This window comes from Vidua macroura, chromosome 2 (assembly GCF_024509145.1).
Source record: "Vidua macroura isolate BioBank_ID:100142 chromosome 2, ASM2450914v1, whole genome shotgun sequence".
Taxonomy (NCBI): Eukaryota; Metazoa; Chordata; class Aves; order Passeriformes; family Viduidae; genus Vidua; species Vidua macroura.
The window spans coordinates 60593411-60665499 of NC_071572.1; the positions used below are offsets into that span (position 1 = coordinate 60593411).

At 42.6% G+C, this 72089-nt stretch overlaps 1 protein-coding gene across 2 annotated transcripts; it reads right to left on the minus strand.

Annotated features, from left to right (window-relative positions):
- Window positions 1-26836: 26836 nt before the first annotated feature.
- Window positions 26837-54737, minus strand: WNT11 (Wnt family member 11). 2 transcript variants are annotated; one of them, XM_053970287.1, is made up of 7 exons: window positions 54639-54737; window positions 50695-50915; window positions 41345-41580; window positions 40658-40771; window positions 40494-40573; window positions 38736-39028; window positions 26837-28237 (listed from the first exon to the last, which is right to left on the minus strand). In XM_053970287.1, the coding sequence occupies exons 2-7, from the start codon at window positions 50775-50777 to the stop codon at window positions 28063-28065; spliced, it is 981 nt and encodes a 326-aa protein (XP_053826262.1). In that variant the 5' UTR covers window positions 50778-50915; window positions 54639-54737; the 3' UTR covers window positions 26837-28062. The 2 variants fall into 2 exon arrangements, with proteins under 2 accessions (XP_053826262.1, XP_053826261.1); XM_053970286.1 differs by having other exon boundaries at window positions 40494-40771.
- Window positions 54738-72089: the final 17352 nt, after the last annotated feature.

The window sequence follows — 72089 nt, forward strand, 5'->3', positions numbered from 1 at the left end:
TACTTGAACTCTGACATCCGGTATAACAGATTTGCTGGAGGGTAAGTGAAGAGGGTTATGGTACAAAAGAAGAGGAAAAATGTATGGTCTGGGAGTAATTTATTGCTTGTGTTTTAAGATTAAGGAGATTTGACAGATTCCCTCCCTGAAGTCCCTTGTTCCAAGTGCAGGTTTTTGGAGACTGGTGTAGAAAAACAATCCATCTCTCTGTCTGGTTTTTGTATATGCATCTATCTGCCTGACTGTCAGTCATGGTCTTTAGATCTAAACATAATTTCCTTATTCAGTTGGAGGATGGGGTGCACAGGAAAGTGATCATCTGCAAGGCACGGAAAGCTGCATGGCATTGAAAAAAATCCCTTTCCCTTCCAATCTGTTAGATTGATGGACCAGAAAGGATATTGAATCCATCATCCTGGCTGTGTGTGTTTAGTACTAATGGAATATGAAACACATTTGGGTCCCATCTGTTGGGAAATTCAGATGAAAGTTTCCCTTCTGGATGAATCATTTTTACAAACACCAAAAGCCTGCATGGTGAGGGGACCTGAAGGAACTGTGCTGTTTCTTGGTGTGAGGATCACACAGCTAAGATTTGGCTCCATTAATAAACATTGTGTTCAGAAAATCCTCCTCTCTAGGACTGTGTATACGCTACCATGAAGGTGAAGAAGCAAAGGTCTGAAAACCCGTGAATGATGACTTTTCACACTCATTTAAGATGCTTTGATTTTCACAGGGTACAAAGTGGAAGTTTCAACCTCTGAAACTTGATGCACCTTCAATCAGCAGTGGTTTTGTCTCTCCAGTTTGGATCTACTAATTTCATTCAATTAAGTCCACATAATGCAGGCATCTTGAACCTAAAACCAGTCTTCTGAAACTGACCTTCTTATTTCAGACAGGCAATATATGCCAAAGGGCAGCAGCACTGATGAAGCCCTGGTCATACCACAGATTGTTGCAAAACCTGTTTTGACTTCAGAGAAGAAGGAATGAAACTGTTTCCTACCTACTCCTAATTTACTAATTTCAGACAAACCTGTGTTCCTCAGTCATCCTCCTTGCTTTGTTGTTTTTGTCCAGCTGGACTTTACAAAGCAGGGCTTTCTGTGATGCTTTTTAGGCATTGCTCATGCTTGCCAGGAAGAAGGGACTGTCCCTGGCGGTCCTGGGCGTCCAGTAGTCCCCAAATCATCTTGAACAACAACAATGTAACATTTCAACACTTACTTCATGCAACTCCTTTGAATGAAATATTCTGAAACATTATCTGCCACAAAGGATCCATTCAGTTCTGTTTTTTATAAAATTGGTGAGCTTTAGCCCATAAATTTAATGTTTTCCAAAGAGGTCCTTCAAGAGGACCTGAGACATAATGCCCAACTTTGACTTACACACGTTGCTGACATGGGCGAAAATTAAGTTACCCCTTTGTTGTCCATTTCTGTCCCTATTAATGTTTAACACAATACCTCTAGGAGCTCCTAGCTGGGAGAAGTTGGTGGTGGTCATGTGCAGAAGTTTGTAGATGGTCCATATTCCCAGCTGATATGAAGCAAGAATGTTGCATTGCTGCCTATGGAGCTTCACCCTGATCTAGTTCTGTTTGAACAGTTTCTGCTATCACCTTTGGATGTTTTCTTCCGGTCTCAGGCATAAAAACCACATTTCATAACAAGGATTTTGTATAAGCCTATTTAAAGCTTCTATTTTTAAATACCATGGCTAGGAGCTGCCTGAAAGGCAGTCACTGGATAGCAAGCTCAGCACACACTGTACTGTCCATAGTCTGGACAGATCATCACCACTAAAACATAGTTGTTTCTATCTCCCCAGTGCTCTCCTTCTGCATCTAGGATGCTGTGAAGACCAGCTTGGTATTTCAAAGATTCAGGCTCAATGTCTCACCTTGTCAGTCACTTCAAGAGTGACCTTGGCCAAAGTTCTTCATCTTCATTCACTTTCTGGGACAATAATAGTAAAATCAAGAGCTGATGTCACAAAGTATTCAAAATCTTGAGTGAATATCTATCTCAGACATGGATTTGCTGAGTGAGTTCAAAGGAGGCCAAAAAAATGGTCTGAGTGCTGAAGCCTTTTTGATCTGGAGACAGGCTGGGAGAGTGGGGAGTGTTCAGCCTCTACCAGCCTGTCTCCAGAGAAAAGAAGGCTCTGGAAAGACCTTAGAGCCTCTTAGCCAGTGGCTAAAGGGGTTTCAAGAGAGCTGGAGAGGGACTTTGGACAAGGGCCTGGAGGGACAGGACAATGGGTAATAGCTGATGACATTTTGACTGTTTCTGGATCTGGGACTGGGATTAAACTAATGTCTGTACTTAAGGCTGAGACCTAAATTCTACCCTGCCAATTGCTCTTGGCCTCTTTTTGGTCATTTCCTTGATCTGCAAGGTTTCCCTGCCCTTACTTGAGGGAAAAGAAATAACTGCAATGTGGAAAAAATATAAAGGGTCTGAGGAGCACCCTTCCCAGAACCAGTGTAATGCCACCATTGCTGGATCTGCTGACATGACTCTCTTTGCTTGAATGTTCCCATTGGGCTCTGTGGCTACTCTCCCTTCATTTCCAAAAAAGTCCTGGCTTGTCCACAGCTGTTGGTGAAAGCATTAACTGTACCCATGTTAGGACAGGGATCTAACTGAAGCCAGCAATGACACAGCTGAGTGATGACACCATGCCTTCTGTGGCAAAGGCTCCTTCCCTCATTTCAGGTAACAATGGTGGATTTTTATTTATGAATAAGCAAGTTTCCAGAGGACAAGAAGCAGTGAAATCAGCACAGGCTCAGCTCTTTGGGAACACAAAAATTCATGCTAAATGGGATCCATTCCACAACTCTTAGTGTAAATTTAAGTTTCTGATTTAAGTGCCTGGAGATGTACATGCTTGTCAAATACTAATAATTTTAAGTAAGAGATCACCCTTGCATGACTTGGGTAAGCCTTGTCCAAACCCTTACGTGTTTCAGAATCATTCAAGCCTTAATCTGACATCCACTAATTGGAATACTCTTTCTGGCAGACTAATTATCAGCAGATTCCCTTTCCCTGATGGTACAGGCAAGCACTGGAGTCTTAGCACTGACATTCTCCTGGCACTGTGTCCTGGGTATCGCCCCCAGGGAAGGTGATACTGGATTTGGGTATTATCTGGATTAGATTACCGTCAGATCTTCTGGCATCTGTCCCATTCTTCCTTTCTGCTATTCCATTTTCCCATTATCCTTACGGTTTTTCAAACAAAAGGAATATTTTTTAGCAGCATCAGATTTTGAGGGAGACTGAGCATGTCTGGGGTAACTTAAATTTTTCAAGGCAATGCTGAGCTTGTTAACTTTTTCAGGGCTACTTTTTTTACCAGAGGGAGGTTATTATGACTTAATTGTGGCAAAGACTCATGGGTAACATAGCAGCCAGCCGCAGCTTTGGGCTGAGGTAGACAACTCCATGAGAAGGTGCTACTGGAATCACAGAGATGTGGTTAGACTCAAAATATTTTTGCCATTTTGCTATAGCTTGCCTTTATATCTTCTGCTGTCTCAGCTCCCTGGATGAAAACCAGAATGAATCCATCCTTTTTTCACCCTTTCATCTGCACTTCTTACTGTGTATCTATGAGCTTTACCCTAAATAATAATGTAGGAAAGGCTGCACTGGGTTATCCTTTCTTTCCTATCTCTGAGATGTAGGAACTCGTGACAAGCATGAATACAGCAAAAACTATTTCGGTGTTGCTTTCTTTTGGTTCCAGGACCTTAAAAGACGTTAATTTTCCATCCTCCTTCCATTGTTGGCATCTTTAATTGAGGCAGTAGACTCAACATCTGAGGAAATGGAGGTGATACATGGTGTGACTTTTGGGTTATCCTTGCAGAGCCAAGAGTTGGACTTCAGTGATCCTTGTGGGTCTCTTTCAACTCAGGGAGATTCTATGACTGTATGCTGGGTGCTCAAACAAACCTGTAAGAAGTAATGGAGAATCCCAAAGGTACCTTCACGTCAGCAGCCAGATGGGTCAGTTGCTTTCACCTCTTGTCAAGCCAGACATACAGCACAGCTGGTTCCGGATCTCTTTTCCACCACTGCAGTATTTTCCAAAACTGTGCCTGAACTGTTTCATGGATTGCTGGGGGCAAAATACAAATGCACAATATCACTGACAGTCCCAGAAACAATGTGAGATGACTTGATTTCCATTTTCTCTAACATCTTAAGAAGTGCATGATTGCTCCTGACATTTCTTTATTCAGTGATGTTAAGAGTGGCAGAAACTATGGAACTCCTAATTTGGACTTGAGCATACTGCAGAACAGATGCTTTCACCTCAAAACTGGACTAAACCCAATGACATGGATTTGCTTAAAGTATCTTTTCCTGAAGGCATCCTAATGATTGGCCAACACTTTAAGCATTCCTTGATATATCAGCCTAGGCTGTCAACATCCCCCTTCAATTTACAAGGCTCACTTGCTTGTAACCAATGGTTTTTTTGGCTTCAGCTCCTAGCTGTTGGCTCTTGCTATTTTTTTTTTCTTTAATGAGTAAAGCCCTGTGTTATCCCCTTGTGTTGGGCTAATATGAATGTAGCTGTTGCTGAAAGTGTGGAAGCAGTTTTCTCCTCTGAACTTAGCTCTTACCCCATATCATACTCAATTAAGAGTTCCATAATCAGCAAAATGGGGTAGGTTTGAACCAGCACGGCCCAGAATTTGGCAGAAGTCATGTCTTTTTTTTTCCCCAAAGCTCTTACCCAGCAATGAACTCACAGTCAGTTTTCCTTCTCAGGAGTCAATAGTACAAATTCAGGATTTCTACTCATGAACATATTTCAACATGTACCTAAGGAAGACCATTAAGTGTTTTACCAGAACAATGGGTACTTAAGCAAGCCTTCAACTACTCTCTTCTGAAAGCAGTAAGACTGAGGCAAGGTTAAACCCCTGCTGTATCAGACTAATGCTACCCAGAAAACACTGCAGTGAGAGAAGACAAGCCTATTACTTCTCTGCTGTGAGGTAATAGAATTACTGAATGATTTGGGTTGGAAGAGACCTTAAAGATCACCTTCCAACACCCCTACCATGGGCAGGGACACCTTCCACTAGACCAGGTTACTCCAAGCCCTGTCCAACCTGGCCTTCAAAAATTTCCAGGGGTGGGGCATCCACAGCTTCTCTGGGCAATTTGTGCCAGGGCCTCACCACCCTCATAGGGAAGAATTTCTTCCCAATATCCTATCTAACCCTGCCCTCTGTCAATTTGAAGCCATTGCCCCCTTGTTGTGTCACTACATGTCCTTGTAAAAAGACCCTCTCCAAATCTCTTGTAGCCCCTCTTTGGGTCTCAATTCATCTTCTCACTCTGTGCTTCAATGACATTACAGTTAACCTGGCAGCTTTGTCAATGGTCAGACAGGGGTGGGAGATGTTTACAATTGTGCTTCTGAGCACCAGGAGCCACACAGTTCTACCTCACATATTGCCTGGCATCCTTGTAGTGGGTATACTTCTGCTATTCTTTTAACCATCCTCCCTCTCAGATGAACCTCCAGGGTTTTCCAAAGCCTACTGAAGTGAAACATGTTTTTTAATCAACTTTAACAGGCTTCAGTTCAGGCTTCCAGTATATGTGTCTCTCACTTCCAAACACAGCTATCCCAGTTCAGAGACAGTGTGTCTGAAAGCTCCTGGCACCCATGTCCTGCAGCGAAAGCCATTCATCTCTGAGCCATGTAGCCAAGGACTTGATATCCTGTGTACAGGTCATCAACCGGCTGAATGACTGTCTCCATCCAAACTGCCAGCATGAGAACTTTGTCCATATGCAACTTTAGCCCTGGTCAGTGCAGCAATGTGGCTGTGCTCGTCAGGACTGAAGCTCCAATGTGGACAAGTTTTCTGGGGGTCCATCCTACAGCTCTGCACCTGCTTTCTCTCCTGTCGTATACACATGTATAAACATATATGTGTATGCAGAGCTGTGTGCATTTCCTGACTTTGTTTCAACAAGCAGAAAATAAAAAGTGGGAAGCTCTGGTCTAAACTGCAGGGACAGGATCCCTGAATTAATAAGTCTTCAATACGTAATTCACCTCCCTGTCCTCAGCAGCAAGCATAATGATTTCCTCATTGCCTCTAACAAAAGCAATAAAAAGAAAAAAAAATAGAAAATTCCTGAACAATTTTTTAACTGTAATTTTTTTGTTTCTCTTCTAACATCAGTAAGTGGGGGTACTTCTACATTCTTAAAACTAAAACAATCCAGACAAACAATATGTTGAGCTTTGTCCTGCTTCCTGCTGCAATTATTCCTAATGTTTGGCCTCAGATCAGAGGCAGCAACAATCTCTATAAATATGACAGCAGAGCACAGAGCTCTTTCCAACAGAAACGCCTCCTTAATCATGTCAGGAATTTATGAGACTGAGAATGGGCCAAGACTTAAATATGTTCTGGAACAAACGGCATTGCATAGGTGGCTTTGATCAGCTTTAGAGTTGTGGGATGAAGATGGAATCCTCCAGATGTAGGAGTGGGAGGATATTTATTGATTTTAAAAAACAATAAATTAAAGCTGAGAGTGACAAGAATATGCATTGGTATTTTAAAACTCAGGCTCTACCAGACAGAGCCAGCAAGGAAAAAGCTTTAACAAGTCTAGATTCCACTGCATCTTGTGTATGTGTCTGTGTATACTATTCTTACTGCTAAATCTCCCTAGACCTCTTTGTGCCTGGTACATAGGAAGAAGCGATACCCAATACTACAATCTTTTCCCCTCCAAATTGCATTGTCCTGGGGATATGCTTGCCGATTTGGTGCCTGTTGTCATTACATCATCATTACATCATTTGGACAAGGTTTCATCCAGTGGGTTTTGTTCAGTGTCTGCCTTCCATCAAGTATAAAGTAAAATATTTTGCCCATCTGAGACCACATTAGGGTTAGACAGAATTCTCAGAGCCACATCAGCTCTTTATACCTCAATAAACAAAACGAGAGAGGAAAAGCTGTGAGGAGGTGGGCTGGCATGTGGTCTCCACTCACCAGCTCGGAAGGTGCAGCACTGAGAAATATTGGAAGTCGTAAAAGAAGCACCAATATGTATTTTCTTTTACTGCACTTGTTTGACTTTTCATCACATTTTACTGAATCATGAGATATTCAGTGCTGCAAGTCACAGATCTCACTTGTGCACCAGTCTAGACAGATCAAAGCTTTCTTTGGACAATTCAATAAGAAAATTGAATACAGAGTGACTGCATAGTTGTAGATAAGGATTTTCCAGGGGTGTACTCTTGATTCAGATTTTTTGAGCAGGGACACCTGATAATGTGCTGAGTTTGGCTTGGGTTGAACTAATTTTCATCATAGTAGCACAAACTATGGTTTGAATTAGTCCTGCAAACAGTCCTGATAACACAGGGATGTTTTCATTATTGCCAAGAAGAACTTAGACAGAATCAAGGCCTTTTCTTCTCCCCACTCCACTGGTGAGAAGGCTGGGGGTGCACAGGGAGCCAGGAGGGGACATTGCCTGCACAGCTGACCCCAACTGACCCAAGGGATATCCCAGACCATATGGCATCATCCTCATCATATAAAGCTGGGGAAAGGAAAAGGAAATGGCAGGAGTATAAGGGCCACACAATTACCAGAGGGGTGAAACACCTCTCCTATGGAGACAGGCTGAGGGAGGGTAGAGGGAGGAGGAGAGGAAAGGAGAAGGAAGGTGAGGTGAGGCAAGGCGAGGCAGCTCCAGGGAGACCTTAAAGCCCTTTCCAGTCCCTAAAGGAGCTCCAAGAGACCTGGAGAGTGACTTCAGACAAGGGCCTGGACAGGACAAGGGGGAATGGCTTCCCACTGACAGAGAGCAGGGTTAGAAGAATCCATTAGTTTCCTTACTTTTACCTTTCCAGTTCATTCTCCTATCCCACTGGCTGTATGGTGCTTGCTTGCTGAGTGACATTAAACCATAACATAAGTTTTGGAGCCAGACTCCATGAACTTTGAAGGGTCTGTGACATTCCCAAAGGCCCTATTTAACATTTTGTAAAGACACCACTCCCAGATGTCAAACCCAAAAGAGATATATTGTATATTGACCAAGGTAGTACCCTTTTATGCACAGAGAGTACAGGAGTAATGGAAAACTCTGTGAATTCTTGGACCAATTTGCTGATCGTCATGACAAACTAGCATATGGTGCAGCACCAACTACACTGCTTCTACAGTCAATGGAAGGAGAAGGCAATTGCAAGAGGACAGTTTATTCACCACAGATAAATAGTGAAGATAAGATGTTAGGTGAATGTGGAGAACATTTTTGTCTATATGCCAATGTTTAGAAGCAATGCCTGTCCTTGGCTTCTCACTTATATGCCAGCTCAGAGATGTGATATAAACTATTTTTTACACTGTCCATGCTGTTTATAATATATATGATGAGGGGAACTTGAAGGAAAAAGGAAGAGATCTCTTTATGAATAAATGAGGATATAATACAGAACCATAAGAAAATGCATATTTAACAGAGGCAGATAAGCAGCAAAAAAAAAAAGGGAATATTTGTTAAAATAGCTCTTATCTTAAGGCTAAAAGCTCATTCAGCTTCAGCAGGAGTTCCAGAGAATGAAATGTAGGTCTGGTACTTTTGCATTTGAATACAATAGAACTGTACCCGAGTGAACTAGGGATTCATAAATTCCGGGAAGGCTGGACAGGACAAACGCAGATCTGAACCAATGTGGTTAATCATACGTTCTCCTTTATTGTTTATAAGATGGCAGTTTATATACACTTCAATATAGTTTACAATTATGACTACACTCTCATTGGCAAGCAAACATTGTTTGTCCTTGTCTTAATGTGGCCAAAGTTCCACACTGCAGATCTGTACTAATTCACACCCAAGAAAACCTATTACACTGTGGTTACCTTAACATAATTTCTAACTGCGCCACAGACTAATTTCTCTACTGCGTCATAAGCTTCAAGGACTCACCAAGGCCTATATCTGAGGCCTAGGCTGGGGTAGCTCAACCTTCTAAATATGAATCATGCCCTCTTTCTCTCAGAAATTCTGCTACACCCTAGACTTGCCTGTGTCAAAAGCCAGGATGGTATTGCAAAGGAAAGATCATTACTTGCCTTTATAAATACTTTTTCAAACAACTGTTTCTAACAATAGCTGGGTAGGACACTAACTGTGTATATAGGGCCTAATTTAGTAATTTTTGGATCATTACTTTTGTAGGACAAGGTTCTGTGTAGAGATGATTTTTTTAAAGTGACTCTCCCCAGCTTGTGAAGATTTAATTTCATTCTCCTGTGGAGGCAAGATGAAGTCAGTGTCAGCCCAAAAAGTGTCAGCCCCAGCTCACACCTACACAGCCTGCAGGACTGTGCTGTATGCGCATGTCTTCTCCAGCCCCTCTGCACATAAACTGCCATATTTAGACTTCTTGGCTGTCCTTCACTGATGTATAGCTTAAACCCACATCTGTGTGACTCCTGACTTTTGCCTCAAACCTTACAACTTGGATATCATTACTGAGTTCCTGTCCCATCATTCCTGGGCCTCCTTTGGATTTTTCCATCAGCTTCACTGGAAGTGGAGCTCCCATCTTTTTCCAGTATTCTTCCACCCAGCTTTTTAATTCCTGGGACTAGTCCATAATGCATAATATTCCTCTTCATGCTCCTGCCAGGCAGGCCTTTATTAGTTTTGGTCTGTGTGTCAGATCATTGTCAGGATTGTTGTGTGACTAAGCCCTGGATAATAACAAGATTCTGTGCATTCAAAATTTGGTTTCAAATGTTGCAGTTTGAATGCAACAACTTTTGTCACCTTTGACAGCTTTTGTTGCTGTTTCCTTCAATGCTGATCAATATTAGCATAATAAAGTCTTTTTGATGCTAGAATGCAGTCATGTCTTTGGAAACAAGTCCTGGGTCTATTGAGAATGCCACTCAATATGAAAGAAATATCTGAATTTCCTTAATTTTTGCAGGGACTTCCCTTTCAGTAGCCTGGCTGGCCTTAGTGGAATAATAACTAAAATAAATGCTGTGCCCTGTTATTTGCTCCTTTCTCTTTGTGCTTCAGAGGTCAAGATTGTATAAGCTGCAGCTCTGCTAAAATGGAGAAAAATCTGATAATCACTGTAAAGGCACAACAGAAGATGCTGCTGGAAGCTTTTAGGGGAAGCAGCTGTGGGATCTGTTGTGAATGGGTAGGATTTGGGGAAATTCCTAAAGAATGCAAATACGTGTGGCATTTCTGAAGTGCAACATAACTGGCAGATAGAGTATGAGCAATGTTTATTATAGTAATAACACATGGCCTCCAAGAGAAGAGCACTGTACAGAAAGCAGACATTCAGCGGCTTGTAAGTCTGCTGGCATATGTTTTGCATGCTAGTTCAAATCCAACCTGGTTTGTCAGCAGTGAAAACCTGCCATCCCCTCACTACATAGTGTCAGTAAGGAGACAAATGTCCATTTTATAAAAGCCAGAGTTGCCCTGTATGATCTCCTTGTCAACAGAGAGATGGGTGCTGAAGGAGGTGCTTTCTTCAGGCTCCTTCAGGCAAGAGAGGCTTTTCCTCTTTCACATTATTTCTGAAGACATATAAAGCCTCTCATTGTTTGACTGAGACACACCATTCTGACCCTTGCAGGTGAACTCAACTGGGAAGCAGCTTTGTTTGCCCTATCTGACCAGGGATCTCCAGAGACACTTCCCACAAGGATGCCCGAAGATAAAATATGGGCACAGCTCTCTTCTTTGAGGTGGGCCATGCAAGTTTTAGGAGTCTCATATCAACACTTGCAGAAGTGGGACAGCAGTGTCCTTGTAATCTCAGGGGTGAAAAGAAGAGGATCATGAAGCAGACTGACTGGGAGATGAGTTGTTAGCTTTCACACCTATACAGGCTGGCTCTTCCAGGCAAGAACATTGTGTCAAAAGATGCAAATTGATCAAGTCACAGCCTGGATTGCTTTTCCAGTAGTGAGTTTTCAGTCGTTCATTCATTAAGCAAACAGAACCCAAAGTGTGTCCATGTTCTTATAGCAGTCCATTGCGTAAGGCTCCTACCTAACCACCTGCCTCTTCATAGTCAAGTCACTCATCTTCCTGTAGACCACATCCAGGCTGTTGAACTGATTTAGATAACAAGCACTATGGCAGAAAGTCCATTCACATATACAATAGGATATCTGTGCTCATGCTGCACGGGGCCTAGAAGTTTGCTCTAAGACCTGCAGCAATGTCAAGATACACCTAGAATGTTAAACCCGTGCATTATGGTTGAAAGACAAGCTGGGTTTTCTTTCTTGAAGAGCAGTCCATATCTACTGCCCCTTTGTGGAGGTGAAACTCACTATTTGTGAATAGTTTGATGCTGGGGCTCAAAGTCACCACCCAATTATGGGAACCTATATGACATTGCCACGTGTTGGCTGAAGTCTAGGAACTATACCAATGCATACTCTTCATGCAAGGCAAGCACTTCTGCATAGTAAGCTAGGTTGCTGTGAATGACCTCACATTTGGCTGCCATGGTTCACCCTGCATTTGATAACCCCATTATATAACTTTGTTGTGCTGGGGACTTAATCAGGAGTATTTGTGGAAACTAGTTGGGTTTAGAGTTTTGCCATGTGTCTTACCAAAGGAAGATTTCTTGGAGCCACAATTTTCATCACATAAAAGGGAAGTGGGAAGCTGGATGAATATACATCTCACAAACTATTTCCAGTGTCTTTACTGGCAAAAGTCTTTATTGTCTTCTAAGGACATAGTTCCCCTAAATCCACAATAATTTCTAGTGCTAAACCAAAAAGTGTTGTGCTTCTATTTGCCTTGAAGTCCAGTTGCACAGCTTGGTTTTTATTGTCTCACAGAGGTCAGGGTTTCTAGCAGACTGCCTAGTCCGCAGCACATGGCATTTGACCTCCTCCAAGTCCCGTGTGATGCCTCATGGCTCTAGTTCATAGTAATTATTGAAGGATGAGTGGAGGGGAGGTTCAGTTCAAAGTGTCTGAAATATTAAGTGGTCTGTGCTGCAGCCTGCCAGAGCTATGTTTTTATAACAAGAATTTGAGGGTAGGTGCTATGAGCTCTGAGATGTGGCATAAAGACTTGTGTGGGTATTTGAAGGTGCAAAGCTTGCTGGGACAGTATTGAAGGATTGTGCAGGCCAAGAGGGAGTCGAAATTGGTATGGTGTCATTAGCAACACCTACTCTACTAAATAAAGCTGATCAGGGCTGATTCGCTGGCCCTGAGGCATAGTGTCCCAGCTTAACTTGTGTCCAAACACCTCAATTCTTCTCAACTGAGAGTAGGGTTTGGGAGTGAGCTAACAGCAAAGCCGCTTGGACAGCTAGTGTTCCAAGACCTGAGCCGACACCCTGGAACCTCTTTTATTTAGCAGTAAAGATACTTTCTAAATGCCAGGAATGAGTTCAGGGAAATTTAAATCAACTCCTCTATGGCTTAGAAGCAGCAAAGACCTTCTTATGGGGACTGCTAAGGACTTCAGATTGTGTTATAAAATTTGATCTGAAACTTAATGATTGCCCAGCTCCCTCTCATCAAACACAAGAGCAGCAGCACTGTTCACATTCAAGTATAAGGACACTCTAGAAGAGAAGATCATCACTTCTTCTGATAGCCCTTTACACAGGCCATACCATTACTAAACAAGGCTATAATTAAAAAGTGTAATTTCACATGGGAGCTTCAGACTCAGAACTTCTCAGACAATGATGAAGCATTCACTGCTCTCCTGCCACTAAAACAAAGTGGACCCACATTCTTGGAGGTGTCTGTTTCTCATTCCTGTTATATCTGAATTATCCTCAAGCAAAAATGCTACCTTGAAGGTAGGGGATAAAACAGAAATGCACATGAAATATCATAAGAAAATGGCACATCAATAATCTGTGCCTTTCAAGTAAATCCTGTCCACATCACTGACAAAGATCACCTTGTTGAAGAAACTCAAATTTTCTACCATGTAACTTAACAGTTTTAAACAACATCATAACATACCTGTTATATCTTCTCAGCATCTTCCTTCCTATGCTATGCAAAAGTTGGCTAATACATCCCAAATGTTGCAGATGTTTTATGATCAAACACACATTAGCGTGGCTAGCTATCACTCAGAAAAAGGCTTGCTAGGTGGCTTTTGGTCATTAATTTTTTTTTCTCAGATATATTAAACAGCCTCATCCACCTAGATCATAAAATGTCTTCCCAGTCCTGCAGACTGTTAAAATGTGTGCCTGCAGACATTTACTGTCACATCTGGAAAAGTCTGTGCTATCATAATGACTTCAATACAGATTTCATCAGAAGACGCATGGAAATTAAGTTGGATTCACCCAATCTCTTGCAAGCCATTCCACACTAAGCATATAAGAGCTGATTCAGCTGATTCCCTCTGTTTCAGGGTCTGCATAAGTAGTGGTGCTCCACTTCGTTTGCATGTGAGTCTCCAGGAGTTGGATCAAACGGCCAGGTTAGAGTTATGAAATTTTCCCTATTCCAGCAATTCTGTCCCTGTCTCTGGCTCTGCATATTTTGAATTCCTGAATGCCCCTGAGACCCCAGTGCACAATTCCTTCTCTGGTATTTGCTAGAATGATAAAGTCATATTTTCTTCTCTAGAAAGGAAGAGAAACTAGGCCTGACTGTGACTTATTTAACAAGTGATTTAGGTCAAGACACGGTTTCAGTGTTTGTTTTAGTGCTAATAAGAACTTGCTCTCTAGTTATCACAAAATCACAGAATGGTTTGGGTTAGAAGGAACCTTAAAGATCACCTTCCAACACCTCTGCCATGAGCAGGAACACCTTCTACAAGACCAAGCTGCTCCAAACCCTGACCAACTTGTCCCTGAACACTGCTAGGCATGGAGTAGCCACAGCTTCTCTGGCAACTTGTGCCAGGGCCTCACCACCCTCGCAGGGAAGAATTTCTTCTCAATGTCTAGCCTAAACTTGCCCTCTTATTCATGAGCTGAGATGCCCACTAATTCCTCTTCTTGTTTTCTAGTTGCCTTCACTCTGTGGTGTGGTAAAAATGCTGCAATGAATTGCCCATGATCCAATACACTGCTATGGATTAATGGTGGCTCCAGAATCTCACCAACACACACATTTGTGGGCTGCTCTGGCAGTAGCTGTGGCTGGAAGAGAGAAGACCCTGAACAACCCCTGACCTGTGGTTGCACTGCTCCAGCTGATTGAGCACAGATCAACTGGAAGATGGTCATGCATTTTGCGATGTTATCTTTCAAATGGTCAAGGTTGCAGGGTCATATTTTCCTTGTAAATGTCTCAGTCTGTTCCTGAGGCTCAAAACATGTGACTTTGGGGACTTTGCCTGTGAAAAGGCTGTTTCCACACGTAAGATAAGATACATAGATCAGTGAAGACAACATGAAATTTTGCAAAACATAGAACCATAGAACATCTTGGGTTGGAAGGAATCCATAACGATCATTGAAGTCCATCTCCTGGCCCTGCACAAGACCACCCCAAGAAACATATGTCACACCATTAAAAACATAGAAATGTTTCTTCATTTTAAAAAGTCTCCAATGTCACAAATCTAGCATTGGAAATCTTTCTGAATAAAGGTCTTTTCTTTTGGTGAAGATAGACAGGTTTTCACTCCCAAGTTTGATTTTAAGCCAGGAAGGACAAAAGTCCTTTTCATGAAAATTTAAAAACTGGGAAAGAAGTACAAAGTTTACAAATTCCTTTCAATGCTCCTCCTTATTTTACCATCATTACTGGAAACCCACTGGACCTGAAACCTTTCTGGCTTGAAAACCAATCAGTCAACATTTTAAAATACAGCTTGAGAAGCAATCAGTGACTTTATTCCCTTCTTTTCCTTGGTTGTTCCACTTAGTTTTCTCCATGATTTCCAATCCTTTGCCTTCCAGACCACCCTTAAATTTACTACCTACCATTTTGTGCACACAAAGGACCCAGACTTCCCACTCATTTCTACAACCAGGTCACAGTCAACTACACATGCTTAGCAAAACCCCACACAGGCTGTGTGAGGAAGTCTGCCTTGAGCCAACTGACACTCTTGATCCCCTTTGCAGGTCCTTTCCCAGGGATGCAAAGCAGTGATAAAGTGGTGCCAGTTCCCGCCCCCCGGCGCCATCCCACACTCCCCCCCCCCCCCATCTTCTTTGCAAGTCAGGCAGTCTGCAGGCTGCAAACTGGGCTAAGAAGAGGTCTGTAACTTTTCGTATTCCTTCTCCTAGCAGGGCCAGATCTTAGAGAAGAGGGCCCATTTCTCCAACCCACTTTAGAAAAGGTTACAACATCTGCTTGCCAGTGAGGATGAAAACCACAGTACAAAGATTCTATCAGTTTTCTGTTTTGATGTGAAGCCAGAAAAGCCAGTTGGTTTTTCATTTCCCCAGATGCTTGAGGAGCTCAACTCCTCACTCTCCTATCCATGCAGCAGGAATGGAGGGTGCTAGAAACTGACAAGGTTTCATGGTGCCACAAAGGTCTTGCAGACTGATTCACCAGACTCCTGCTTAGTTTCTCAAGACAGATAGGCCTCTATTTCCCCTGCAGACTTCTTCTTGTGAGACCTGAACTTCTCCATGCACTCAGGGGTGGGGCTAAGACCTCCACCTAAGCCCAGACCTCTGTGGCCCAGGTAATTCTCATGCAATTAAACTCTCAGAAGTTTCTTCTTAAAACCACAGCTCCCAAAGTTAGCTGAGCTCCTGAGACAAGGAAACTAACCACTTCTGAAGCATTTTGTGATCAGTCCCTGGTCCACATTGTGTTCTCCTCTCTCTGAACAGCATATAAAGGGATTTCATGAAGGAGGAACAAGCACAATAGAGGTGCAGATGTTCCCTGAGGAATGATAAAAGGAGAGACCTGCAACCTGTGTGTGCTTGACTTCAGGCCACAGCTACAATAGGATGTCCCTTTTCTGCCTCTGTTATGCATCCTTGAGGATTATAAGGGTGATAGTGAAAATGAGAGGGTGTCTGGGAAGTACATCCAGGAGAGATGAAGAGGGATCTGTTTCAGTACAAGAACCTTATCTTGTAGAAGGAGGACTGAGGGACAACATATAAAGCTGTTGGGAAACAGGTTCAGGACAAAGTAAAGTCTTTAGCCAACATCTTTTGGGATATAAGAAGGTGACAGGAGCCCAAGGGGAGAATGCACAATTTCAGGAAAGGGAAATCAAAGGGTTACAAAATGCTTTAAGCTTCCAAGGCTACGTCTCTATTAAAGAGTCAGCTAGAGCCAGAACAATGTCTCCAGCTCTGTTCCATGACTACAGAAGAGTGCTTAAACCTGTTGTGGCTGAGCACTAGTGAGTCCCAGACAACATCCAGGCACATTGGATAGTAGCAAAGGGCAAGGACCATTGACAAAACTCAGTGGGGGTGAAGTAATCTGTTTAGGTGATAAAACCTATCTGGTTACAAGTTCTGCTGTGTCACTTGCTATGGGCAGCCAGTGAATAGGATTCAGCCTGGTTTATTTACTAGTCAAAGGCAGCCAAAAATGCAGGTATCTCGGGGCTGTGCACAGGCACTGGAGTTTTAAAAAGTGTGATTTTCAGCACGTGTCACTCTCTTTGGCAGTGCCTGTTGGATGGACTGAGACATTCCCCTGTGAAACACTTCAGGCTGCTGTGATGCTGAGATGTCTCATTCAGGCATCAGTGTGGTCCTCATTTAAGCATGTCCATCTGGCCTTGCTCCATCTGCTTGCAGGGCTGTGTCTCCAGTAGACCTTTCCCTCTTTCTCTGATCCAGGGAAGTTTAAAAACAAGTACAGTAGAAGCTGGGATGGGTACCCAAAGGAACATGGCACCTGTGACAGGAATACAGAGTCCCATTAGTACCTCACACCTTCCATGACCAACAGACCTGTTTTGGTAGAAACAGTTTGTCTGATGGGGTTTCTGCAAGTGAGAATAATGTGGTCCATCTGGTAGCTCCAGAGCTGGGATTTAAGCCCAGCAGCTTGGTCAAAGTCCAAACAGAAAGTTCAGCCATAGCTGGGACACCATATTTAAAGGATATTGTGGTTTTCCACTCTCAAGCACACTCTTTTGAAGTCCTCGTTGTAACCAAGCACAAAGGATAGCAGGAAAATTAATTGGTGTTTCAGAGAAATGCTTTTCTTTGACTTTCTATGTCCATACATTTAGCAAGTTTCAAAGGTGAGTTAGCCAGAATTTTCTGAGTTTATCAGGTCCAAGAGTTTGGGATTATTATCACTAAATTAATTCAAATAAAGAAGTTAATTCACCTAGCTCCACAAGGAATACAAGTACTTTGTTTTTTCTTCTAAGTATCCCAAATATAATTGATCATTTAGAAGACTAATGCTGAACTTGTCTGGCAGAGTGTGCTACCTTAATCAGAGAAGATCTGGGCTATTTTACACAAGGATAAATCATGTACCTGATGCCAGTTTCTAAAGGGAATCCAGGATGAACTAGCTCAATGACAGAACTAGCGTATCTAGGCAGATAGAATATTGTCCACCTTGGATGTTCTTGAAATCTCAACTCACTGCTGAAGTTCGCTGGAACTGGACATGGAGAAAAGGCAGCATCTGAAAGGATGGAGGTTGGACAAACATTCCACATTCATGAAGATGGAAGAAGAATGTTAAAAAATACTCATATCCTTAACAAATTAGAGTCCAAAGTGCAGTTCTGCTAACTTACCAGAACTTGCCACCTCTCCTACAGCTCCTGGCTCTGAGAGGCAAACTCTGGCCAAGTTTGCTGGGAGATTTAGGATATTACCACTCCTGAGAGTTCATTCCTTTTCTAACTTTCTGCCAGGCCTAAATTTACTGCATGAGAGGAGCAGAAAATTCTCATGGGTTCTCAGATGCTCCTAATCAGAGGTACATATATTGATTCTCACTCCTTGAATTCATTTGTCCCATGGACTGATCCATCAATTTTGTGAGAAAATTAAATACTCCAAATGCTGCATCCTATTTTCCTTCATACTGTACTGTCCTTCCCATCCTTTCCTATGCTGGGTGGACACCTATTTCCACCTTCTTACCACCGAGTAACCAGCCTGTGGGCTGCATCCATCACAGATCCAGATGCCTCTGGAGGCCCCTTAGATCTCTGTAAAGCACTGTGGACCTTCCAGCTGTCAATGCCTTGTATGGGATATTCAGCACCTCAACTTGGCCATGATGTAGGAGAGAACTCAGGCCATTATCACCCAGCTCCTGTCTGTTCTGCAAAGATGGGTCCATCTTTTCACTTTTTTAATCATGCAAACAATGTGAGAACATAAAGGATAGAGGAAAAGAAAAAAAACAATCAGGGCATAAAATACAACTGTATTTTTACAAAATGTTCTTCTAGCTAATATAATACATAGTCCAATGCACTTTACAAGACAGGCCATCAAAAATTTGCTACCAAGTACCAGAATTCCTATGTTCAGCTGGTATAAATCATTGCTTTTGGTTTACACTGAGAGGCAGGTCACAACTGCCTAATTAAATAGCTTCTCTTTGAGCACAAAGCTAGACTTTATAGAAGTGTAACTGTGAATTACTTTATATAGCCACTTGATGGAAAGAGAGAGAATGCAAGGGAAAAAAAAACAGGAAAAGCAAAAGAGAGAAGAAGAAAGAAAAGGGAAGAAAATAAGGAAAGACAGAAAGAAAAAGTGAGAGAAACTAATTTATGTATTTTGAGAGTTCAGTTCTTTCATTGTGAAAGAATGGGAAAGTTTGGGAAGCCCAGACTGAATAACTCTGAAAACTGCAAGATCCTTTATTTTGGGCTTTTTTGCTTTAATCTTTTTTGTGTCAGTCATAGTTACAGGGTGATTATAAACATAATCCCACCTCCACTGTATTTCTAACATAACTCCATTACCTACCCTCAGCTAGAACAGAGAGAAGCCCCTTAATATAAAACCCAGCAGAACCAGTCCTGGATTCAGTTATCACCCAGAACCAGGTGAGGTTGGCAAGATCTCAGAGGCAAACCAGCTAAAACACAAATCATGTGTTCCTAGTCCAGCCTGGGATAAAATGTAGAATGGCAGAGGAAGCACATCCCTTCCTTGTACCCATCCATCATGGAGACAGTGCTGGGTTAGCTCACGTGTGGGGTCTCCAAGATGAGATGATTCTCACTCTAGATGCCTCTCTGCATGAGAGCTGCTGAAAATATGTGGGATATGGTGCAGAAGGAGAAAATGGATGGGGTTCAAGATCTGTGGAGTAACATTTGGTTGTGCTAAAAGGGGGTTCTGAGTATTATTTAATAAAAATGTTGGTGAATTCCCATACCAAATTTCTTTATTTCTAGCCTATTCATACATCTGTATTAGTTAAAAAACTGGGAAAGAACACTTGTTCTGGATTAAACCAAACCAAAATATAAATCATGGGACTCGATTCTCACTACTGAATTTAGGTGTCTAAAAGGCACTTGGAGTATATCAACCCCTGACAGCTCCAAAGGTTTTTTTTTTAATCTTTGGAGTATATCATGATTATTCTTCACAATGCTTTTATTCTCATGTATTTCATCCAGTACATACACCACTGACAGAAATGTTCAGAAACACCAGCAAGATATCAAAAGGAAAGAAGGTCAATCTCATTACACTGGCTAAGATCATTTTGAGGAGAAAAAGCATGATGCTGAAAGCATGGTCAGTGTCTTCCTATGCAGGAAGATCTCTCAGTTTATCTAAATCTCCTGAAGGTAAGCTTGGGCACTTAGGCTATTAAACAGATGATATAGAGTAATGGAAAATATTTTGCAAGGACAACTCCTCTGCCAGCAATTCAGAGTTCATGTAAAACACAGTCACTGTATGGCATTAATTTTGTTCTTTGAAGTTTCTTTGTTTATGCTTTATTATGTGAAATATCCTCCTCAATGGTCGGGGGGGGGGAAAAGTTAGTTTGTACCAGTGCAATTATCAATATGAGTCAAGTTCAGGGGCCTTGAGTCTGACATTTGATTGCAACTGTGAAGTGGGCAGTGTGCTTGAATGGTTTGATTTTCTTTACAAACTCCATGAAAAGTAACTTTTTTAGTTTCCTGGGAATTCTGTGCAAATCCCAAGATGAAAATGTTCCCTCCAATGGAGAGAAAAGGAAAAAGTAAGCCTAACCAGCTAAATTCACATGTTTACAATGTTTGATGTCATTCATTGAGTTTCATTGTTTAATTTGGAAGTGTCATCAAGCAATTAATGTAACATAACAGATTCCAGCTGTAATAATTTTGGGCATGGGAGTTACGTAGACTCATTTTTTGATGCTAATAGTCCAGCTACACTTAATAACTAATTAGCTTGGTTTATAACAAAACCAAATATCCAAACAAAAGGACCCCTATGACAAGCATCAGGCTAAGGATAAGCCCCACCTGACTTTCAACATCTGCTCAATGGATATCTACATGAAAAGGGTCACACTAATTCCCAATAGACATAATTCATCTTATCCCAATCTCTCTTTGGAGGCATTCCAGATTTCTACATTCTGAAAATATCTTTATTGCAGAGAGCTGAGAACAGATTGTTCCAAAACCCGCCCAATGAATTCCTGCTGGGGCAATTCATTCAACAACTTGCAACTTTATATTAAGGTCCTGTTTAACGCAGAAGCCTCTCTTGGTGATTTGGGGGTTGTAAGATCTGGAGGTCAGACTCAGACCCGGTGCTTATGAGGCAGAATGAGCCTGATGGCTTTGCACAGCTAATTTTTGAGTGTCATCCAGTTTGTTGGTTCATGGTAGACCTGGAAGAGCCTTTGGGACCAGTGCTGTGAAGGGAAGAAACTGTCCTCAAGTCCTTGCATCACCAGATGCAGGGGTGCAGTTGAATTGCTTAAATGTCAATGCTACTTGAAATGCTATGGGTGTCCCTTGGATGTTCCTCTTCCAGCCCTGGTGGGCAGAGAATCCCCACAAGGACAAGGTAACTCTGAAGTGCCTCAAATGGCACCAGATGCTTCACTGCAAACTGCTGAGAGGAGTCTTCTATCCAGTGGAGGAAATGTTGTGTGTGGGAGTCAGGGCGAGCTGGGGAGCTATTGCTGTCTTAAATCAGGCCATTCTTTGCAGATGTCATCTCAATAATTTTCTGTCATACCCAAGAGCTGCTTCTCAAGTATGGATTGCTGTCATCTCCACTTCTCCCAAAAGCAATGGTACTTCCAGCTCACCCCCCTACCCCCACAGCTCACACGCTGCCAGCAACAAGGAAGAAAGCATCTGCAGAGGTGAGCACTGAGTTGGGGTTTTAATCTGTCTGAGCTGTATGAGGAGAGCAGCCCTGGGCAGAGTGGATATTTAGAAAACAAAACAGTTTTCCTGCCCAAGCCTGGCCCTGGTCAACACGTGCAGCACTTTGTAAAATTAATTGCATCTTGAGTGGAAAGTAGCTGCAATTGGTGTGTATTTTCAGTGTCTGCAGGCAGCAGAGAAAGTTTGGGATCTCCCCGTGCATGATGGACCTCACTGACCTGGGGGTATTTGACTGATACTGGCATAGGTTGCCCAGAGAAACTGTGGCTGCCCCATCCCTGGAAGTGTTCAAGGCCAGGTTGGATGGGCTTGGAGAAACCTGTTCTAGTGGAAAGTGTTGCTGCCTATGGCAGGGCTTTGGAATGAGATGAGCTTTAATGTCCCTTCCAACCCAAACCACTCTATGATTTGAAATATGCCTACCAGTTGTTTTCCTCTGATGATGACACAGTTGCTGTTATTAATGGCTTTCATAATGACAAAGATTATAGCATCTTATCCTAAATTTCAAACTATTTTAGGATAACTTTAAACTTTACATTTAGGATGAGAAACAATGGAGAAGGAAAGATGCCTCTTAGAATAACGGATCTTAAATCCCTCTTTCCTCTGAAATACAGCATGAATTTTGAGTAAGCAGCCAATCCTCAAGGATGTTGAAATTATGGTGTCACACATTCTAGACCTTCAGACAAACACTGGATTGTGAGCACCCACCTTTACCTGGATTAATTTTTATAGCTCCACCTTTGCTCCAGTTCATCATTCATCACCACTGAACAACACTCTAGACCTCATCCCGGACTGAGCAAATTAGAAAATCTGAAAAAAACATGATCTCTATTTTTAAAAGCCCATTTGTCAGCAGTTACCACTTATAGAGATCTATTGATAACTGGAATTTATAAGATTTGATTATTCAAGTTTTTCAGTGCTTTAGCACTAATACAGGAAAACTCTTATACACACCTCTAGCCTTAAGCATGTAAGCTATCCTTTTTTGAGTTGTTGCTGTGTCATGCAAGTGGGTAGACTTCACAGAGCAACTTAACCAATGAAAATTTTTAGATCTGAATCTCGTCCTTACATTGACAGCAGCACAAGAGTTCTGGCACTATGTTATGGATCTGGTGGCTTTCTCCTAAGCCTCTAGTCATGGCAGCGTATCCCTTTATATCCCAGCTCTTGCAGTTGTTCAGTTACATGATACCCTCTTCTGCCTTAAGAGAAATTTCAAGACAATGTGGTTCTGGTAAATACCTTGAAAAATTCCACTTAGAAGAGCAAAAAAGAGAGAACTTTCCACAAAGCCCAGAAAGTATCTTTAAAATTTAAAACTAATTTAATTTACAATACAGACAAAATACTGTCCACTTACTCTTAACAAAAGAGGAAATAAAAACAATCCACAATGTATTCTATTGTTACTATTTTTATTATTATTGTTGCTCTCACAATTAGAAAGCACAATTAATGCTGCTTCCATGAAGAGAGAGTAATTTGTTCTTTAGATGAATAAGCCAAAGCTCTGCTGAGATATTTAATCAAACTCTGTCTGACTAATGAAACTGGTCCTGAGAGTAAAACAAAACAAAATATGTTGTACATGTTAAACTCATTAATCTCAGGTGGATTTTAAGTTTCCTGTTCTTTCTCCCCCTCTCCCAAATTTTGTTTTCTGCTCCATCTCCCTTGCAGAGGAAAAAGTCATGCCTGTTATAGCTCCAGTTTGCTCTTGGGAAAAAAACAATGGTGTTTCACTGTATTTCACAACCCCCAGTCTGATGCAGGGAAAAGCAAATCCTTTGTCACGGGGTGGAGGTCTAACAACAGTCGATCCCAGGCCTGATTTTTCCTTTTGTTTCCCCTATTCCCAAGTACCTCCAGAGCCTCCTCTCATCACTTTCCCCAAACAGGTAGCCCAGAGCTGGGCAGCACAAGTCTATCTCACTTGGAGGATGATAATGGTTATCTACAGGGATTTGTTTTCTAGCAGGAAAAGGGATGGTCCCTCAGGGACTCGATTTTTATCACTTTCCTGACAGAGACAATTCTAATTGTATTCAGATTGTTTTCTTCTTCCATCACTCCCCTTCCCTTCACTATGGGCTTTTCTAATTGCATGTGAAATACTGTGCCTGCTTTAGTAAAATTAAGATAATTTCTATTTTTGTAGAATAAAATACACAGTCAGATGTGAGTTTTTTATAATGAATGGCATTTTCCTACCTTATGGAGAAACCTAAGTGATATAAAACTGGAAGGGGTAAGGATGGGGGGGATTAATCAAAAAATACAAAGTCAGCCAGATGTATATAGGGCCTAAAACCTCAGCTCTGAAAATAGCATTAAGTCCTGTTTTATTAAATAATAGATTTTTTTTTTCAAATTAATAAATACTACAAGGCCACCAGCATAATACTCTTTAGGACAGCTTGGCTGTTTCTATCAGAGGTAATACTGTAAAGCTGTGAAATAATAGTATTTGTGGGAATAAATCAGATGTATTTTGCCAGCTAGTGTAAATCAACAGTACTGTGTAGTACGACATGGACCTGGGCCAAATTATATCAGCTGTTGGGATGTGGTAAGACATGTTATAAGGAGGGAACTACAGCATCACCTGACAAAGACATTCACAGTAATTAAAGCCGTTTTCTGAAGTAGTTGAAGGATCTCAGTGTTTCAGAGCAAAGCCTTGAAAACCGCTTGCTGAAGGCCTGAGAAAGGGAAGGAGGGATGTATTTTCCTTGCAAAGCTGGTTTGTGACAAATATTCTCCCAAATATATTTCACGCAGCACATGCACAAAAACTTACAGAATCATAGAATGGTTTGGATTGGAATGAACATTGAAGATCATCCAGTTCCAACCCCCTGCCATGGGCAGGGACACCTTCCTCTAGGGTGCCAAAATAACTTGGCCATTCTGTTTTGGATCCCTGTTGTATCGATAATTGAAATTGAGAGATGTGACACTTTTCTGGCCTCTCTATGCTTTGCTGCTGATGCAAGGAGTGAAGCATCAGAAACAGGTTGCAAGGAGAAAGATGTACTATGCGAGGTTCTGCCAGTATGGACCTGTATTATAGGTACTCTCTTTATTCCTAGTTCTTATTGAAAGGAAAGGAAAGCAGAAAGTACTGTCTCCTGCTCATAGAAAGATATTTTCTGAAAAAAAATTTAGAAATGCCAGAGCATCCAGAGGGAGATCATAGAATCACAGAATGGTTTGGGGTGAAAGGGACCTCAGAAGCTCGTAAGACCTTAGAAGTGGTGGACCTTAGAAGTTCCACCCCCTGCCATGGGCAGGGACACTTTCCTTTAGACCAGGTTGCTCCAAGCCCTGTCCAGCCTGACCTTGGACACTTCCAGGGATGGGACAGCCATACCTCCTCTGGCCAATCTGTGCCAGGACTTCATCACCCTCACAGGGAGAAATTTCTTCCTAATATCTAATCTAAACCTACCTTATTTCAGCTTAAAGCCATCAAACTGATGATATGACCCTAGTTTGCTGGATGGAGCAGGCCTGTGTAACAAGGGAGGCTGCAGTTTATCAGACCTTGCCCTGTGCATGATTCTCACCTTAGGAAGGTACATCACCCTGGGCACACTCCTAATACAGTGTGCAGCTGCTCCAGAGAAGAATAGGGCCCTGAGATTTAGAAGTTATTGCAAAAGCAATGTAACACTGTTAATTCATAGACGAACAGCCTAAGACATGGGTTGGAGCCACACAGACTCTTTTGCCAAAGAAGTGAAGTTCAGACGAAGCCCATGATGGATTATCTTGAGAAGCCAGCAGAGATTTTGAACGTGCTTGCTCCAAACTGCAAAACTCCAAACAATTCAGCCATTTCAGGTCAACATCTTCAGTAACAGACATCTGTGGCATGAGATGACAAAGTGTGTATTGCCACCATGGCTAAAGTTCTGCTGTGAGTTTATTTCCCACCTGATAGGCCTGCAGATGCCTAATTGGTTTACTCACTTTTTTTAATTACAGGTGATGATTTCTTCTGACATGAGAAAGCCAGTGAAGGATCACAGGTCTGACATGGGAGGAGTGAAATGCAGCTGAAAACAGTGTATGTATAGACTATTTCTTCCTTTTTACTAGTTTTTCACCAAGCAGAAAGACTCATGACAACAGCAAGGGAGCAAGAAAAAGAGTCATTACAGAATGACATTGAAATGCTCAAATTTTTCTTCAGTCAGAACATCTGTGCCTTGTTGGCATCATCAGAAAATGGAAATAAAAATAAAAATCCTTAAAAGAATGAGAGTAGATGGTTTCTTTGCATATCAAATGAAGCCAAAATCTGGCATTGGAGAGCAGTGGGATTTGTGCCGCCAGCCTGTCTGCATGTCAGCCTAAAGACACCCACCACTCATCACTGCACTGCAGAGATGTTTTAGTGCATCAGCTTTTATGGGGTGACAATAACACAAACCACTGTCAAATGATGGAAGGTCTTTTTTTGCCTTCTCATAACTGGGGGACAGAAGGAGGCAACAAGACCAAACCCATTACAACAAAGCAAAATAGCTGAAGAGGACAAATACCTCTAATTTTGCTCTTATACCACATGATGCTTTTCTTTTCCAGTTTCCCAGGGCTGCTCACAGACATGTCAGAGGCAGTTGCCCCCTAGGGATTGACTGAGTGGAGAAAAAAAAAGAGGATTTGGAGAAAGATTGTGGTGCTACTGACATATTTCCCCCTAGGAAAGTGACAGTATCCCTCTACATTTGTGTAGGAGTGATTTTTTGGCTGCTTACAGCATTTTGCATGGGGTTGGGGTGCCCAAGAGTGATCTGAAAGATATCAGAAGCTCTGTTGCCTTCTGTTCCTGGAGCAGCATCCTTCTCCAACGTCACTTTTTATAACCAATACACAGGGCTGGATGACCACTAAAAAAAAACAAAACAAAAAATCCCCCCCAAACCCCAAGTAAACAAACAAAACAAACACCAACAAAAAACCCAAACATCAACAACAACAAGCCCCACAAAAACCCCAAGCAAACAAAACCAAACAAAACAACAAACAATAACAAAAAAGCAAATAAGGGAGCCTAGGCTGTGTTAAAAACTCCCCTGCACATCAACTCCTCTCCATGTGCAGGAGCCAGAAGCCAACCACCCATGACATGAGAGGTATGAGTCATATTTGTTATTAAGCTCCTCAGGGGCACTAGGAAATTTTACCAATGAGAGTGATTGCTGATTAAAAAAAATGAAACAGCAATGGTGACTCTTCCTTTCTCCAAGTGTTCTGTTTCATTGTCTTGACTGTATCTTGGCTATTTCTCCTCAACATTAAGAGGCTGAGGAGGCAGACAATAAAGGAACTTATCTATCCCTATGCCAGTGAGTGCCTCAAACCATGTTCTTTTCCCATCCTTGGGAAGAAAATCAGAATTGCTTTCCAAGTAGAAGAGTGAAACAATAATCTAACATTTTGCTGTTGCACCAGTAACTTCAGCATTTATTCCATACTATTGTTAATGCTTGTTTATAATATAAGGATATATTTATGTAGGAAGTAAAGTAGATGAAAGCACAAGATATAAATATCATACAAAAGAAAAATACAAATGAAAGTATGTACAGCCACAGATAGTGGTTCTCTGCTGTGTCAGGGCAGAGCCACATGGAGAACTGACACATTCCCATTTCTTCCTGCTGTGAATAGCTGCTGACTTCCATAGCTGTACTCCCTACAGCCTGGACTGCTCCACTCTGCAGTTTCCAGAGGTTGGACCAATAGTTTTGTGGGGGAAGAAACTAGTGGCGTATTTCCCCAAGGACTTGATGGGTCAATGTGGAAGAATGTCAGTGACTAAGGCTATCACACCCAAAGGGCAAAGAGATAGAGAGCATGAGCTTGCCTTTTTCCTTTACTTTCCCACTAGATTTGGATTTCACTTAGTTATTTTATCCTAAAGGCTCCACTGCTGTCTTGTGGACCCCATAAAGTCCTTCTCAGCCTACCCTACTCTCACTGCCTCCAGGATTCCAGGGGATTTTTCTGGCTGAATTTTGTCCAGCCTGGACAAATCAAGGATATATTTTCCTTCAGCAATCAGTTCAAAGTTGCAGACATGTGTAAAACCAAGATTAAAATTAGCTGTTCATTTCAGAGGATTGACCTGAAATCTTTTCACTTTTTTATCACATAGAGTGGATGATTCCTTGCTGAAAATTAAGTCTTTGGCAACAAAGGCAGTTATTGCTGAAAAGTTGTAGCATTTTCCCTTGTGGGATGGTCCTAATGGAGACACTACCTGTGCTAGAAGGCATAGGTAGGTGTGAGCCTTAGTTACTGTCAAACAAATAGTGCCTTTTTTTCCCCCCAGGGAAAGTTTCTATATTTATTTCTCAGAATACTAAGGCATTTGATGGCTGGACATCATTGGCAACCATAGGAAATATTTTGGAAGAAGATACCATCCCAAATGAGGTTTTGTCTTCTCAGAGAGTATTTTATTGCTGGGGAGAAACATTTGTGGGTTTGTTGCTTTTTGAGAGGTTTTTTCTGTTCTTATTTCTACTGGTATGATTGTTGATTTTCCTCCTACCATCTCTCCTCAAGTCTGTGTCTTTACAAGATAAATGATGTCTAGTCAGGGTAATGTTTTCTCTGAATAGTGCTGGGGTGCCGCTGCTGTCTTAGCTCCCAGGTGTGCAGAGGAGAGTTTTCATTTGCACACATATCTCTCGACAGTCCTCTCGCACTTTTTACAGGTCACATAGCAGCACCAGTGATATTTGCAGTGGCAACGCTCCACCACTTTGTCCATGTAGGGGTTGTAGCCTCTACCACAGCACATCAAGTCGCAGCTGTCACTCCCATTGGAAGTCTTGTTGCATTGTCTGGAAAAAGGAAAATGCTGTGAGCAAGTGCACATTCCTGCTGGGTTTCCCAAACCACTGCTGTGTGGTGTTGCTGGGCCTGACAGCTCTGCAAGGCACTGGGTGAAGCCAGCACAGCAAACACCAAGCCAACAGCCCCCCATGCCTGCAAGAGTGGCAGGGGAAGCCCTGGGCTGCAATCACACAACCTGCTATGATACCCAAAATAACATAACTCTTCTGACTCTCAGTTTGGGCCTGGCAGCATCCAGGCTGCTTGTCTGCTGGGCCAGCCTGCTTCCACATGAGCAGACAAGTAAAGCTATTGGAATACTTCCACAAGAAGAACCAATCATTCCAAACAATTGGTGTTCCCAGGCAGGCTCCAAAACTGTCTGAAAGGAGCTGGAAGAAGATGACACCCTAAAGAAAAAACACTGGTATTTGTCCACCACTGCCTAATCTGAAAAGGGAGAAGGAGGAACCCTACAGCCAGATAGTATTTGAACAGGCTCCATGCCAAGGATTCCAGGCTGGGAAGAATCCTGAGCAGGTTGTTACAGTCACTATGCAGTGCTGATCCTATCAGGGAAATCATAATTGATACTGGCAGGCCTGGACTGTGCAGCTTTTTCTCTTTGATTTTCTCCCATCATGGCATGAGCAGCTGGGTGGTTGGCCCCAAAACACCCTGAGCCCTGACCCAGGAACAGGAAGTCTGGCAGGAGCACAGGAGTCACCAAGTATTACAGACTTTCATGGCTTGTTTTGCTTCTGCTTTTAATTAAAGACGGACTCAGTGGGATAAATCAGCTATTGTGTTGGGTTTCCTCATTTTGTCTGCTTGCCAGTGAATGGTTTGAGGTTTTCAGAAGCAACTCCTTAATTGAGGAATCTCTTTCATTGATCTGTTCATTACCATTTCACATCTGTCCTCAAAAATCATCTATCCCATTTCCTAAAATACTCCAGTATTCACTGGACATGAAAGTGTACCAGGCATTGAATTTTGAATGCAATGAACCATGTCCTAGAGACACCATTTCTCCAGACTGTAAAGACAACCGAGGATGTAAGTGTTCCTGTTTGGTCAGATGCTTGCGCTTTTTTGATGTGTACCCAACACCATGGGGCTGTGAACTTGATGGAGTTTTGAAACTACTGTAAGAAAGGTGGTTTATTGAGGGGATAATTGCTGACATATCTCCTAAATCTTTTTCTGTGTGGCTATTTTTTGTCTATTTTGGACAGAAACACTCTAAGGCTGCTTTGGGGCAGGAAGAGGAGAGCAGCGTAAGTTGGACCCTTGAGCTAAGCAACTGTTAATAGGTGAAAACGAATCCATGAGAATTATAGGAATTGCTCATGAGATAATGCTTTAGGAGAAGTTATGGGATTAGTGAAGTGTTGAGATTTTGTTCTTGCTCTTCTTTAAGTTTTTCTGCCTCCTGTTTGTTATTCTGATTCACATTCCTCTACAGGTTCAGTGTTTAAAGTCCCCCAAACCCACTCTCATTCAGGAGTGTGTGTAAATATTTAAAAACCTTTTAAAGCCTCTACCGAAGCTGAAGTGTGCAGCCACACTGAATGTGTTTGCCTAACGTTGAACCAAAGGCCTTGTTAGTGCCCTTGTGAACTGGGCCCCTCCACAAGAAATCTCCAAATGACTCCTCATAAATGTATTCATAAATGTGTTAAGTATTCAGAGCAAAGGTTCAAGTATAGGTGTGTTGACATTAGAAGAGGGAAGGGTATTTTTCAACCTTACTCAGCTTTGCTAGTGGATGGAAATGTTGTTTCCTAGAGGTTCACCTAGGAAGGATGGGGAATCTGCAGAAGCGTGGTAAGGGATGTGCAGTGCATCCATGTCACTTCATGCTGGGAGCTCACTAAAATGGCCAAGAAAAGGGGGGTCCACTCTGACTCCAGCTCACCACTGAGGACATTCACTCCCCAAACATACAAAGCACACAGCAGTGATATTTACCCCATTCAAATAGAAAGCAAAGCTTTTCTACCTGCTGTACTGGGACCTGGGATTCTCTCTTTCCCTCCATCCACTCCTGTGGTTTGGAAAAGAAAAAAGAAAAAAAAAAAAGAAAAAAAAAAAAAAAAAAAGAAAAAAAAAAAAAAGTGAATCTAGTAGAAGATATGCCTTCCCATATACCTTCCCCATTGCCCAAAGTCTGAAACAAAGAAAGGAAAAAAGAAAAATCTTATTAAATAAATCCTCAAATTTCCCTCAGTTTAGTATCAGGACAAAGGGACATTCAGAATGAGTGGGTTGAATAGCCAAAACAAAGTTTTGACCCCATCATAAACCTATATGGGCTTTTAGAAAAATTTCCTGACAATGCCACTAAGTAGAGATTTTGTTTTCTGTTTTAAAGCATAGGCCTGGATATGAGTTAGATTCATTTTTCATTAAACAAGATGAAGCAAGTAGTTTCTCAGCCAGTGAGGGAAGACAAAGAACTCCAAAGACCAGAGTTTACCGACAGAAGCGGCCCTGAACATCAGTTTTCAGAGCCTGCGGCTGTGATCTCACTAGGCTCCCCACTGATGGGTTAAATTCAATCTCATTTGTTTTGGGCCTGGTCCAGCACAATTCCAGCAACTCAGAGAAATGCCCTCCTCCTGAGCCTTGGAGAGAAAACATGAAGTCAGGTGATTGCATTGTAGCACAACACTGTAACCCCTAGAAGCACTTGGAAGACTTTTGAGAAATTATGCTTCAGCTGTAATCCCAGCCACAGTTCTGGCTCAAGAACAGGCTTTTACATTGTCACAGTGCTTATTTCTTCTTCAAGAAGGGAGAAGGTCAGCAGCATTGGCTAGACAAATCCCACTCAATATGCCTGTCCAAAATGTCCCCTTTCCAGCCCTCATTTGCAGAAGCACTGCAATACACCATACAGCCTCATCATGGGGGTGGCTCCCCAGCAGAGGTGAAGGAGAACACTCTAGAACTTCTAAGAGTCTTCCCCCAGATGGAGAGGAAGGATTTTAATTTTAAAAGGGGGAGATCACAGAATTATTTTGGTTGGAAAAGACCTCTAAGATTGATGAAATCCAACTTAGCAATGTAACACAACTTCATTGTGAATCCCTATTTACTCTGTCCCATCAGCAGATAGAAGGATACAAATTTTTTTTTGGTTGCACAGCTGGCACCTGGGATCCAAATTGAGGCCAACTCTTTACTGTCACCTATGATTATGACATATAATGACAGGGATGAGATACCCACTGGAACTTCACTCCATCAGTCCTATTGATAAGAACTTTTTAGTGAGGATATTAAAAAAGTCATTCTGGAGCACAGCAACTGCCTTTCTGTCCCAGTGCATTTCCCAGTGGATGAGGAAGATGCTGTTACAGGAGTAAAACATAAACCTAAGCACTTTCTGTAGTCCTTTTTCTCATGCACTGCCAGCACCTGAGCTGTTGCATGATGATAGAAGGGATGTTCCTTCCTTGACATCTCATCCTCTTGGCTGTCTGGTTCCCTCAGCCCTTTCTGACCACAGGGAAACCACCTGCCTTCATGAACTCCAGCAGTCCCAAATCCCAGAACACAGTACTGCTGTGTAATGTTTTTTTTCTCTCTTTTAAATCAAATTCCTATTTATTTCTTTGGTGCCCTTTGCTCTAGCAATGTCAATTAATAAAGCAGTATATAAAAAAAAGAAAGAGAAAAATAATTCAAATCCCTCAGGAGATATATAACACAATGGACATTCCTAAAAATACATCAAGGTCACAGCTTCATGTAAGATTTTGAGGGCAGTATCTTATCTACTTTTAAATTGCATTGTCATCCACAAGGAATGACTGGAGACTGGCACTAAACAACTGTACAAGAAAGAATTATCAGCATATGTCAGTGAGGAGATGTTAAGAGAGATCCTGGCATTAGCCTGTATTTTCATTAATGAGAAGTTGAGAGTGAGCTTAAAAATTTGGGGATAATGCTAGGGAAGAAGGAGTTGAAGATATTTTGTGACAGTGGATTAAAGTGCAAAGTAAGCAACACACTTTGAGAAAGATCCAGCTAAAAGTGGAATGTTCCCAGGCCAGCCAGAGGAGCAGTTCAAACAGTAGAAAACAGTGAAGGAATTGATTTAGAGAAGTATGTTAAAAGAGGTGTCTTCCCCTCTATAAAAGATTATTGCTACAAGGGGAGAGAAAAAATGTTCTTTATATGTCAAGGAAAGAGGACAAGAAATTATTAGTTTTATTTTAGATTACGTTTTATTTAAATTTTGATTAAGAAAAGCCTAACACTGAGGATAGTAAAACCCTGGATCAGGTTGTTTAGGGAAACTGCTTTTAAGACCAGAGTAGAGAAATGTCTTCAGTAACAGCCTAGGTGGTGTCAGTTCAGTCTTCCTCCTGGAAAGATCAAGGTCCATGGAAAATCATTCCCAGACCCAGTTTTCTCTAACTCAAATGCCATTTGGTTGCAGAGGGACTAAGAGAGAGTTTAAGAGAGCTAGATTCATTATCCATTGCAATTTTACTGTGTGAAATTATTCTTTTTACAAATAAATTTATTATTCACAAACCTGTTCAGGAAACTTTATGATCAAATCCAGGTCTCTCAAAGTAGAAAGAATTCAATCTTCCCCACACATTAACTACAATAACAAAAAAATGCATAGCTGGCCAGCTGAAATGGGTGCCAGCTGCAAGCATGTTGCCCTGAGAAAGAAGGAATAACACCTAAATAAGGTGGGAGAAACAGAAAGCAAATGTTTTTCTAGCTTTCATAAAATCTTAGAATAGTTTGGGTTGGAAAGAACCTTAAAGGCCACCTAGTCCACCTGAACCCCTGCTATGTACAAGGGCATCTTTAGCTAGAGCAGGTTTCCTCCAGTTCTTCTGGGACACTCACAAAAGCATTATTTGCTATTTCTTATTCAGAATTTGTTAGATCTCATTTAAAAAAATGGTAGTGTATCTGATAACTGTTCCAAAACTGACTATCATTGAACATATTATAACTCACTCAAAGCTCATCTTATCCTGTGCCCTCATTAACAGAAACTAAAAGAAGCTGTAACAAAAAACAAACATCAAATGCTGTTGTCTACCCATAACTACTACTCTTCCCCAGCTACATATTTTAATAATTTTTTTGGCAGAGTGCTTCTGCCAAAAAATTTCATTGCCTACATAAACAAAGACTCACAGAGTGGTTTGGGTTGGAAGGGAACTTTGGAGATCATAGCATCATAGTCTAGAATCATTAAATTCAGGAAAAGCCTCCAAGACCATAAAGTCCAACCCTGGGCTCAATACCACCAAGTCCACTAAACCATACCACAAAGTGCCATGTTCATTCATTTTTTAAACACTTCCAGGACTGGTGACTTCCCTGGGAAGCCTGTTTCAAGGCTGAATGAATCCATCACTGAAGAAAATCTTTCTAATCTCCCTCAGCACAACTTGAAGCCATTTCCTTTGCTGGTTTCCTGGGAGAAGAGACCAACCACAGCCTGATTACAATCTCCTTTCAGGGATTTGTAGAGTGTGATAATGTCTCCCCTGAGCCTCCGCTTCTCCAGACTCAACAATGCCAGTACTCTCAGTCACTCCTTGTATGACTTATATTCCAGACCCCTCAAACAGCCATTCTCTGGACACACTCCAGCACCTCAATGTCTGCCTTGGAGTAAGGGCAGCAACACTAACATAGTACTCAAGGTGCAGCCTCACCAGTGCTTGGTACAGGGGAACAATGTAGTCCAAGATCAGCCTGTTCCAATCCCCATGCCATGAGTAGGGACACTTTCCACTGGTTGTCCCAAGCCCCATCCAGTATGGCCTGGAACATGTCCAGAGATAGGGTAGCCACAACTTCTCTAAACAACCGGTTCCAATGAACAGCCTCACAGGGAAGAATTTCTTCCCAATAACCCATCTAACCCTGTTCTCTACCAGTGGGAAGACATTCCCTCTTGTCCTGTCACTCCAGGCACTTGTCCCAAGTCCCTCTCCAGTTCCCTTGGAGCCCCTTTAGACACTGGAAGCAGCCTTAAGGTCTCCCCAGAGTCTTCTCTTCCACAGGCTGAACAACCCCCATACACAATACAAAGGATATTTCTGGGGCAGCAGGAAAAAAAGTGATATCAAGGGCTGCCACTGAACGCTGAAAACTGAGCAGCAGATGCATGCTCAGCCAACTTCATCTATGTTCATATCCAAGAAAGCATACCAGTCTAAGACATTTCTGACTAATATTTTATATTGGAGTAAAGAAAGAATATGTGAGCAAGGAGCAGCCACCAGAGAGTGGCCACTCACTCCTTGCCACAGTGAGTCAACTGAGGAGTGGTGACTGATCAACCCAGCTAAGCTGCAGTTTGTTGCAGCCTGATTACTGCAGCCTAAGAGAGCTCCTTCCCACATTTGGCTTGATTCCAAGACTGCTCTGGGAAAGATCAGTAATAAACAGCTCTGTTATCTCTGCAAGGTTTCAGGGGCTGGATATTTTTGCATGCATGGCAGAATTTCCTTTCCTTGGATTCATTAAGGAGACTTAAATAGCCTTTGAAACTTGATACATCGCACCTGCTTATAAAGAAGATTCATATTTTTGCTTCTTTTCTCAAAAAAGAGATCTCAATTTTATAATCTGACATTATTTCTCATTTACTCAAACATGGCAGTGATTTTTTCAGGCAGGAGCAACTGAACTACTTCATTAAAAGATGAAAAAGTGCTTTTTTTCCAAGAAATCTCTGAGAAGGGGAATATTTACATTTCTTTCCCAGTAGTTGATTTGTTGTATTGAAAGTTTTACTTGCAGCTTAACAGATCAGCTTCTTTAGACTTTTCTCCAGACCATTTTTAATTAGTTATGAAAGTGTGATGGTGGTATATAAGCAGAGTTTGGCTGGAGTCAGTGTGGCAGTAAGCCTTGTTTGCAGGAGACTTGGATACTGATTGCAAAAATCAGCTCCTTAATCAGCTTTTCAGCACTTCAAAGAGGCGTCAAACCTCAGGTTTGAGTTTAGTTACATGACTTTGAAATCTGGACATACCCTGAGCACTTGGAGGCATGCAGATTTCCAAACCATTTCTAAATTTCAACAAGCTAAGAATGTCCAAAGTGTCTTAAAAAATGTTTCAGGCTTGTTCTGAAGAAGGCTTTGAAATCCTTTCAGGAAAGGGCTCTAAAAGGCTTTTGAGTAATCGGGAGCTCATTTTCTGAGTTGATTTTCATATGGTTCATCTACAATGTAATTCCTTTTCCTGCCTGAAAAGCACACAATAAGTCTACATAATATGATCCTTCACATTAGAGGGATCACCAATTAGAATATCCTTTCCACCCACCTGGCAGTGTAGAATTGTTTCCTACAGCATACAGAGAACCCTAACACATCCAAGGAGTTGCAACTTAACCATCAGCTTCCATCCTGTTTCCAGCATGCTATGAGCAAGAACCAGACCTTGGGGAGAGAGAGGAGGAAAAAGACTTTCCCTGGATATGCTACAAAACTGCTCATTTTTTATCACAAAAAATGCATCAATATGAATATTGAAATCAAGGAACAGGGAAAGGGGGTGTTAGTGGCATATTCCCCCCTCCAAATCCATTTGGAGGCAGAAAGCAAGGCTGGAAAATACTGAAGATGCCCAGATCAAAGTCTCCTGAGCTCTGGACATAGGGGACTGTACTATACAGCCCAGGCATGGACTGACCTCTGCACCCAGAAAGGGGCCAGAAAGGATATGGGAAGGTGGTTGAAAAGAGAGTATTCCAAATAAGAGACCACAGCAGAAAATAAAACAAAACAAACAAACAAACAAACAAAACAAAACAAAACAAAACAAAAAAAAAAAACAAAAAAACAAAACCCTTTTCACTTCATTGGCATGACATGACTGGCCTTAAACTGGCCTTAAAAACTAGACAACTTGGAAACAGTGGGATCTACCTCCAGAAAATTTTGATGTGCATAAAGATAAAATGTTCAAATGCCTCCAGGACATGACTCATTAAATAAAAACATGTTTGAACTATTGCCATGTGAGCATTTTTACATCATTCTGAAGCATGAACCACATTTTGCCATGCCCTCTCTCTAACAGCATTCCTTTTGTGCTCCTTCTACCTTATCCCTGTAATTAGACATTATCTCTTCAGCCCTGTGGCAGGCTGGAACAGAGACACCACATTTAAAATGCATTTAGGCACCCTCTTCATGAAAGAAAAATTGCAAAGAGAAAAAAGCATCCATGGGAGGAAGAGACTAGGGAAGATCTCCCTTTCCCTGCTCCTCCCAGGAAGCATGGACCAATCTTCAAACACGCTGTGTGTAGTTTACATTTATTTCCTCTAGTAATTTAGTTCAGGAAAGGAGTTGCTCTGGCTTGTATAACACATGCCAATTTTGAAATACCAGGCATCTTCTCAAGAGGCTGCAGATGGACTGTAATGAAAACAAACCCAGTTACACATGACCTTAAAACTTGGCCTGAGTGATACCTGAAGCTCAACATGGGACTATCTCACCCTCCTCCCCTCCCATGGCCATCACCATCTTGCACATCTGAGAATGAGGAGTATTTTTTGACAAGTTCCTTTTGAAAGTCATCCCCTCCCGCCTTAATATCTTGGTCTTCTAAATCCTCACTCAATCTCACTTCCTGTGGACCCTTGGCTGGCAGGTTCACAATCATGGCTGTCATCCATCTCAGGATAAACGGATGCCTGCAATACACATTCTCCTTTCCTCAGAAGGAAAAAAAATCATTCAGGACCCTGACATATTTTTCATCCCTAGATGGGATAAAAAGTTGAAATCTGCTGTAAAATAAGGTTAGATGAAGAATTCACACCTCCATGTCCCCTGAAAGGATTTCAGCTCAAGGAAAATGTTTTACTTGGCAAATCTGTAATGAATTCAACTTTGTTTTGACACAACCTGTTCATTTAATGCAATTCCTATAAAACTAATTTCCAAATAATCTTCACCTTTTTTTTTTCTTGCAAAACAGAAAGGCACAACAAAGAGGTCATTTTCAAGGCACAAATATGTCAAAATCCATACAAATCCACAAAATCTTCACTTCCACTAAGATGACATTTTCTTTCAGAAACCTGTTTCAATACATGCTTTTTCCTAGCTATTCTTAGTGACTTACAAACATCTTCACTTGATAAAAAATGCTCCACTGCTGAATTGGTGATAAAGGCCAGCCTGGTATTCCCACCACAGAGCTGTCAGATACATGCCGTTGTAGAGCAATCCAGACATTGAGGTCAGAGGATACAGGACTGTCATAAAACATCAGGGGACAAAAAAGACAGTCTTGTCTCACTCAGCTGTCTTGTCTACTGATCCAGTTACATGCTGATGCAGAATCACAGAATCATTTAGGCTGTAAAAGCCCTCTAAAATATCAAGTCCACAGCACTGCCAAGCCCACCACTAACCCTTATCCTCAGCTGCGACATTCCCACATGCATATATAGTTTATCTTGTCTGCATCTGGGTCATTTCATTTCAGCAAAATCTTCTCTCCATTGAACCATAATGGTCCGAATACAAGTATATCCACCACATTAAAAGGAAGGCATCCCAAAATAGGCCAGGCACATACTCCTTGCCACTTGCCTGAGCATCCACCATGAAATAACAGAAAGAGCAAAGAAGAATTATGACAACTATCTAAAGAAACGTAAACCAGCCAGAGACATTGAAATCCAGCCATTGCAGCCACCTAAAAAAAATTAGGAAAATTCTGGAAACATACACTTTTTTGGCTGTTGATGGTTCAGCTCTAGAGAGATCAGATGGGTCTGCCCACCTAGAGATGCTCAGATTGTTGGAATATTGAATTAGTTTGTCTTGGAGGAAATTAAACAGGTGGTGGGAAGAGAAAGGCATGTCTGTTGCTTGTGAAAGGGGACAGTATGCTGCCCAGTGGAAGTTGGGCTTGACCATAATGACCTTAAATCCCCAATATTAATGCAATAAAGAAATTCCTCTGCAGAGTCACAAGCAATACAAACACACCTGGACCTTTAATATGCAGTAGAAGAAAAAAATTAAATATCATCTTTGGAGTTTTGGGGTGTTTTTTTTTTTTTTAAGGCAATCTAGGAATGCTGGTTCTAACTGGATTAACATTTGCCTGCTTAGGGGAGCCTTAGAGTAACAACTCTTCTAATCAGCAGTGACTGCAAGAAATTACTGAGACTCAACACAGTATAAAGCAGCTGCTTGGTCCTTACAAGTTCCCATGGAGGTAAGCTGCCCAGGGATTTTTGAAATGTATCTTGTGCCTGATTGTGTAATGGAAAATGTGTCAGCAAGCCCTGCCTTGGCCACAGCCATCATTAAAGGGTTAAGAACTGGTAAACCATATTGTATGTTAGAGATGTGCTTTACCTGCATGTACATGTCACCTCCTTGATTGCCCCTTATTCATACATGTTCCTCTCTTGCCCTTTCCTCTTTGGGGTCAGAGTACAGTGAGTACCCACTGCAGAAGTCCTCACCTGTCCTGGGTCCCATGTGACCCCACTTTTTCATTCTTCATGCAGAAATCAGGTGAGCTCTGCAGGTAAATCAGCTCTGTCTCTTTAACTGGCCTGATATCAATGTCCTTCGGCACAAGGTATTTGCGTGTGCCCATGGGCCGGTGAACAACCTTGGTGGCAGATAAATATTTGGTTTTGAGGTCCAATGCAATATCTCGCAATTCTTGAAGGCCTTTCCAACAGGTCTTGATAGAGCATGACCCAGAAACTCCATGGCACTTACATTTTATTTCAAGAGAGGCTTTCAAGACCTGCAAAAAGGAATGCAGAAGTTAGGAAATGCCCTTCTCTTACAGCCAAACATCCCACAAGCTTGCTAATGAAGGTACTTCCTTATCAGGAACTGCTATAGAAAAGTATTGCTGTTCTCATTTCTGCACAGGCAGTCTAGAGTAGCTACTTTGAAAGCGAATGAGATCCTACAGCTCTTCGGTGATCACTATCAGTCCAGGATTACTTTCACAAGGGCTCATTTGTGGCCAGAAGACAGAAGAGTATTTTGAATTTTGATTAGATATCTATATTGGGCTGCATTTCCACCCTCTAAATTCCTAAGGAGATGAATATCAAAACATTCCATAAATAGATAATTAACATCAATATCAACCTCCAGCAGCTTTGGGTTTTGGTAAGAGAGATGTCGTGGCTTTGTTGAATTCAGTGCACTCTCCCCCTGCCTTTCTGCTAGTCATGGGGCCAAAATAGCCTTTTACTTTGATTCTGTACTATTCTCATTTCAGTGGGACATGGCAGGATGCTGCCAGGAAGGGCTGAATACACCAGCCATGGCAACGCAATATCCCAAACAAAAATTTGCCCTTTGCAATTGAAACAAAAAAATCAAGACACTAAAAAAATAAAATAAAATTTAAGAAAAACCTCAAACCCCAAGCAAACAAACCAAATAGCGTGGGAATAATATTTAAAAAAAAGAGCCAGAGAGGGAAACTTCAGCATGGTTGTGCTATGCAAAGGTGGACTCAGCCTGTAGCTACACAGCAAGCTCCCAATGAGCTCAGCATGCTCCAAGTTTGTCTGCACAGGCAGCCCTGGAAAGACCAAGCTGTGCAGTAGGAGCAGTCTATGGAACCACTGGAGCCTCAGATATGAGTGCAGGGGTCAGTTTTATAGCCCCCCCATCCATTTCTTCAGTTGTATGGAGGGCTGCTATAGGGATTTGCACATCAGTGCATATCAGGCATTGCACATGGAAAATATCCCACCACTGGATGCAAGCTGTGGCAAGCAGCTTGTGCCAGACATGAGAATAATCACTAGCATAGCAATTTAAAAATGAAAAAAATCCTCCCTCCTGCCTGCAGGGATGGCTGGAGGCAGCTGATGCTGGATGCATCTGGCAGATGATAATCCTCCATATTTACACAGCACTTCGCCCCCACAATGCCCTTGGCAGAGCACGATGGGACCCAACCCCACCACACCTCCTGGGGTAGGCAGAGCCAGAGCAAGCATTGACTGTGCAACAGGTAGCAATGAGACATCCCACCCACAGTTAAACAGGGCTCATAATAGCATTTGGGACACCCTGAGTCATAGGATGAGTTATACAGCTACAATTTTCAGCAGGCTAAAGAACTTCAGAGCAATCTTTGAGAAACCTGCTCCTTTCACTAGTTGATAGAGACACTGAACCTCATCAAGTGACCAACACTACAGATGATTGTACAAGTACAATAACTCTTGTGAATTTGTTACCTGTCTCCCTACTTCACTGTTGTGCAGATGCATCAGTTTATTGGCTTGTGATCCTGATTTTTTCATCTTCATGGGAGCATCTGAAAATTTGGACCCCATGATAAGACCATAGTTGAGGTTGTCTGCACATCCTCCCCATCGATACCCAGGTCCAGGTGTCTCACCTGGGATGGGACCACAGGAACAGCCAGGGAGGTCCCCGGTGGTGCAGGCTCTGGCAATGGTGTGGCTGATGGCAGCAGCAGAGAGGGCATATACAAATGCTGACTCCCTTGTGCCTGAAAGAGACAAGAACACCATCTCAGCCTCCTGGGCCAGATAAACATTCTCCAAAAAGAGACTCACACAGTCTGTGTCCCACAAAGTTGCCAACACACCAACTCACTGCAGCTGAGATGTCCCATGGCACCACTAGTTTGGAGCACATCTAAGTGAACTCTTCAACATAAGAAAAAATCCAAGCAGGGCAAGGAGTCACATGGATTCAGGCATCTTGTTCATTGTGGTGTGATTTGCTCTTGGAGCATGTGGTTAAGCCCTCCCGTGGACTCTCCTGCCTCCTTTTGCTACTGTGCTCATCCCATGACTCCCAGTGGGATAAGCAGACCAGAATGGTGGTCTGCTTTGTAAGAGTTGTGGTAGACAAGGTCTTGGATCCAAGAGCTTCTGGGCATGACTGGCACCGTAATGATGAATGTGGTCTCAGAGAACAGGACAATTAGGCTTTGTCGTCCCTCCATGGCCTCCCAGGAGCAAGACCCTTCCTGTCTCCAGCACACACACACACACACACACACACAGAGGCTGACTCTACTGACTCCAGTCCCAACTGAGCCAGCAGTGCTGCTTACCTCTCTCTAAGTCCAGCAGGTAGTTAGGAGCCAAATCTATTGAAGAGCAGTTCCACCGCATGTCTGAAAAAGTTTTACGGCAGGTCTTTATCACTTCCCGCGCTGCCTGAATAATGGTCTGCATTAACTCCAGGTTGCTGCGGCACAGCTGCACCTGAGAAACCACCAGGCCTTCAAGCTGCTTGCAGTGCTGGGTTTGATTCAGGGCCAAAGCCAAAGAAGTCTTGGACAGAGCTCTGAGGAAACAAGCACATGCAAAAAAGCATTAAAACACAGTCTAGTCACCAATGCTCACCTGACTTAATTAAAGCTTCCTGTAAACAGGTGCTTAGATAAAGCTGGTGAGAAAGATGAGCAACTATGAAGAGTGATTTATCTCATATAAAGTAGGTGTTTAAGGTAGGTGGGAAGAACCACCCTTTCACAGTGTGCAATTCTCTCCCTTATTGAGGGGAGTCTGCACAAAGCTCCAGGGGTATGTGTCAAGTCAACTGCATGTGTAAATCCTATGGGGAAGGTTTTTTGCTGAAGAATGAAGAGCACAGACCTCCCAACAGAGTGAAAAATGACCCAGCAGTTCCATGATAAACGAAATCTGGATTCTCCAAGACTGTGGTATTTGGGGAAAAAAAGCAACGTTGGTGTTATCAGTATTTTGTATTCAGCATCTGTCTCACACACTCTCAAAGGATTATGCTAAATGTCATGTAATTAATTATGGAGAAAATCCCTGCAAGGCCTAGGGAAAAATCATCAAATTTGCAAAACATATGCTTTCACTTAGAGTTAATGCCAAGGTCCTCTACTGATTCAATCATTGTTGCAGATAGATAAGTCTGTTTCTCTAGTTTCCAAAAACCATAGTGCAAAACCTGAGTGGGAGTATGTGCAGAGAGAGTACCACAGTCAAAATCTGAAAAGGGATCCATGAATACCAGCATATATGTTACCATGGAAGAAAAGAACATCCCACAGTGGTGGTTCTTCTACTGTCCAATTGCCAACTTTTCCAGGTTGAAAAAAGAACAAATGCTGACATGCATCTTACATGCCATACTCTTCTTCCCTGAGCACCCACAGCTATCAGCAGAAGCCTAGTGTGTAACTCTATTTGTATCTTTTTGGCTATCTTAGGGTAGTCATAAAAGTTATGCATTCCCATAAAACAACTTTCTAGCAGGCTGGATCAATAATCTGACGGCATCTGATCCTGGCAACACAACTGTAACATATATTTCCTTCTGTCCTTATTAAATGTATTGGCTTTCAGATTCATCCCAAGCCATCTCAGTTAGTTTGGCTTATTAGCAAACACATTTTGGGGTGCATTTCATTTATTACTGTAACATCCACATTCTTCAGAAGTTAAATGAGATGGAAACAGAGCTAAAATTGAGCCCTAACAAAATCTGGAGGTATTAAATCCTTGCTGGGGATGAATAGGCCTGCACTGACAAATTCACAGGTGACTGGGAGTTTGGCATTTCTGGCACTAGATAAACAGCGGCAAACTTGGAAGGGAAACCACCGCTCTGCCAGCCATATAAATATATACTTCATACTCGTATTTAAATGTTCCATTAAACATACTGCAAGCAGAAGTCATCACTAATGAATTTCAAGAGAAAGGAAAAAGTGGTGGACTTGGCAGTGTTAAGTTACTGGTTGGACTCAATGATCATAGAGGTCTTTTCCAACCTAAATGATTCTATGATTTAATCATCAGAAATTCTGCCCTGGAGTTCACCTCGTTCCCAAACATACTGGTGTTCATACAATGTTCCTTGTTTGGAGAGGGGCCCCTCCAGAAGGCAACCCATCCTGCCATCCACCTGAGCTAGTGGAGAAAAAACTTGTTGGTGATATACTGGGTATTCAGGTATCTCGGAGAGATCATGACCTTAAAGATAGAGACATGAGTCTCTGAATAGTATGACTGTCACCTGACTGCAAACCTCTACAGTGTGGACCTCACAATAGTCCTTCAGGATCCTTTAGCTCATGGAAAGCAGAAAGCCACATCTAGGAAGTAGTTAGCCCTTTGTGCTTTTTAGATCTATAGTATGATACCATCATGACTTAGAAGTGCTCATTTTCTGCTCCATATAGGAAACTCAGATACCGAGAAGGGACACAGGCATCTGAATGGTATAAACACAGAGCTTGAATGAGATATGAGCACTTGACACCAGGAATCTGTGAAAATTTATCCCAGAAGCCTATCAGCAACTCCCAGGAATGAGCTGAAACACAGATCAGGCAAGAAGCCAAAGCAGCTCATCAGTAATAGAGTATAAATGATAAAAACTCCAGCACGGCATGTCCCAGCAGGAAGGGAAGCAAGCAAGGTGTGGCAGGAGCAGTGAGGGAATTTCACACCCTGAGCTTCAGGCAAATGAGGAACATTCCAAGTCTCTGAGAGAGGCTGTACTATAAGGCAGCAGCTCAGTTTTCTAATAAGACGTGTTGAGCAGCACTTGAGAGGCCTTGGAATGTTTTGGCTGGCCCTCCAGAAGGATGCATATATCTCCTAGGTCCTACACTACATTTTCTGATCCTTCATAGAGGTCTTCAGCCTCTTTAAAGCACCTGGAAGGCTACATTGAGGTATCCCTATCTCACTGTTACAGACAAATCATGAATAACATGAATAACCATCTACAGGTAGGGATGAAAGCAGAATTCAGACTGAAACTCATCCTCTGTGAAAAAACAGGATGTGATGCAATGAGACTGTATTATTACAGATGGCTTGAAGTGATCACCATTATAGAAGCAGTTTTATAGTGCAACAAGAAAACACTTTACTTCATGGAAGAGGGAAAATACCTTCTGATTGGTGAGAACTCAGTAAATGGCAGCAATGGCTGTTTGTCATAGAATGAGCTGAGCTCCAGGAAGCCTACCAAGAATAAAACTGCAAGATGCAGGAAGGTGTTTTTTTAGCATCTCCCAGGCCTAAACTTCATGTCTTTGCTTATGAGAACCTCTAATTGGAAACATCTCCAAGCATTGGGAGGAAAAATTAAAAGGTAATGGAGATGGAAAAGAAAACTCAGTTACTGTAGTCACTTGCTGAGACTGAAACTTGCATTTATAAATCAGAGATCAGGAATGTGAGAGGCCTATTAGGTCATCTATTCCATCCCCTGACAACCTAGGTTTGCCCAGTCTCTGTCTACATTTAGGAATATTTTCTCCACTCCATGTCACTCTAAACTCTCCCTGTGGAAATGCACCACCCCTCTCTGCTTTCTAAATTCTCTCAGCATCAGGGGATGGACACCCACTGCCTGCAACGCCATTATTGGGAAAACAAAATATCTATTTGTGGAAAGAAAAACATCCCAGGGGAGAGGCTGGTCCATGGCAGGATTTGGTGGTGGGTCTCTGGCCTGTCTTCACACAGTCTCCACTGATCACCAGCACTGGGAGGGAAACTGGAGCAAATGGGACATTGCCAGCCTAAAAATCCAGCCCTCAAGGGCATAATTAGAAGAAAACCCTTCATTACTCAACCTGGGAAAAAAATGCCTGACAAACATCTTTCTGTGGATTCACACCTTTCATCTGAAAAGGGGATTTTACCTGCTTTCCCCCTAGAAATGCTGGTTTTCAGTTTCATCCTGATAACATTCTCACTTAATTCTCCTGCCCCATCCTTCCTTCTCCAGACAACCAAGGGGTGTTTTTTTTACGGTTTTTAAAAATATACATATCTGATACATCCCTTTAAATAAACAGGGTCTAAACCAAACATCTCCTAATCTATATATAACACAGCAGGTCCTTCAATTGAAGTTCTGGATACTGACAGAAAACCATGAACATAATTACAGAGGAAATATGCATAGATGGATCATGACATTTGTTTACTCTTTTATTATCTCAGACAGTTATTAAATTCATTTGAAAACATTAATGCTCTGCAGTGTTAGGTCCTTTGAGAGGTATGGGCCCATTCCTGCATGTTTGGGCCCCATGAGAGGACTATTCATAGAAAGTGCAGGTTAGGAAGAAGCACCTTCAGATGTCAGCAGATATCAGTGAAAGTCATATATTGTTTGGTTTACAAGGCACCCTGTGAATAGGACACTGCTCCTGGTCAAGTCAAAGGGAGAAAAACTCCTTCAATTGAGCAGCAAAGCATTGGTGTCTTTTAAAACACCCTTGAAGGGTGGAAGAATCTTCTCCCTGAAGGCATCTCTGCACCCTCCCTTGTGTGACATGATCTGCAAAAGTCTCACAAAGGGACTGCTGGTGAAACCATGAACTTCTACTCCAAATTACCAGCTTTGCTTTCTGAAAAGGCATTTTTTTAATATCTATTCCTAAACTCCTTAATCTTGCAGGGATGTGGGTGACACAAAAAGATTTAGACAAAATTACATGGCTGTGGAGAGTGAAGTATGTGGTAAACGTTAATAAAGAGAGGAAGAGATTGAGGGTTCTTTTTGTATTTGATCTCATTGAAGGTTTTTAATCTGCAGATTAAAAACTCATTTTCTCAGGTTTTCATCTGGAAAAGGCTTGCAGGGGTGTTTCAATACCATTGTCTAAGCTTCTGGTAGTCAAAGGCAGCCCATGCCCCTGCCACCCTGCCCTGCATTAGTTCCAGCCTGGGGACCACAGTCCTGGGAAAGACACCATATCCCCTGGTAAATGTTTCCCCTGGTTCTGTAAGTGCTTTTTAAACAGAGAAGTAGGATTCATATGAAAAAAAAAAAAAAAAAAAAAAAAAAAAAAAAAAAAAAAGAGAGAGAAAAAAGAAAATAAATAGAAAGAAGAGGGAGAGAAGTGGGGTGGGGGGGGGAAACCAACTCTGAACTAAAAGCTTAAAATAAGAGCTGTTTTCAGATATGGTGCCAAATTCAGTGCTGGCAGTAGTAGGCACAAGGCTGTTGACTTCATGCCCAAGCTTGAATGAAGTCAATGCCAGCAGTGAGCTGGCTCACTGAGTGCCGAGGAAGGCCATGGATCCTTGTCAACTTTTCCTGAACTGCCTATGGAGCAAAAAGCAAACTTCAAAGACATGGTATTCCCCTTTCTTCACCCCCAGCCTACTCCCCTCCTGCCATCCCCATCCTGCAGTTCTTTCACAGCAGCTCATCTAGCAGTCTCTTGCCAGGCAGGCAGTCTCCTCACAGGCACCCGTGTCTCCATGTCCCAGCTCCCTCCCACTACTCATTGAAGGGGAGAAGCAGGAGCTGCCAGGAAGCACAAAATCTTTCCATTTTCTCCCCTGCTTTTTGCTGGCTGCAGAAGGGCTGCTCAGGGTTGGTCGGCTGGGGGACATCTTATGTTCACCAAAATGTGTGGTTAAGCTACCTGTCGCTTCTGAAGGGCTGCAATTTAACCATAGGAATTGTGCAGCAATTACTGGGAATGGAGCTCAGCTGGGGATTGCTCCAAAGCACATGACATATAATTGGGTCACCACAATGGGGACAGGCAGAGACTTCCTGAAGTGACCAAGCTCCACCTAAAAATGATGGTATTCCTAATGCCATCCTGGCATTTTTTTTGCCAGGCAATTCCTAATTGCCATCCTGAGCATTTTCTACAAGCTGTGAAAAAAAACCCAACCAAAAAACCCAACAAACCAAACAAATAAAACAAAGAAAAAAAACCAAAAAAAAATCCTAAAAAACAAACAAACAAACAAACAAAACCCCAACCCCCCCCCCCCCAAAAAAAAAAAAAACCCAAAACAAAAACCAAACCAAACAAACCCCAAAAAAACGAGCCCAAATCACTTGCTGTGTTTGGCTTATTTACAACCACATTGAAGGAGACATTCAGTACAGAGGGACAGAGGAGATGCCAATCCCTGTGGAGGCAGAAGTGCCTCAGAAGCTACTCTGTGCCTGGACATCCCAACATATGCACACCTTTGGGGCATGCACATCTGGCTGCAGTTCCCACTAATGCTCATCTGTTTTTCAGTTCTACCCAAATAAGTTGCTCCAGCACCTGCTTGGTCAAACCCAAACTCTCCTGGGAAAGCTAAATGGATTGCAAAAGCAGATGGGGAAGGTGATAGAATTACTAGATGCATTGGCCCTAAGACATGTCTCATGGAAACCAATGGCTGCCTCACCTTCCCAGCCACTGTGACAAAACAACACTGATCACCACAAAATTATGTAACCTCCCCACATACCTGCTTTGCTGTAAGGATGGGAAAGTGTTTGCAAAAATAAGATGCAAGGTCTCATATACATTGATGAGAAAGGCTGTATCTCCACAACAATCCTAATCCAGCAAAGATCTGGAACCATACTCTGGAGCCATACTCTGGCTTTACACCTGAGTAGCTCTCTGGAGCTTAGATGAAAGACCACAATATATGAAATTTCTCCAGCAAGAGAAATGTATACAAGAGCAAGAGCATGTGTACAAGATGCTTACTGTCCACACACCATGATGGATGTTTGGTGGGGCCCAGCATCAACTTCCAGCAGATGGGGATTTGGACCACAGAACTCATAAAAATAAGCCAAGCAAAATAAAATAAATAATTTCTTTTTTTACCTTCTCCCTGCTTTTAATAATTTTCAGGGCATATTTGTGTTACTGAGAAGTCCTAAATGGCTGAATATTGTGTTTTTCTTCCTCCCCTCCCCCTGCAATTACAGCACACACTGAATCAAATTAAATTTTCTATCACCTTTCATATCAGTCACTCCCTCATCTCCAGGCTGGTGAAACCCACCTCCTTATCTCTCCCTTCCCCTCCCAAATCCTCTTTGAATCTCACCTCTGGCAGCATGTGTACAAAAATAATGCAGCAGGCAGACCGGTGAGAAAATCCCACAACTGAAAACATCACATAGCACTTTCCTCCTTCTTCATCTCCTTCTTATTCCCCACCTCTCTGTTCATGAGCAGAGAAGGAAGGAGCAGATTTCAATTGTACAGCACCCAGAATATGAGTTCAGAGCTGGGATATGCAGGTTTGAGGTATTACTCAGTATTTGGTACTCTGTTTGCCAAGAACTTCCCCATGCAGTTTCTAAGGACAGTCCCTGAGCCCCAAGAAAAAAGAGTGATGGGGAGCGGGGAAAATTAGCCTGTGTTTCCACAGGAAAATAAGGGTGGGTAAATGAGGAGAAAGAGCAAATGAAAAAAAAAAAAAACCAACATAATTTTGTGAATTTCCAGATGCCATCATCCCAGTTGCAAAGTGCTGTGGACAGAGAGTGCAGGTCTCTGCCAGGTTTTAAACAGGTGTGAGGGGAGCTCAGTGCTGCATCTACATGCCATTCATGCTTCAAATACCACTTTAATCCTAATTTTCATCTTTCCCACTCACTTTTTGATAGGGGGGATATGTCTACTGGGAAGTAGAGGAGCAGCAACTGTGATGTCTTGCTTCCAACTGCTTCTCCCCCCACTCATCCCCGAAAGCAACCCTTGCAGCTTAACCACTTAACAGCCAGAAGGCTGCTTTTGACAGCAAAGCTATTAGGGACCTTTCCCTGCCTCCCAGCATTTTTCATGTCTGTGGCTTGTCACCATACTATTAGGTTCCTTCTGGAGCTCATCTCACCCTTGCCCTTTGAAGGAACCCGAGCTCTTCACTCATGATTAAGCGTCTTGCCTAAGTGGGACACCAATGCCAAGCATATGGACAAGTCCCTCCAGTCAGTTATGGCTCTACACATAAAAGCCCTGCTGGACCAGGGTGCCACAAAACAGCTTTATTTCTGTGCTGCATAGAAATAAATGTTGCAAAGGACATGAACATGTTGCTAAATGTCCTTCAGAAAGGAGATGCCTGCCTTTCCTGGTGCTGGATATAGGCAGAGCTGAGACCCTAAATACTGGAGGAAGTTGGCAGAAACAAACAGCTGGGTTATGTAATTGAGCTCTTGCTGACTACTACAAGGTGTAAAGCCAAGGCAGTGAAGAGCAAACCAGATCCTTACTCTCCTCTACTTCCAAGATGGTCCTTAGAGTATGGAGACAGCAGATGAAAGATTATGGAATGGTTTGGGTTGGAAGGAACCTTAAAAATCATCTAGTTCCTATCTTCCTGCCATAGGCAAGCATGCCACCTTGAAAGATGCCCTAAAGCAGGTGACTATTCCTCCCACCTGACCAAGTGCATTTAAACACCATATGGAGAGATTCACTATGCTTCTCTTTATGGATATAAAAGACAGATGTGTGACCTCTGGCAGCTCCCTGCAGTACACAGCATTGCCAGAGGCTATCACTTACATTTCTGTTGGATATCTCTGTTTGGAGAAGACGAATCACCATCTGGAAGATCCTCTCTTCCCTGACTGCATGATGGGGAGTAAAAACACTGGCTCCAATGGGATACCTTAATTTGCAGATATCCAAATTTAAGCCTTTATAAAAGCTGGCATGAGTAGAGCTTCAAATGACAATGATCGGAACAGCAGAATGGCAATTAGACATAGCATGAATTCTGTAGCAGAAGGAGCAGCAAAACAGGAACCTCTTGTCCAAGTTTCACCACCTATCCCAAAGATCCTTGCTTCAATGCACTACAGGATCTTCTTGGCATTGTATATTATTGCGCCTTTTTTTCTACCAAAGATGCTTGTTTGAGGCAAACCCATATTCCTGTATTTATTTTGTGCCCAGTTCCAAACCCAAGTAGAAAAGACAGATCACTTATCAAGGTTGTGAAACCAGATTTGCTTTGGAGTGGCCTGTTTGTTTATTTTGCAGCAAGCAACTAACTGATGGCTTGTTTAAGCAAAGAAATGAGATGGTGATGTTTTCACTTTGCAGTACATTGCCTCCAAGGAAACTCAATCCTGATTAGACCATAGTCTTTGGTATTTCTTCACCTTCCTCCCCCCTCCTCACCTCATTTTAAACACCCTTCACAAAATCCAAAGGTTAAAAGGTCCACAAAAAAACCATGTTATCTGTCAAGCATCCTTTGTGGTTGGAGATGGGCAGCATTATCTCAGCTGCCATCCCCACTGCTCTCAGTTCCTACTCAGCACAACCAGTGGTCCTGGTGGGAGAGTTTCCCAGCATAGCAGGAGCTAATGACAGAAGCTTCATGAGCTACTTAATGAATGCTCATGTGAGCATTCAAGTGTGTGCTTTTCCCTTGGTATCAATGAGGAGAAAAAAAACCCAAATAAGCCTAAATCATGCATATTTTAGAAAGAAGATGGAGACATTGTTAGCATAAGCCCATAGTACACACACTTGACATCAATCAATGCCTGGAGAATTGCAGTGCTTGCTGCTCTTTAAACAGTTTACAGCATGCCTCAAGCAGCAGTTGTACAAACAGGTAAGAGACCAGCAATTCCTACAGAAACATTAAAAATGCAGAGATAGAGCCAGATACTTACATCCATTTTATCCCATAGCAAAGCCCTGTCTGCAGAATCAACAACAGAAAACCAGCTAAGAAAAATTGCAGACTTGGCTTCATTTTCTCCACTTTCGCCTGCTAGCCAAAGGAAATCAGCTTCTTCAAATAAATTTTTCAAAAAAAAAGTGGTTTTCTTAATATTTTGTGCAATGTATTTTCCTTCAGTTTGGGTATTGCTTGTTCTTGGAGATGAACAACCTGAAAGGAGAAAGAGCCCAAGCTACGGTTAACTCTGAAGTTTAGCAAGCCGCTGAGAGAGAGAAATTGATTATCCAAATTGCAAGGGAGTGGCTTATGAATCATGAAACGGTTTGGTTTATCCCTTCTCAGTCCCCTCCCCTGCCAAGCCTTGATACAACCTTTCGAGTCAACAGACAGAGAAACCATATGGGTTGAATTACAGAGTTATGGTCTGATTGTGTGTTTCCATTTAACCCTGCACATGGCAAGACTTCATTTGCTGCTTCACTTTAGTGTTGTTTTTTTCTTCCCCTCTCCAAAAAGTTTGTGCAACTGCTTAGGAGGAAGAAAAAAAGATAGATCTTTTAGATTAGCTCAAATCTTCAGCTATTCATCTCTCCCTTTCCTCTCTCCATATTTCTTTTTTCTCTCTCTTTTTCTGCAGAGAAGACAAATAATAAAAACTGCATTTCCCTACTTAATGCAGGTGCCCTCACCCTGCAGATGTTTCTCTCCGATCTGTTACAATAAATGTGTTTTGCTCTTTACCTTTTTTTTTTTTTTCTTTTCTTCTCACCTCATTAACTCTCCCTCTCACTTCTTCCAAGTCCTTGGCACCTGGAGCTCACGGAAAAGGCTGAAACTTTGTAAACATAAAATCCCATTTTTGTCTCCAGGAAGCAGCAACAAAAAAGCTCTCAAGGATACCCCCACACCCCTTTTCTTTTTGTGTTTTTGTTTGTTTGTTTGTTTGTTTGGGTTTTTTGTTTGGGTTTTTTTTTTTTTTTCCTTCTTCAGGCCAAACAGATAAACAAACCAGATGCAGGACTTTAATCCTTAGAGGGGTCCTCTCTGTCTCCAGGGCACGGCTTGCTTATTTTAGCAGCAGTACTAATAGCAGTAAATGGGTTTCCCTTCAGTTATTCACTTCAGACACTGCTCCGGGCTGTTTTTGGTGGTTGTTGCAGTGGTTTCCCATCCCATGAGAAAGACAACAGTAAAATAAACAGGAAAACCTGCCCACCACATTGCATCTCTGGAGTCTCACAACCCATTGCATAGCACACTGGCATACCCAAACTATAACTGTGCATTCCCCCATAACACCCCCTCAAAGACGTTTGGGAAGAGACTGGGAATGGTTGGAGCAGTCAGCTTCACTTTGGGAAACCTCTTACCCTGGAAAAAGGGCATCCTACCTGATCCCCAGATCTGGATTTGCCCAGCTGCAGCTTTCTGCCTAAATATTCCCATTTGGGGACCAATCGGGTTGGGGGGAATGAATATTTCTGAGTGTTTTCTCTGCCATCTGCAGCATATTTTTTCTATTCAGGATGCTTTTTGGCTATCCCAACCCCAGTGCCTGGCATAAAGGGTTACTAGAGAAGTGCTATTATTACAAAGGATTTTAATAACCTCTAGGGGTGAGTTCCTGGCTCCCTTGAAGTCCAAGACAAAACTGACTGCCTACAAGGGAGGCAGGATTTCATTGCCATGGATTGTTTTTCTTTAATGCCCACTTGGATTTGGGTTTGATGCATCCCTTGAAGGCAGTGCTCTCATGAGCATCCAGGCACACATGCTTCTTGTTTCAGAGTATTTCTATATCTTTTAATCTTTGGAAGCCCTTTTCTTCCCGCTGCTCTACAAGCACACTGGAAACCTTCAACCTTTAATCCTGCCCATGCCTTTCAGTTTCTATTTAGATATTTCAGACCCCTTATCTCACTCCTGTGAACTGCTGGACAACATAAGAGTCGAGTGTAAAATGTCTCAGAGGGTCTAAAACGTTTTCACTAAACCTGACTAGCCAACACCATTCTCTACTCTCCCCCCCTCCCTTGAAGAAGTCACAGTTTGGGGTTTTTTCAGCCCCTGGATTGGAAGAGAAATTATCTAATTCCTCCATACCTACCCAAAGAACTGCAAGTTTTGCATGCAATTGCGCCCCTTTTATTTGGAGAGGTAATAATGCCTTTTTCCACTCAGTCCAACACAGATTACATTTGCAAGAGCAATTTGCAAGGAGACCGTGGGACACACTTTGTAGCAGATGTGATGTTTACAGCTCTGGCGAGCTCTGGGTCAGTGATCAAACCAACAGCAAGTGGCCTGTGGACTCCTAAAAACAGGAGCTGCTTTTAACTCAGAGCTCTCTTTTCTCTTCACCTCAAGGCTGTTTGCAGCCAGCCGCACTCTGGTACACAGAAAACACTCCCACCAGACACTTCCAAGACTCTGGACTTAGGGATGGGAGCAGGCAATTTTAACTGTACATTAAAGTGTGAGTATTCAGCTCACATTTTTCCAGTTTTCCCATCCAGGAAATAAAGACATCCACCTGACTCTCCTGCCAGCCTTCAACTCTCTCCAAGAGCACAGTAGCCTGGTTTAGGGGTAGTGCATCCCCAGATGACCTGCAGTGAGGAGTGGGAGCAGAGAAAAGGAATAGAGGGTGGTGGAGCTCTGCCGGGTCTCACTACTCCCTTGCTGCCTTCTGGAGCTTCCTTCTCCCCTGCAGCCCCTGGGTGTCCCCACTAACCTGCAGCCTCCCGGACTACTCTCTCCTCTGCAGCTCCTTGCATTGCCCTGCACATTTGCAGCTCCATGCCCCCCCTCTGCCATCAGCCCCTGGGTCTCCAGACTCCCTTCCAACTCGGGTGTCTCCTCTCCCCTGCAGCTCATCGGGCACGGGTCTCTCCACCCACTGGGTCTCCTTCCCCCCTGGGTCCTCCCGTCACTCCTGCACTCACACTTCCCCTTGCCGGGTGCCAGGTCTTTTAATTCAGCCGCCGAATCTCCTCCCTCCCGGTTTCCCCCGGGTATCCCCTCTCCCTTGCAGTCTCCCAGCCTCCCCTCTCCCTTGCATTCCCTCTGTTCTCCCTTCCTCATGCATCCTCCCGGGTCTCCCTTTTCCTTGCAGTCCTCCGGGTCTCCCTTCTCTCTTGCAGTCTCCAAGCCGCCTCTCTCCCTGGCATCTCCTCGGTCTGCTTTGCAGACTTCTAAGAATTCTCTCTCCGTCGAACACCCCAGGGTTTTCCTACTCCCATGCATCCTCTGGGATGCATCCCCACTCCTTGGAATTCTGTCCACGCCTCGCAAACCCCTGTTCTTGGCCAGCCCCGCACCTTCGGCGTTTCGAGGGGCTCCACTGAGCCGCTGTCCCCCTCCCACCTCTCCCGACAGTGGCTCGCACACCCCTACGGTCCCCACTTACTTCCGCCCGGGCCAGGCTGCGCGGGGACTGGGGCCGCTCTGGAGGGGCGGCCCCCGCTGCCGCCTTATAAGCGGCCCCCTCTGCTTTCATATGCGGAGTGATGTCAGCTACGATTAGCATAACAAAAGGCTCCGCGCCCCGCGAATGCCCTCGCGGGCAGGCCCGGGGCCCCGCGGGGCTCCGTGCATCCCCCTCCCCGCACACCATCCCAGCACAGCCCCTCGGGAGCGGGGCCGGGCGAGGGGGGAGGGGGCTTGGCTGTGGCCCCCTGGGATGGCGGGGACCCAGAGGGACTCAATGGTGTTATTCTAATGAGCGGTTAATGATTAACAATGATTAGCAAGAAAAACAGCGAGTTCGTGTTTTCACCGAGCGTTCCTGGAGGTGCTCCGCGCTCGGAACTGAGCGACCGCTGCCCCGGGAAAGGACAAGGATACTTGTCGCGCTCCGTCAGGGAGATTTGGTTCTCCTGCGAGGGTAAGGAACCACCGCCCGGGGTAGTCCCTGCTCATGTCGTACCTCACCTGTCAGCCTGCTGTTAGCCTGCAGGTTTCCCAACCTCTTCTCAGATCTGTCTATAATCGGTGGAAAGCGCAGATGTTGAAGTCTGGTTTTTGCTTTCAGGTCGGTTTCGGGGTTGGAGGCTTGGTGATTGCCTGCTAACGAAAGAGAAAGAGGAAGGAAAATACCAAAAAAAGGAAAGAAAGGCGGGGAGGGGGGGCGGGGGGGAGGGGGAAGGAAAAGATAGTAGAAAAAAGGAGAAGGAGAAAAGAAAAAGAAAAAGGAAAGGAAAAAAGCAAACGTATACAAGAAAAGAGGAAAAGTAAAAAATAAAAAGGAAAAAAGAGAAAGAAAAACAAGAAGATAAAAGAAAAATAAAATTAAAAAAGAAAATTAAAAAAAGGAAAAGAAAAGGGAAAAGGGGGGAAGGAGAAAGGGAGAAGAGAAAATCAAAATAATAAAAGCAAAAATGAAAAAATAAAAAGAAGTTAATAAAAAGGAAAAGGAAAAGTTAAAAAAAAAAGAAAACAACAAAAAAAGACAAATTAACAAAGAAAAAAGGAAAAAGAAGGAAAATAAAAGGAAAAGAAAAAAATAGAAGAAAAAACCTTAAGCTAAAAACCCTGTAAGAAAGAAAAGCACAACTTGTGTCTGAACTTAAGGCCTCATGAGTCTGAATTTAAGACATCTGTCATCTATGGGCTCTGAAAAAATGGATGCTCGTTGTAAAAGTACTTCTGTATTTTTTTTTTCCATTTGGTCTAATTGTGGGTTTCAGGTGAAAGGAAAGAAGAGAATAAATGCTTTACTCCCTGGATCAAGATACTCAGAACAGTTTCCTTACGGTCTATTTTCAGGACAGCTATTTATACAGGATAATTTTTTTGTGTCTGTGTCCCTTTGCTGATTGCATTCATATACACAAGTCTCAAAAGGTGCAGTATGAACTGCAAAGAACCCTGTATACACAATACCAAATTCCCAAAGACATTATATGATTTGTTTAATACCAGGTTTTGCCAGCAGCTTTGCACAGTATGTCCATTTTTCTTTGTGTGAGAGTTGCCCAGAAACTCAAACTGTTCCAAACTTACATTTCCCTGTCCCTTCTCCCATCCCACTGACCTCCAAAAATGTATACGTATGAGGAGGAGGTTTTGTCAGGGTTCTCTAGGGAGGACTTACTTACATGGGGAAATTGCCTGGTATATCTATTGCAGTCTGACTTGCTGTGCAAATGTCCTGATTTTTGTATAAATAGCCTTTTTCCAAATTATCTTAACATTTAAAGAGCAGTAGGGAAAATGCAGTTGTTATTAGTCAATAGGTGTAGAAGTAGTAAGTAGTGGTAGTTGTAATACTCATGATGCCACAGCAGTAGGCATCTGCTGTGCTCAGAACTGTGCAAACAACACAGCTAGATGAGTCCTTCCATAGGATCTTCATGGTCTTAATATTGGTGCTGAGAGGTGACTAGCCTTAATTGGTACTGAGAGGTGATAGTGTGGAGTAGTGTCTTGGTTTGAAAAGACAGGTGTTTGCTAAGGAAGGCAGGAGCCTCCCTTGAAATGAAAATGCAAACCCCATCCCTCCAAATGATTATAACTTAGAAATTAAGGGGGCTCTCAGGCAAAGATATGGGAGTAGGAATAACAGTTCTTTCCTAGGAATAAAAAAAAAAGTAAAGATAAAAATAAGAATGCAGTAATACAAAACAACACTGACAGAGTCAGAATACAACCTGACATCCTGCTGGTCAGGGTGTTGGTAGCAGTCTGATTAAATGGTGGCTGCAGTCCTGGAGTGACAGATGTGGTTCTGTTGAAGCATTGATGCTGAAGAAGGGTGCACTTTTCCTCTGAAGGTCCAGTGGTGGTGTAGATGGGCCTGGTTTTCCTCTGGGAATCCAGTGGAGAAGACAGCTGCTTCTCTGGGAATACAGTGAGAAAGGTCTGCCTGTGGTGTTCCAAGTCTCAGATTATATCTAGGTAGGAATGCTTGGCTCCTCCCCCTGGGCAGAGCATCTCACAATGGGATGATGTAATTTTTATCAGTCATGCTGTGGCACTCAATGGCCCATTAACAGAAGATATTTCCCGGAGGGAGGATTGGTCATGGACGAGATAAAGAAAACTGTACAATTAACAGAAGATAACTCCCCCACCTCTAACAGATGGCAATAGAATACACCCCCCCAGCCACATCTTGCAACCTAAGACAAGTAGGAATATGGAAAGAAGGAAATAGCTCCAATCTGTGTGGTTTTCTTGAGTGCTAACAGTTTGTTAAGGTTCAGAATCATGGAACCACTAAGGTTAAAAAATCCCTGAAATATCATTGAGTCCAGCACTGCCAGGGCCACCACTATACCATGTCTGACATGTGGAGGAATCATTAAAAAATGGCACTGGAGTACAAGTATCTACCTTGTTGCAGTGTCCATGGGAGCTACTTGTTCATCATGACAGAAGGACACAGGAGATACAAGTGAAAAGGTGGGACAAAGAGTAAGAAACCAGAAGGATGCATACATGAAGGATATGGATAAATATGCTCTGCACTATCCACATGCCTACAGGAAGTTATTCAGGATGAGCCTTGGGAAGTTTAAAACCATTCCAAACCTTTAATCTGAGAAATTTTGTGGACAGTCAAGCCCTCAGGCTTGATATGCCAAACTATTTCAGCACATATTTATATACTCTTTATGTGACATGTTGTGTTTTAAGTGCTTTGATGAATCAGGGAAGTCCATTGTTGAATTGTTGCAGTTTCTTTGTCTCCTGCTCCTCATGCACACATTGGGGTGTGGGTCCAGTGGCAAAGCATGGCTGCTTTTGGGGGAGCTACCAAGGTGTGCATGTGAGGGTTTATTTCACCAGACCTGGGTGCTGAACCAGTAATCTAAATCTAAAAGTTCAGCAGTCATTACCCTTCCTACTGCTTCTGTGGGTCAAAGCTATTACCATTTACATCAGCAGGAGACAATGATTCACCATTTTTAATGGGGTTTTCCTAAAACAGAACTGGTCAAACAAATGTGACAATTAAAAAACCAGACCTGGGGCTTTCCATTGGCATTTAAGCCCCAGGGAAGCAAGTGGATGTTGAGCAAACAACCCACTTTGGCTTTGCAGACTGCAAAGAAAGATTTTACAGAGTGTAGCTGTATCCACCCATTAAGAGAAGGAGAGGCAGCTAGATGAGATTTTCTGGATTGCATTTCCTAACTGACCTAGTTATTAGATTTAAATGTTCGGAAAATCATCTTCTTGCTAATCTTTAGAAATATATTTGGGGTGCTGTAAGTAATTAATTATCATGTCAGAAAGATAACTGAACTGGAAAATACGGTTTTATTGTCATCTGTTGCTCCAGGTAACCTCCAAAACGTGAGGACCTCTCCAAATCTACCAGTAAGTTCACGCAGGATTTATGAAGAGTGTCTATGGAGCTGGGACACAGAATCATAGAATAGTTTAGGTTGGAAAAGCCCTAGAAGATCACCAAGTTCAAGCATTCCCCCAGCACTGCCAAGCCCACCACTAACCCATGTCCGCAAGTGCCACATCCACACAGCTTTTAAATCCCTCTAGGCACTGGAACTCCAACACTGCCTTGGGCAGCCTGTGCCAGGGCTAAACAACCCATTGGGAGAAGAAATTTCTTTTAATATCCAACCTTAACCTCCCATGGTGAAACTTGATTCTATTTTTCTGGTCTTATTGCTTGATACCTCGGAGAAAATACTGACCCCCACCTCCCTAAAGTGTTTTTTCAGGCAGTTGTAGAGAGTGATAAGGTCTCCCCTGAGCTTTAGAAGACTGACATTACTCTTAAAAGCTACCATGGACAGCACAGGTGAGACTCCCTGCACCCAGACTTCAGCTACATCTGTCCCTGACTTCAAATGCAACTCAGCAGGAGTAACTCTCACTCAAGGAATCCTGCAACTCCCTTGCAAAGGTCCTAAATCTGCTGCAGACCTTACCAGACTTGTGCTATATAAACCATACTAGATTTCAACCAACCACACACACACACAAAAAAGGCATATTCTGTTACTAATGCCCTAGGACCATCCATGCACCCTTCAGCAGCATTTCATTTATAATTTGTTTTTATATATGTATCTCCTCTCTCTCTCTTCTTCCATCCCTGCAACAGAAGAAGACCCTCCATGGATGACTCAGGAAAACATTATACATCTGCAGATCCAGGACTCCACTGTAAACTCTGTTGGAGCAGAGGTCCATGCTCATTCATTTAAAAAATCTCTACAGCAGTGTGCTGAGTCATGGCACTCTCCAAATATTTAATGATATGACACAATTATGTGTATTGTGGGGTGTGGTGTTACAGTTTTATCAGTGAATTTCAAGATGCTGTGTGCTATGAATGAGCTACGAAAGCTATCATCCTCCCAAAGGGGTTAGAGGCGCATTTCACCCAGCATTAGTGGCAGCCAAAGGAGCCATGGATAAATGCTCCCAATGAATTTTTTTTAAATTGTTTAGCTGGGACCAATGGCTGGAAGCATGTGATAGGATGCCATTCCTACATTTTAAACAAGTATTCTGGCCATCTTGAGGCACAGGCTCCAGCTACAAATATAAATAACTTTGAGCTAGTGGCCATTTACTGTCCCAAAGCACAACTGGAATAGAAAACTAAGCTCCATTACCCACACTCTGCATTAGGAAACATCTTTCTTAAATCCCCCAAGCTCTGCATTGACTTTAATGAGTGTTTTTTTGGTGAGAAATTATGTATAATAATAAATTACAGGTCAGTGACCAGGTTTGTGCCCTTGACCCTATTTACTTGTTAAGCAGATATAAGTTTTTGACTGGTTTCCTAAGTTTCAATTTCAAGCATTGATAGGGACATTTTTTTAAAAAGGCTCTGCCACCTACTAAAAATGTGCTAAATTTATATAATATGAATTTTGAATATTCACATACATACTTTATTTTCTGACAGGGAGAACAAGAAAAGACTGATGCTAAAATAATTTTCAAAGTGCTGAAGAGCAGGAGTACATATGAAAAAGTAAGGACTCAGAAAGTGAAGTTCTTCCAAATTAAATCAAGACTAGGGAACATAATTGAGGAGTCATTGCTTTGGACTGCTTCATAGGAAGCATTGTTATTTCTGAGGGGCAAATACATTAGCACAAGACTAATCTGTACAGCATCCAGGGAGAAGTGCCACATGTCTGGGAAGAGGATGATAGCATCTGATACATGATTTTTTTTTTTTTTTTAACATGAGGTTGTTATGAAGCCAGGCAGTGGGTTAATAAAAGAATACACTTTGGCAGGGACCCAGCAGGGACTGGGATGGCAAGGAGTGTCCCTGCAGATGCAGAGGAGAGATGTGTGAGCATCTATCACAACAACGCTTCATCATGCATGGAGAGGGTGCAACTCTGGTTGTGCCTTAGCAATGCCTGGCAGCTCTAAGGTAAATAACACAAAGGTTTTTGTCCCAAGATGTGTCAGTCAGAGGGAGGTAAAAGCTCTGAGGTTCTTCTTGTAGTGCCCAAACCCTAGAGATGTAGGCCAGATCCTACAAAGGCCATATGCAAACTGCCTTGTACCTATAGCATAGACAACTTTACAAGGGGGTGAAATCACTCTTTTGTCTTTCCTCTGGCATACAAGGCCACCTCTGTAAATCAGAAAGATTGCAGCAATCTGAAATTTCTCCTACTCCAGACATCTTGCAGAAAATTATGGCATTTTTCAGCATGAAATGCAAGCCTGAAGAATTATTCTACCTTCATTTTCCTCCTGCCCTTAAATAGCAGACATTTTTGTGCAGTAGCATCCCAATTATCTGCCTGTAAACGTGTAGCCACAATCCATTTTCCCTAAATTACAGTGGGTTTTGTCTCCCTTGCCTTGTCTTTATTATCATCACTCATCACCTATGCTGTAGGAATGCCTAGTCCATGCCCCGTTCAAGCCACAACAGTGTCCAATTCTTGTCCCACTGCACCAGCCCAGCTTCCATAACCAGCCAGAGAAAAATCAAAGCAGTTTCTCGACTTTTATGCCTTTTGCTGGAGAGCAAGTAAACCTGACCTTCTGCCCCTGGGACTGACCAGAAAAGGCTTCTCTTCCAGACCAAAGATCCCACACCTACCCCAACACTGCCTTTTAAAGGCTAATAAAAAACAGCTGACAACTCCTCTCTCCAAAGCTGAATGTTCCCTTCAGGGTGGAGGAGTGCTTTCCCTTCCCTGAAGAAGTCCAGTAACCCCTCCTTTGCTGCAGTGCTGGAGCTGTAGTCCTCCTTGCAGGGGGACTTAGCTGTAGGTGCATAATTAATAGCAGTGATTTGCAAGAGTGGAGGGAATGACACCAGCTGGAAAGAATAAAATTGTCTTTTTAGAATAGGAGGAATAATGTAAAATGTTCAAGGGGGTGCCTTTCATTATCGTCCCTGCTTTGTGGCTGCTGGCTGAGAGTAGAAACACCTAATCAAAAGCAAGATATTTGTTAGACATGCTTGTTTCTGCCCAATTTTATTCTAGTCTCTGATCCCAACATTCATTCTGACTCTGTGATGTGAAGCAGGGAGCAAGAGAAAGCTGTGCCAGGTTTTGCTCTGAGTCATAGGTCTCAGAACAATCTCATGCAAGGCAGCATGAGGGCCAGGTTACCCAAAGGGCTTTTGGAGAGGTCTTCAGACAAGACTGACTTCCAAAAAAGAGAGTGGACTTTTTGCAGGGCTTAAGGCAGTCATCCCTGCTACTATAGCTCCTAAACAGATATTCTAATGCTTCCAGTGCTTCAAAAAAATAAGATTTCTGTAGCCTAAGTGGAAGTTGAACATCTCTGCAAACCCATCCACGACCAAATGGGCTTAACATTTCTGAAGATCCAGACACAAATGTCCCAACTGAAAGGACATTCTTCTTCTGGGAAACAAGCAATAGAACAAGAGGAAATGGCCTCAAGCTGTGCCAGAGGAAGTTTAGATTGGGGATTAGGAAAAATTTCTTCTTCAAAATGGTTACAAAGCCCCAGAACACACTGCCCAGGGCAGTGGTGGAGTCCCCATTCCTGGAGGGATTTAACAGATCTAACAGATGTGGCACTTGGGGACATGAGTTAGTGGTGAGCTTGACAGTGCTGGACTTCATGATTTTACAGATCTTTTCCAACCCAAATGATTCAGTGATTCTATGGTTCTATGACGCATTTTTAGACTTGGCAAAGCAAAGCAAGACTGAGATGGGCCATGGGTCACCTTGGTTAGTTGCAGAGAATGTATGACGCCCAGGCTGGGGAAGGATCTCAAAGCAACCTGCAGTGCTCCAGCTCAGCCAAGTATTTCTGTTTGCAACTATGAAAAAAAGCTGCTTTTTGATAGAAACCTAGGACAGCAAGCAGATTAACAGCATGATCACCTTATGACCTAGCTTGACAAGAACTGGCAAGGTAGCAGAGAAGGTAGCAAAGAAGGTACCATTCTTTGAAACTTAGACTGGAACAATTTGGACAAGGAAAACCTCTCTCAAATATACCCTAGGCTATGTAATAATAAACCATAGACAACATTTTTATGGTTTACCTGAAATCTTTGCTTTTCACAGGAGTCAGTTCATACATCTGTCTCACTCAATCCTTTGCTGACTTGGAAGCATAAATTTTGAGCAAATCTGTACAGCTCAAGTGGGGTCTACTTTTTGAGCACCTATGTCCCATTTAGTCCCTGCTAATACTCTAGGTGCCATTTTCTCCCCACTGGGACACAACTGTGTATACCCAGAGTTCCTCATCTGCTTGCACTGCTGGGAGACCAGCACACAAAAACACAATCTCTGATTTACGTAGGCATTCTTTAAGACATGCTTAGGACATTCTTGAGCTATCCAGCCTGAATTATCATCCTTTTTAATTGGTTTCATTAAATAATGATCTTTAAGGGGATGCTATGAAAACCTTTCATCCTTTCCTAGAAGTACCCAGGCTTGGTTGTTACGCTCTTATCCTAAACTGCCAGGAACACACCTGAGATGAATCCTTTTTGTTGACAGCAGTAATTTTTTTTCCCTAAGTGATTTCTCTGTAATCCTAATGTGATTTCTTCCTGATTCAACCTTATGGTTCTGTAAGGTTTTCTGTTTACCTACAAACAGGTTTTGGTTTGTCTTCCATATTGTGGTATGTTGATGTCATGGTTTGATGCTGGCACAATGCCAGCGCCCCCATGAAAATGCACCTTCCCAAATAAATGCTGTGAGATGCGATCAGGAGCAGAGCAGAACAGGCCCAAGCAGGGGAAAAACTTTATTAAACTAGTACTACTATAAAAGACACACACACCTTAAATCCAGGATGAAGACCATCTAAAACACTCCTCCTCCCCCCACCCAATTTCCAACAAACCCCAGTGAGACACCACCACTTCCTGATCAAGTTGCCACCCTTCAGATAATCAATACTCAGTCCATCAAGGGAGAGAGGACTCTCTCTTGGACCATAGACCCCCCCCCCCACCCAGGAAACTCAATTGCCATCCTTCTGTGTTTTCATGTCGCATATGGCAACAGCCCGGAGAAAATCTGCCAGTGTGACACTCTCCTTTCCATGTCACAGTGCTCTCACCACCGTGCGTGGACAGACTGCTCATAGGGCTCCTTTAAGAATGCTTTGTCAAGGACCAAAAGAAACAACAGTTCATCTTCTCATTTTGGGACCAAAGTCCCCCCTATTTTCTTCCTCCCCTGGGGCCGAGGGTCTCAAGAACAGAGATCATCTTCCTCCTGAGGACAGATGGCATCACCACACCCTCCTCAGCTTTTCTCTGTTCTCTTCATTCCTGTGCTAATAGTCGCTGAAGCAGGTCTCTCGGCTCACCATTGTATCCCCCTAAAAATGCAGTCTCTGTTGCAGGAGAATTTGGTTCAGTCTATGGCTAACAAGAAAAGTCCAGCCACAAGCCACTCCATCATCTCCTCCCACCAAAAAAAAAATTCCTTCTTCTAACATCTCAGATCCCAAACTGTCTCTCTTCTAGTCCAAATTGAGGAGGAGTCATATTTTACAAAGCCTTCATTTCCCAGGAAAGGGTTAAAAGTCTTGGACTCCCCAGACGGCTGAAATCTCTGCCCAGAACTCCAATTCCCATGGCTGGGCACCTTCTCCCCACTTCTCCTTCTCCTCTGCCGGCAAATTCCAGGTGCCGTCAGACTCTCTGTCTCTTTCCCTCTGGCGGGGGGTGGGGGTGGGGAACAAAGGCATCTCAGTTTCTCTCCACCTTTCCGTCTGCAGGGGGCCCGCCCGGTTCCAGTCCTTCAGCCCCTGGGCCTACCTCGACCAGGTCACATGGCTTCTCCTCCCCCGCCCAGCCTGTGGCTGTGCAGGGGAGAGCCTGCACTCTCTGAGGACCAGAACCAAAGAGAAAGTTTATCTGGGCGTTCTTGCTTTTAACCCTCTGTGTTCTCAGAGGCGTGTCCATGCCTTCAGTGGTCAGTCCAAATGCCAATATCCAACCCTGACCACTGATTGGTTTGACTACCAATTTCCTGAGAAAATTCACTTCCATGTCAAACCACGACAGTTGATCATAAAACACATTGTGAAATAGATTGTGAGCAAAGTATAGCACTTTTAAGGTTATAATATGGATTCATGGCCTGAGTCAGCACTGAGTTACTTGAATTTTTCTTCAGAGCCTTTTCAAGGATTAATTAAAGGCTGGTTCAAAAGGTTAGGCAGGTATTTGTTACTTTTGCTACCTGGTATCATCGCTCTTGAATAACAAAGGCTGCTGCATATCACTTATTCACTTAATTGTGAATTACTTAATTGTGAATTGGGATCTACAGAACAAATATTCATGAAGATATTTTAAGTGAGGAACTCTGTAGGGTAAATGTTCATTAAGCTTGTTCTCTCCTCAGCCAAATACAAGGCATATTTGAAAGCCATATGTCACTTTGTTCACAGAGTCAAGTGCTTGTCAGCATGAGTACAGGAAGTTCATTAAGGTGAAATATGGGGAAAAGAAATGGGGTCTTGTTTGAGCCACCTTACTTGGGCATATTCTCACAGCTACCAGTGCTGATAAACATGGAAGCTCAGCTGCAATGTGGAGTGGCCACAAAAGCCTGAAGACAGCACACAAAACTGTCTCTTCTGATACTATGTCCATTCTTTGTCCTGACCAATCTCTGTGAGCTGAGTTAAGCAGAAGTCTGGGTGCCTCTAGAGGATGTGCCTGACAGGGAGTGGTCATACTGGCATGACTTAGCTGGGGTTATAATGCTGCTTCATCAGTTTACAGAGACCTGGGACATGAGTCCTACAGGGGACACCCCACCCCACCTGCCTAGCATGATGTTTCCCTGAAAGTGAAGGTTGTTATACTAAATTCAATGATAAAACCAAACAGCATACCATCCTCAGATAAATAATTTCTTGAAAATATCTGATCTAAATCTACTCTCTTTCAGTTTAAAAGAGTTTTTCTTTCTCCTATCACTATCTGCCCATGTTAAAAATCACTCTTCAAATCTTTTATAAGCCATCTTTAAGTACAAAAAGACAACAATGAGGTATCCCCAGAGCCTTCTCTTCTCCAGGCTGAACACCCACAGCTCTCCCAGCCTGTCTCCAGAACAGAAGGGCTGCAGCCCTCAGAGTATCTTCATAACCTCCTCTCGACTCACTCCAGCAGCTTTGCGTCCTTCTGATGTTGGAGTCTCTAGATATGGAAGCACCTCTGCCGGTGGGGTCTCATCAGAACCAAGCAGAGGGGCAGAATCACCTCTTTGAACTGCTGGTAAATAGTACTTAAACATGGACATCAGGCCTCTGTGATTTATTCCAATCTGCTGGATTGGTATAGCTGCCTAATCCAACAGAGCCACAGCTAACGCATGGGTGTGCATGTGTTTTAACAGTTACTGCTGGGAAGGACCACTCTGCCTATAAACCCAAGTTTAGATGTCATCCCAAAGGATGCATTCATACAGAGGCTGAGGGCTCTAGGCTGTAACCATTTTGGGATATATTCCCTGTTCCTCTCCAGAACGGAGATCTAACCCAATGCTTTCTTCTTGTCTTTCAGTTCCTGAATCTAGTCCCTGATTGGTTCAGAGGAAAAGTTCTACTAATATCAACAGGACGTGATCAGTTGTAATAAGCCACAGTCTTGATAAACTACAATAATTCACATTCACTGAGGAACTGCTTCTCCTTCTCACTGCTCTGTTTATACCTCCCACAGTTGTGATAACAGTAAAACTTTTGCTACAAGAACAACACAGAACTTGCTACTGCCATGTGAAAACATAACAGCTTTAGTTACTGACTCATCCTAATACTCTATGGGACACCTCCTATATTTTTTACACTTTTTAAACAACTTGTACTTCCCTGTTCTTCTGTCTTCTGCTCTTTTTTCCTTCAGCACAAAAAGTGCATGCAATGTTCTTTGGTTGTTGTTTCATTTTGTTGCTTGTTTTGGTGGTTTGGTGTTTTTTGTTTTTTTTTTAAACTGGAGAAGGTGTGCCAGGGAAGGAGCATATCAGAGCACATTAAGGCAGACAGTGCAATGGCAAGCCAGCAGTTTTGCTGCTGGCAGAGATATATGTGGCAGAAAGCATCTCTGAATAAACAATAATCAACAAAATAAAAAATAATAAAAAAATAAAAGCAGCAGAAAGCTTTCTTTCATTCAACCAGGCCAAAAAAAGTAAAATTTTGGCAAGAAATAATCTGAGAAAGTGCCTGAAGAGCTGGAATTAGGTTCTGTATCATACAGAAGAGCCAAAAATGTGTTTAGCCACAAATGGCATGTGATGCATTGCAAAATACTTCAAGAGGAGATATTTAAAGGGTGGGATGGTTGGCATGGAGAGGAAAAGGAGGGGAGAGGCATTGCTGTGGGAGGAATATCTTTAGCCTTCAAACAACAGCCACTAAAACATCCCAAATGCTCTGCCACCCCAGAGGTGACAAAGGTTGAAAGTTTTGTGCAGGATGTCTTTTGAGGGATAATATAATTTCATTTAAAATTATTTTTAACTGTTCCTTTCATAGTGAGAAGGAAAAGCCCAAAGATAGGGCCTGATTCAGGGATGTCAGTAAGATTTAGATTAATGGGGTTTGGATTGGACACATGGTGTAAGATACAATGCTCCAATCTAGCCATAAATTAAGTGACTTCCATTAATGTTTATATTTCCTTTAATTTATTTAACCAAGAAAGTCAGCAGAGGCCCATAGGTCTCAGTATTAAGAATCAACTGGCCAAGACAGCAGCAGATAAAACTCACATCAGCATAAATCAAAGCTTCCATAAGTTATACCATACTCAAGAAACCATGGGTGAGTAAGGCAATAAAATGTGACTGTTTTTGCTTTATTGGGTCATTCTCAGCTCTCACTTTCTGCTGGAGCCAAACATAATTTCTCCTTTGTCTTTTTAAGAGGTCATGGAGACAATGGACCAAACTTATTGCAAACCCAGGGTCTAGAGTGGCAGTTCAGGAGCTGGGATTTGCAAGAAAGTCACACATGTTTTGCTTTCCTTTATGACCAGATAATAACAAAGATGAGATCCAGAAGCTTTACTACTTCTTTTCTTACTTAATGTTGGAAAGGGCTTCACCTCCACCTTATTAAACCCACATTATGAAAAAATATTGCAGTCTAGCATAGTTTTGTCCTATATAATTTGAGTTTTTCCATATATAGATAGTTGTCTATATCCTGGAAATGGATGTGCTTAATTTTTTCCATCTCAGGGTGCAAAGAGTCATGGTGCCCCCCTGCAGAGGAGCTGGTTCAGCATCTCACCTTCCCTAGCACAAGGCTGCAGAGACACTGTGGATGCGGTTTTCACCAGAGCAAATATTTAATCTTTGAAAGTTCATGTTGGCAAGCAGCCCTTTTCCCATCCAGTCATTGAACACACCTCCTCTGGCCTTTTGGGCATAGCAAGTGCTCCTTGCCTTGCCTCACCTCACCTTGCCTCCCCTTTCCCTTTCCCTTTCCCTTTCCCTTTCCCTTTCCTTTTCCCTTTTCCCTCAGAGGACAGTACCAGTTTACAACTGTGTTACAGTGATGCTGTTCCGGCTACTACAATCGTGACTCTGTCATGATTTCCATTATAAACCTCAGACTGGATTTCTTTGGCAGGATGGGGGTAGGGGGTGGTGGTTTTTCTTTTCATTGGGTCTATAATTTGATCATAAAAACTCACGCTGGGATAAAATTCAGCTACCAGGTCTTAGATACTAAATCTGATTTAACCCTGAGGATGCTGAACTGCTTTCAGATGTTGGACACTGCTTTGGGGTGTTGGGCATGCCAAGGTGTGGGAGATGAGTCCTTAGGGGCAGCAAGAAGGGGTGGCCCACTTTGATCTGGGGTATCTGGGAGCCAAAATGCAGAGAAAATCCAGCTGGGCAATGCTACATCCCAACTGCCATAGTCTCCTCAGCTTCTCTTAAGCTACAGGCTGATATCCCTTATTCCTTTGATTGACATCTTTATTCCACATCCTCATGGGTATCTTATGCTTGATCTCTTCCTCTTCACACTAAATTTCTTAGTGCATTTAATGCATATATTCATTTAAAACCCCACATTCATTAAGTTTTACCAGATATTTGTCACTCTAAAGTATCTTGAACCCCTTATTCTACATGTCACTGAATCAGATCTTTGATCAGTCCTTGTTTTCTAAGCCCCACTCCAGAGAAATTGAGTTTTCCCAGAAAGACCTCTTAAGTTCAGGTTGGTTTTGGATCTGACAGCAGCTGCAGCCCACAAGAAACCACTGGTCTCCAGAAAATCTGTGGCCAAACTCATCCAATCAGGGGCTCCAGATCAGAATGTCTTTCAGTTGTCCCTTCAGGAGAAACTAAGGTGAGAACTCAGTAGAATCAGAGAGTCATTTAGGCTGGAAAAGAGCTTTAGGAATGTTGAATCCAACCATTAAACAGCCAATCCAATCCGCACTGCCACTAACTCATGTCCCCAAATGTCACATCTACACCGCTTTTAAATCCCTTCAGAGATCGGGACTCTACCACTGCCCTGGGCAGCCTGTGTCAGGACTTCAGAGCCCTTCTGGGAAAGAAATTTTCCCTCTTATCCAATTCAAATCTCCCCTGGCACAACTTGAGGCTGTTTCTTCTTTTCTATTTCTTGTTCCCTGGGAGCAGAGTCCCCAGCTGGCTCCACCTTCCTATCAGGGAGTTGTAGAGAGTGAGAAGTTCCCCCAGGAGCCTCCTTTTATCCCAGATGGAGCCTCCCCAGCTGCTCTTCATAGGACTCATGCTGTAGATCCTGAACACAGCACAGACACAGCTGACTCATGGACAAAGATTTACGGGGGGGGGGGGAAATATCTACCATGAAGACACACTGCATCAGGAAAGGCACAATGGGAACTGCTGATGTATCAGCTGCCCACAGATTCCCCATTTCTGAAATGCTAAAGAGAAAAGGCCTGATGAAAGGGAGTGACACGGTCTTGCAGTTATGGTGGGATGGAGCAAGCACAGTTCCAGTTCAGCCCACCTTCTTTAGATACCTTCTCTAGCCTGGAAATAAACACTTTCTGATGTGGTGCCTCCCTGTATCTAATTTTTTTTTTTTTAATCTCAACATAATTGTTTATCCTTAAGCACACAGGTTTAATACAGCTAAATCAGCGTGAGGTGGATTCTGATGGCAGCCGGTAAGCTTTTCTTCCATGGATGCTGCTGCTTCTCTTCAATGGTCTGTAGGTCATCCATGGCACTCATGCAGCTTTGGGTGTAAAAGGTGATGGTGTAGACATGTTCGGGCTCCAAAGAACACAACAGATGGCTCAGTGCCTAGGATGCTATAAGGGACTCCTAGGAAAGCATCCAATCCCCAATTCAGTCTGGAAAAAAGGATGTTCCCTCCTAGACCTGCTTATCACTCCCCTTTGCCTGGGATGGAAGGGGTGGAAGAGAAGGAAAAAGCACACTTCATTAAAGCAATGCAGCACAAAACCTGGACACATGTTCTCATCTGGAAAGCAAGTATAATAGTACTTCCCTGGCCTGTGGGGACACAGTGAGAGGCCATTAAAGACTTTTGCAATGATCAGATACTTTAGCCATGAATATCCTCCTGAGAGCTTAAAATCGATGGGATGAGGTATCACGACTGTACAAAACTCTAATCTATCAAAGCAATAATCTATGGAAGAAAGACACTTTACAACACAGTTACACAGCAGATGGTAAGTGACTCATGATGTATTCCACCAACTGTACTGTACTGTTTTCCTGTACACAGGAAAACAGTATTCATAAAATATGCTGACATGACAGATTAATAGCTTAGAACTGCAGTCTAGGAGAGGTTAGACTTGCCTATCCTTCCTCTGGGGTTCTTAACAAGAAAGAATTACATAAACATTACGAACTGAAGATTAAATGCAAGTAATATTAAAGCAAGGCTTTGGTCTGCATAGAGACTGTAAGACTGGTATCACGGGACACAATGTTTAATGTGCTGTGGTGACACCGCTATAACACTGCACTGTGTACAGATAAAGCGTGGCTCCTGCTGCTCATGCTGCCAACCCATTCCAGGATCTGAGAAGCCAGTTGTGCTCCTCTGGCTGTAGCACCAACTCTGGCAGCATCATGGGCCTGATCCTCCTCATCTTTTGCATATCATTGTGATTACTCCCATCCTGAAAAAACCCTAAAAAATAATAAAAAGGGTGGTGGTTTGTTTGTTTATTTATTTGATTTTTTGTTTGTTTGTTTTAAACTTTTTGGAAGTGAAAGACAAAATCTTGCTGGAGCTTATCACTACTAAATAATTTGTTGCAAGGCACATGATTTCACCTCATGTCCATATTCTTCTCTTTGACTTTCCTATTTAGATTCCCAGAGAAACTGGGTGGAGATAAAGGAACAGTGGTTATTCACACCAGATCATTTAAAGCACTTAGAAGAATTGTCTAAGATGGTTTAGAACTTCCATAGTCAGTGGAGGGAGAGAAGATTCTCCAAAAGGCAATTGGGAGCCCTGGAGCTGAGGTCAGAACTGGCATTTTGGTTGGAAGCTGCCGTGTTTCAGGTGATGGTTGGTCCCATCCAACCCTAACCATGAAACCTAGCCCACAAAAGATTTTATTTCCTTCACCCTCCTCCAGCATTCAAGGAAGTGGATGTCTAATTCAGTTGGCTCTCCTTCCTCTGAAGGTAATGGACAGTGTGGTCCCTACCAAACCACTGCTCTGCAGGGGTCTGGAATAAGCCTTTCCCATTTCAGACTAGCATAATCACCAGCACTTGAGGAGAATTCTGGAAATTTGGATCTCTCTTTTGGAAAAAGCAAAACCGAAAAAGAAGAAAGGAAGGAAAATGAACAAGAGTGGGGGGAAAAAAAGAAGGAAAAAAGAAAAGAAGGAAAGAGAAAGGGAGAGGGAAAGGGAGAGGGAGAGGGAGGAAAGCATGAAGAAAGCTATCTTTGTTCTTTGTTACATTAAATTTAAAACACCACGCTGGTAGCAATATATTGGCCTCATTATACAAAGACAGTAAGATCCAGCTAGCTCATAATTCCACCAATAAAGATCATGATTTGTCAATAAAAATTAAGGCAGTCTAGATTTCCTGCTTGGAGTAGAATTATAAAATATGATGATCAAATTCAGTGCAAAACAGAGCAAATGTGCAAGCTAAGCCAAGTAAAAATATACTTCTCCTCTTGCCACTGTCATATGAAGCCAGACAAGACCAGGTCCTTCATCAGAACACCCCAAACCACCTTCAGCCATTGTGAAGAGAAATCCCATTTTTTAAGCTTTATGGAAAGTCTTTGCTCATGATTTTATGTGTAACTTATTTGGCAACTTAGTAAAAGAGGCACAGAGGGGCTTGACTGAAAACTGAAGACACAATCTATCCCTGCTCTTAGCATTTTGGCATGCAGCACAAAAGCATTTCTGAAATCCCTCCAGTATCTAGATCTGTACCTGGAATCTTTTTAGGACTAATATTTAAAGTGTATGGTAGACTAGAGGCAGGTCTACTCAGAGGAGTGAACATCAAATGAGTTCCCCACCTTTCTATCAGTGAATAATAAAAGGTCAAGAGTCTTGTGTGATATATTTTTGCCTCTGGTGGGAAAAAAATGTTGAGTAAGTATCTTCAACTTAATTTCAAACTAATTTGTTTGGTGTTTTCTCGAAGAGCTTTAAAAATGTTGGCAATCTCCTAAGCATGACTACAGGTCTTGTTTAGTTAGTTCCTAACCCCACCACTGAACCCTGGTGTTCCAGGAATACATGCCAAAAAAAAAACCAAAAAAAAACCAAACCAAAAAAAAAAAAAAAAAGTCGTTTTTACTTAGAAGTATTAAGGCTATCCACATCATAAATTTGTTTTGGGGTGTGTGGCAATACTTATTTATTCCCAATTGTGGGAGTTTCAGTCAAGTTAGAAAGGCAGA

Coding starts and splice junctions, on each gene's coding strand:
- WNT11 (XM_053970286.1), bottom strand. CDS start 50,777: ATGAAGCCAAGTCTGCAATTTTTCTTAGCTGGTTTTCTGTTGTTGATT. Junction 40,772..41,344: donor CCTGCTGGACTTAGAGAGAG/GTAAGCAGCACT, acceptor TGTCTCTTTCAG/GCACAAGGGAGTCAGCATTT. Junction 28,238..38,735: donor TCACATGGGACCCAGGACAG/GTGAGGACTTCT, acceptor TCCTTTTTCCAG/ACAATGCAACAAGACTTCCA.